Here is a 72,089-nt window from a genome sequence, read left to right as displayed (position 1 = left end):
ATTGATGGATTTTTTATGTATACAAGAGTAAATTGAAACAATATAATTACAACTAGAATAATCAATAAGTAAACAATGGTACATACATTGCACAGACTAAAAAGTTTTAATGAATGGGAAAATTATTACTATATAACCATAATGTAAAAAGTACAGTTTAAAACTATATACTGTTGGGAGTTCCCATCATGGCTCAGCAGAAAAGAATCTGACTAGCATCCATGAGGATGTAGGTTCAATCCCTGTCCTCGCTCACTGGGTTAAGGGTCCAGCGTTGCTTTGAGTTGTGGTGTAGGTCATGGAGGTGGCTTGGATCTGGCATTGCTATGACTGTGGTGTAAGCTGGAAGCTATAGTTCTGATTCCACCCCTGGCCTGGGAACCTCCATATGCCATGGGCGCAGCCCTAAAAAGACCAAAAAAAATTTTTTTAAATCCTATATACTATTGGATAATTGTGTAGGAAATCTATTGATAGAAAACTCTCAGAAATTCACCACCATAATTTTACTTTAGGGGACCAAATTATCATTATTTTTTCTTGTTTGTATTTTTAAATTTCAATGACATTAGTATATTTTGAATTAAAAACATTATTTTAGACTATGTACACCTGCCTCTAACCATTAAAACTTCTGAGCATTATGATGGTGAAGATGTTTTGTTGCATTAAGATATTTAATAGTGTTATCAGGCGTTCCCATAGTGGCACAGTGGCTAACGAATCCAACTAGGAACCATGAGGTTGAGGGTTCGATCCCTGGCCTTGCTCAGCGGGCTGAGGATCCGGTGTTGCTGTGAGCTGTGGTGTGGGTCGCAGACGTGGCTCGGATCCCGCGTTGCTATGGCTGTGGTTTAGGCCAGTGGCTACAGCTCCGATTCGACCCCTAGCCTGGGAACCTCCATATGCTGCAGGAGTGGCCCTTGAAAAGGCAAAAAAAAAGACAAAAAAAATTTAATAGTATTATCAAATAAGAACAGTGAATTTTCATGGCAACTTTTAAAAATTGAAGTATAGTTGATTTACAATATTAGTTTCAGGTGTGCAATATAATGATTCAATATTTAATAGAATACACTCCAATTAAAGTTATTATAAAGTCTTGCTGTATTCCTTGTGCTATACACTCTATCCTTGCAGCTTATTTTATACACGGTTGTTTCTATCTCTTAGTTTTCTATCCCCGTCTTACCCCTCCCCTCTTCTCTCTCCCCACTGGCAATCACTAGTTTGTTCTCTATATCTGTGAATCTGTCTCTGCTTTGTTATACTCAATCATTTTATTTTTTAGATTCCATGTATAAGGGATAACATGCAGTACTGGTGTTTCTGTGACTGACCTGTTCCACTTAGCATAATACCCTTCAGGTCCATCCATTGTATTGCAAATGGAAAGATTTTCTTCTTTTTTATGACTGAGTGGTATTCCATTGCATGTATGAATGTATATGTTATACATACCACATCTTCTTCATCCATTCATCTTTGATGGACACTTAGATAGCTTCCATATCTTGGCTCTTTTAAATTATACTGCTATGAACATTGAGGTGCATGTCTCTTTTCCTATTAGTGTTTTTGTTTTCTTTGAATGTATACCTAAGAGTAGAACTGCTGGATCATAGAGTTTCTAATTTTAGTTTTCTGAGGAACATCTATACTGTTTCCCACAATGACTCCACCAATTTACATTCTCACCAACAGTGAACAAGGGTTCCATTTTTTTTTTCTTAAGGGCCGCACCCTCAGCCTATGTAGATTCCCAGGGCTAGGGGTCTAATTGGAGCTACAGCTGCCAGCCTACACCACAGCCACAGCAACGTGGAATCAGAGCTGTGTCTGCAACTGACACCACAGCTGATGGCAACGCTGGATCCCTAACCCACTGAGCAAGGCCAGGGATCAAACCCACAACCTCATGGTTCCTAGTCGGATTCATTTCCAATGCACCAAAATGGGAACTCCAAGGGTTCCCTTTATTTCTACATCCTTGCCAACGTTTATTATTTGTCTTCTTTTTAATGACAGCCATTCTGACAGGTGTGAGGTGATAGCTTATTGTGATTTTTGACTTGGAGTTCTCTAATTAGTGATGTTGAGCATCTTTTATGTTCCTGATGGCCATCTCCATGCCTTCTTTGGAAAAATGTCTATTCAGGTCCTCTGTTCTTTTTTTAAGGGGTTGTTTTTTTGATAATGAGTTGTATGAACTATTTACATTTTTTGAATATTACCCCTTATCAGTGGTTGACAATTTCTTCTCCCATTTGCTAAGTTCTTTTTGTTTTTGTGCAAATGTTTTTAAAGTCTAATTAGCTCCCATTTTATTTATTTTTATTTTATTTTATTTTTTTTTATTTTCCCACTGTACAGCAAGGGGGTCAGGTTATCCTTACATGTATACATTACAATTACATTTTTCCCCCACCCTTTCTTCTGTTGCAACATGAGTATCTAGACAAAGTTCTCAATGCTATTCAGCAGGATCTCCTTGTAAATCTATTCTAAGTTGGGTCTGATAAGCCCAAGCTCCAGATCCCTCCCACTCCCTCCCCCTCCCATCAGGCAGCCACAAGTCTCTTCTCCAAGTCCATGGTTTTCTTTTCTGAGGAGATGTTCATTTGTGCTGGATATTAGATTCCAGTTATAAGTGATATCATATGGTATTTGTCTTTGTCTTTCTGGCTCATTTCATTCAGTATGAGAGTCTCTAGCTCCATCCATGTTGCTGCAAATGGCATTATGTCATTCTTTTTTATGGCTGAGTAGTATTCCATTGTGTATATAGACCACATCTTCCGAATCCAATCATCTGTGGATGGACATTTGGGTTGTTTCCATGTCCTGGCTATTGTGAATAGGGCTGCAACGAACATGCGGGTGCACGTGTCTCTTTTAAGTCGAGTTTTGTCCGGATAGATGCCCAAGAGTGGGATTGCGGGGTCATATGGAAGTTCTATGTATAGATTTCTAAGGTATCGCCAAACTGTTCTCCATAGTGGCTGTACCAGTTTACATTCCCACCAACAGTGCAGGAGGGTTCCCTTTTCTCCACAGCCCCTCCAGCACTTGTTATTTGTGGATTTATGAATGATGGCCATTCTGACTGGTGTGAGGTGATATCTCATGGTAGTTTTGATTTGCATTTCTCTTACAACCAGCGATGTTGAGCATTTTTTCATGTGTTTGTTGGCCATCTGTATATCTTCTTTGGAGAAATGTCTATTCAGGTCTTTTGCCCATTTTTCCATTGATTGATTGGTTTTTTTGCTGTTGGGTTGTATAAGTTGTTTATATATTCTAGAGATTAAGCCCTTGTCAGTTGCATCATTTGAAACTGTTTTCTCCCATTCTGTAAGTTGTCTTTTTGTTTTCTTTTGGGTTTCCTTTGCTGTGCAAAAGCTTTTCAGTTTGATGAGGTCCCACGGGTTTATTTTTGCTCTCATTTCTATTGCTTTGGGAGACTGACCTGAGAAAATATTCATGATGTTGATGTCAGAGAGTGTTTTGCCTATGTTTTCTTCTAGGAGTTTGATGGTGTCCTGTCGTATATTTAAGTCTTTCAGCCATTTGGAGTTTATTTTTGTGCATGGTGTGAGGGTGTGTTCTCGTTTCATTGCTTTGCATGCAGCTGTCCAGGTTTCCCAGCAATACTTGCTGAATAGAGTTTCTTTTTCCCATGTTATGTTCTTGCCTCCCTTGTCAAAGATTAATTGACCATAGGTGTCAGGGTTTATTTCCGGATTCTCTATTCTGTTCCATTGGTCTCTCTATTTGTTTTGATACCAGTACCACACTGTTTTGATGACTGTGGCTTTGTAGTATTTTTTGAAGTCTGGGAGAGTTATGCCTCCTGCTTGGTTTTTGTTTCTCAGGATTGCTTTGGCTATTCTGGGTCTTTTGTGGTTCCATATAAATGTTTGGATTGTTTGTTCTAGTTCTGTGAAAAATGTCATGGGTAATTTGATAGGAATTGCATTGAATCTGTAGATTGCTTTGGGTAGTATGGCCATTTTTACAATATTGATTTTTCCAATCCAGGAACATGGAATATCTTTCCAGTTCTTTACATCTTCTTTGATTTCTTTGATTAAAGTTTTATAGTTCTCGGCATATAGGTCCTTTACCTCCTTGGTCAGGTGTATTCCGAGGTATTTGATTTTGTGAGGTGCAATTTTGAAAGGTATCATGTTTTTGTATTCCTTTTCTAATATTTCATTGCTGGTATACAGAAATGCAACTGACTTCTGAATGTTCATCTTCTATCCTGCTACTTTGCTGAATTTATGAATCAGTTCAAGGAGTTTTGGGGTTGAGTCCTTAGGGTTTTCTATGTATAGTATCATGTCATCTGCATACAGTGACAGTTTGATCTCTTCGCTTCCTATATGGATGCCTTTTATTTCTTTTGGTTGTCTAATTGCTATGGCTAGGACTTCCAAAACTATGTTGAAGAGCAGTGGTGAGAGTGGGCATCCCTGTCTTGTTCCAGATTGGAGTGAGAAGGCTTTCAGTTTTTCCCCATTGAGGATTATATTTGCTGTGGGTTTATCATAAATGGCTTTGATTCTATTCAGGAATGTTCCCTCTGTACCCACTTTGGCGAGGGTCTTGATCATGAATGGATGTTGGACTTTGTCAAATGCTTTTTCTGCATCTATTGAGATGATCATATGATTTTTGACTTTTTTTTGTTAATTTGGTGTATGATGCTGATTGATTTGCGTATGTTGAACCATCCTTGTGAACCTGGGATGAACCCAACCTGGTCATGGTGTATAATTTTTTTGGTATGTTGTTGGATTCGGTTGGCTAAGATTTTGTTGAGAATTTTTGCATCTATATTCATCAATGATGTTGGGCGATAGTTTTCTTTTTTGGTGGCATCTCTGTCTGGTTTTGGAATGAGGGTGATGGTGGCATCATAGAATGTCTTTGGGAGTATTCCTTCTTCTTCAACCTTTTGAAAGAGTTTAAGGAGGATGGGCACCAATTCCTCTTTATATGTTTGATAAAATTCACCTGTGAAGCCATCTGGTCCTGGACTTTTATTTGTAGGGAGTGATTTTATGACCTCTTCAATTTCATTTCTAGTGATCGGTCTGTTCAGTTGGTCTGTTTCTACTTGATTCAGTTTTGGCAGGCTGTAAGATTCTAGAAAATTGTCCATTTCTTCCAGATTGTCAAACTTGTTGCCGTAGAGTTGTTCATAGTATTCTTATGGTTTTTTGTATTTCTGCTGTATCCGTTGTGAGTTCTCCTTTTTCATTTATAATTTTGGTTATTTGGGTTCTTTCTCTCCTCTTTTTAGTGAGTCTGGCCAGGGGTTTGTCCATTTTGTTCACCTTTTCAAAGAACCAGCTCTTGGTTTTATTAATTTTCTCTATTGTTTTTTGAGTCTCTATTTTATTGATTTCTTCTTTGGTCTTTATAATTTCCTTCCTTCTGCTGACTTGAGGACTTTTTTGTTCTTCTTTTTCTAATTCATTTAGGTGGAGGGTTAAGTTGTCCATTTGGGATCTTTCTTCTGTTTTGAGAAAGGCCTGTATTGCTATACATTTCCCTCTGAGCACTGCTTTCGCAGCATCCCATAGATTTTGAGCGGTTGTGTCTTCATTATCATTTGTTTCAAGGTAGTTTTTAATTTCCTTCTTGATTTCCTCATTGACCCATTGGTTTTTGAGTAGCATGTTGTTTAGTCTCCATGGAGTAGGTTTTTTCTCTTTCCTTTTCCCATGGTTGGTTTCTAATTTCATGGCATTGTGGTCAGAGAAGATCCTTGAGATAATGTCTATGCTCCTAAATTTATTGAGATTCGCTTTGTGTCCCAATATGTGGTTGATTCTTGAGAATGTTCCATGAGCATTTGAGAAGAATGTGTATTCTGCTTTTTTTGGATGTAGTGTCCTGAAGATATCAATGAAGTCTAACTTTTCTCTTGTTTCCTTTAGGATCTCTGTTGCTTTATTGGTTTTCTGTCTAGAGGATCTGTCCATTGATGTGAGGGGGGTATTAAGGTCTCCTACTATGATTGTATTCTCATCAATATCTCCCTTTATGTCTGTTAATATTTGTTGTATGTATCTGGGTGCTCCTGTATTTGGGGCATATATATTGACAATAGTAACATCCTCTCCTTGGATGGATCCCTTAATCATTAAGTAGTGTCCTTCTTTGTCTTTCTTTACGTCTTTTGTTTTAAAGTCTATTTTGTCTGATATGAGCGTTGCGACGCCTGCTTTTCTGTCATGTCTATTGGCGTGAAATATTTTTCCCCACCCTTTCACTTTCAATCTATATGTATCTTTTGTCCTAAGGTGAGTTTCTTGTAGGCAGCATATTGAAGCTTTTTGCCTTTTTATCCCCTCAGCCAGTCTGTGTCTTTTGATTGGGGCATTCAGTCCATTGACCTTTAAGGTGATAATTGATAGATGATTATTTATTGCCATTTGAACCTCGGGTTCCAGTTGATTCTATGGTTCTCCATTCTTTCTTTCTTTTTTTTTTTTTTTTTTTGGTTGGATGGTCTCTTGTTATTATCTGCTTGAGTGTATTTTTTTTTCATTTTTTGCAAATGCAATATTTGGTTTTGGCTTGTGGTTGCCCTGTTTTTTAAGTATGCTAACCCCTTCCCATAATTGTGTGTTTTAGCCTGATGGTCCTGTAAGTTCAAACACTTCATTACTATATTAAAATTAAGAAGAGAAACATACAAACAAACAAACCAAAAGGGTTATTTACTTCCTAACATCCCTTGCCCACATGTTATGGTTTTGATGACTCTTTTTTATTTTTTTCTTTTTAATTTTATTTTGTTTGAAGCATGTTCGTGATTAAATCGTTATGCTGGCTTATTTGAGTGACTGCTCTCTGATTGCGGTTTCCTCGGTCCTAGTTCTTCCTCTTCTTCTTTTTTTCCTTTTTTTCCTTTTCTTTTTTCTTCCCTTTCCTTCCTTTCTTTTTGGTTTAGCGAAGCCCTTTCAATATTTCCTTTAACCTGGGTTTTGTGTTGCTGTATTCTTTAAGTTTTTGTTTGTTGGAAAAAAATTTTATTTCCCCTTCTATTTTAAATGATATTCTTGCTGGATAGAGTATTCTAGGTTGCATATTTTTTCCTTTGAGCACTTTAAATATCTCTTGCCATTCCCTCCTGGCCTGTAGTGTTTCTGTAGAGAAATCAGCTGATATTCTTATGGGGGTTCCCTTGTAGGTAACATTCTGTTTTTCTCTTGCTGCCTTTAGGATCCTCTCTTTATCACTAACTTTTGCCATTTTTATTATGATGTGTCTTGCTGTGGGTCTATTTGGGTTCAGTTTGTTTGGGGCCCTCTGTGCTTCTTGTATCTTGAGCTCGGTATCCTTTAGATTTGGGAAGTTTCCAGCGATAATTTCTTCAAATATATTTTCCATCCCCTTATCTGTTTCTACTCCTTCTGGAATTCCTATTATGCATAGATTGGCCCACTTTATGAGTGGCCCATAGGTCTCTCATATTGCTTTCCAGTTTTTTGATTTGGTTTTCTGTCTGTTGACCGGATTGAGTGATTTCCATTATTCTATCTTCCATATCACTGATTCGTTCTTCTGCATTATTCATTCTGGTTTTTACTGCCCTTAGTTCCGTTTGCATCTCTGCAAATGAATGTTGCAGTTTTTCTTGGCTCCTCCTTATATTTTCTAGTTCCTTTCTGAGGGTATCTGCATTACTGTTCATATCTTCTCTTAATTCCTTCAGTATTTTCACTATTTCTCTTTTGAACTCCAGGTCTGTCAGACTGCCGAGATCTGTTTCATTGTTGACTGTTTTAGGTGAGTTCTCCTGTTGGTTTGACTGGGGGTGGTTTCTCAGCTTCTTCATCTTGCTTGTTGTTTTCTTTCTCCTGAGGGAGTTGTACTCTCCGTGATCGGGCAGTGTTTGCCTTGTCACTGCCATGGAATACTTCCTGAGGGCTGGCGTTGTTGGTCAGTCTTTTTTGAGGCAGTGTGGCTTTTCTGGAGTGTTGATGGGGCTAACAGTGTTTCTTTGAAGCAAAGGAGGGCTTCCTGAGGGCAGACAGGACTGGGAGGTCCACACCACGATGGTAGCAGATTTCACTTGGTCATGCAGGGCTTGCTCTGGTGTTTTTAGGCTGTGGGGTTCTTGCAGGGGGTTGGCGGTGTTGGGCAGCTGTTCCTCAGGAGTGCAGCACCCCCGGGAGGCTGGAGCAGCTATCTGGGTCACTGAGAACCTAAGAGGCTCTTCCCTAGGGCGGCCCAACTCAGAAGGACGGCCTGCGAATGTAGGCGGATCTTTTCACAGTCTGGCCAAGCTTGTTGCAGCTTTTCTGGGCTGCAGGGGGTCCTCCAGGGGGCTGGTGGTGCTGAGCAGCTATTCCGTGGGAGTGGGGCACCCCCTGGGGGCTTAGGCGGGTAGCAGGGCTGTTGGAAACCCAAGAGGCTCCTCCCCAGGGCAGCCTGACTCAGAAAAACCGTCGGAGAGTTAGGCAGATCTATTCACGGCCTGGCTAGGCTTGTTCTAGCTTTTCTGGGCTGCAGGCCTTTTCTCGGGGGCTGGTGGTGTTTGGTGCTGCTCTGCGGAAGTGTAGCCCCTCCAAAGGGCAAGCAGGCCTGTGCAGGGACAGCCCCTGTGGTGGTAAGCTTCAGGCAATTGTTGAGGCCAGCCCTCCTGGATGGCAGGCAGCCCCAGGTTTGGCGAGAGCGTAGGGGGTGGTGGGGGTGGGGGGAGGGGATGCACTGGGAAGCACAGCTTTCAGCTAGCTAGCGGGCCTGTAAGCTTGCTGTGGCGTGGGGGGTATTCTATGGGGACCCACCTCTTCTTCTCTCCCCTCCCCAGCACGGGCGCAGACCAGGCTCTTCTCCCAGGTTCCCTCTGATGCGGCTTTCCACTTCCCCGCCCCTAGAGTATTGCTCCCTTCCTCTGCGACAGCTTTGTTTTCTAGTCTCCCAGGCAGTCTCTGCCCCATCAAATGGTTTCTAGACCTCCCAAGCAGTTTCTGCTCCGCCCCGCCCCCCCCAGCCCATTCTCAAGGACTAACCTCTGGAGCCAAGATCTCGGTGCCCAGCCCCCATCCAGGCATCCCCCGTCCCTTTCCCGGGGGCTAACCTCTGGAGCCGAGGATTCGGTGCCTAGCCCCCACCCAGGCATCTCAATTTTTGGTGACTGTGCCCGTAGTTCAGATGGTCCCTTCGGTTTTTGATCAGCTTTTCCGTACTCCAACTTACTGCTACACTCTTCTCTGCATCTGGAGATTCCTCCGGTTCCTTTGATCTTTCCCCCGTGTAGGTGACTTTCCAGGGTGCGGGATCCCTTTCTCCTCAGTTCCCTTTCCGGAGCGCCCGTCCCGCTCGGATTCACCTTCTCTCACTCTCCTCTTTTCTCCCGTTCTGCCCAGTAATGTCATGAACTTCTTGCTGTTATTGGAGTTTAGGTTCCTCTGCCAGCGATTGGTTGCTGTTCTGTGCGAGTCATTTATTCTGTAGATGTGCTTTTTTTGTTGTGTTTGTGGGAGAGGGCGAGCGTGTCCCCCTACTCCTCCGCCATCTTGTCCTCTCTCCCTATTTTTATTTTATTTTATTTTGTGGTGAAGGAAAGTGCATCATTTATTGCAGGACGCCAAGTAAGGAGTCCAGGGCAGCTAGTGCTTAAAAGACCTGCACTCCCCAAAAGCTTTCAGGGAAAGGTTTTTGAAGACAGAGGGAGGGGATTATGGGGTATGTGATCAGCTTTTGGATCTTATTCTGATTGGTTGGTGATGAGGTAATCAGGTGTCAACATCATCAACCTTTTGGTTCAACTTGTCTGAGATCTATGTGCTTGTGGGCAGCATACAGTTAACTTCTTCCGTCTGGTGGGGGTTTCAGTATCCTTCTAAGCATATCTAGGTTCTGTGCTTGCCCCAGAGTGAAAGCTAGATTTTCTTGTTGGCCCATTTCTCCAACAGCAAAGATGAAGTTCAGAGAAGCCCTTCCATGAGGGCTTGGTTGAGGACCACTTCTGGAGGCCATGTTTCAGCACACAGGTTGGAGTCAGACATATGAGTTCAGGTTTAGCTCCTGATTTGCTGAGTGAGCTTGGGCAGGCCTTCTTCCCCTCATTTTCTTTAACCTTATGATGGGGACAGAAAGCAGAATTACATGTTCCCAAGACAGAGTGCTCAGCTGAGGGCTTGCCACAACTGGCCACTGTGCCGAGAGCTTGGCCTGCCTGCCCACAAGCACCCCCATTTGTTTATTTTTGCTTTGTTTCCTTTGGCTTAGGAGACCCCAGAAAGTATTGCTAATTTAGGTCAAAGAGTGTTCTGTCCATGTTGTCTTCTAAGAGTTTTACGGTTTCTGGTTTTACAGTGGTCCTTGATCCATTTTGAGTTTATTTTGTATATGTAATGAGAAATGTTCTAATTTTATTGTTACATGTAGATGTTTAAGGCAACTTCTTTTCAAAAGTCGATGATAAATTTCAAATTCCACTTAAATGTTTTAATGAAACAAGTAAGATTGGACATCATTCTCCTCCACAAAGTTTCATTTCATTTGAATTTTTTAACCCTATTTATCCTATGGGATTATGGAATTTTAAATATAAGCAAACTTATAAGTCATTTCTTTTTCTATAAGTATTTAGATGCCTAATATTAAATACATATTTTCTCTATCATTTCCTTGAAGGAAGAGTTAACCTCAACAAAAACTGTGTAGAGATGTATAAAACAACATTAAGACTGTAAGCATTCTTAAATAGGCTTAAGATTTTTGAGGTTTTGACACTTTATGCCAATATCATATAACTATCATGTTCTAGTATTCCTTTATCTAGAAAATAATTCATTTTAACTTTTATTCATTTAAAAAATTTTTTCTATATAGTTATAGTTGATGTACAATGTTCTGTCAATTTCTGCTGTACAGCAAAGTGACCCAGTTATATATATGCATTCTTTATTCACATTATCCTCCATCATGTTCCATCACAAGTGATTAGATATTGTTCCCTGTGCTATACAGCAGGATCTTGCTTATCCACTCCAAATGCAATAGTTTGCATCTACTAACCCCAAACTCCCATTCCATCCCACTCCCTTGTGTTCCCCCTTGGCAACCACTAGTCTGTTCTCCATGTGCATGTGCTTTTTTCTTTTCTATAGATAGGTTCATTCATGCTGTATATTAGATTCCAAATGTAAGTGATATCATATGGTATTTGTCTTTCTCTTTCTGACTTCACTTAGTATAGGAGTCTCTAGTCCCATACGTGTTGCTGCAAATGACATTATTTTGTTCTTTTTATGGCTGAGTAGTTTTCCATTGTGTATATATATACTGCATCTTCTTAAAACTTTCATCTGTCGTTGGGCATGTAGGTTGTTTTCATGTCTTGGCTATTATAAATAGTGCTGCTATGAACAAAGGGGTGCATGTAATTTTTCAATGGAAGTTTTGTCTAGATCCATGAGCAAGAGTGGGATTGCTAGATTATATGATAGTTCTATATTTAGTTTCCTGAGGTACCTCCATACTATTCTCCATAGTGGTTGTACCAGTTTAAATTCCCAAATAACAAACCCTTTCTCCACACCCTCTCTAGCATTTTGTTATTTGTTGACTTACTAATGATTGGCATTCTGAATGATGTGAGGTGGTCCCTCGTTGTTTTGATTTGTATTTCTCTTATGATTAGTGATATTGAGCATCTTTTCATGTGCCTGTTGGCCATCTGCATGTCTTCTTTGGAGAAATGTCTATTCAAGTCCTTCAGCACATTTTTCAGTTGAGTTGTTTGTGGGGTTTTTTTTGCTGTTGAGTTGTATAAGTTGTTTGTATATTTTGGAGATTAAGCCCTTGGTTGCATTGTTTGAAACTATTTCCACCCATTTTGTAGGTTGTCTTTTGGGTTTGTTTTTTTAATGGTTTCCTTCTCTGTGCAAAATCTTGTGAGTTTGATTAGGTCTCATTGGTTTATTTTTGTTTTTATTTCTATTGTTTTAGGAGACTGACCTAAGAAAACATTTGTAAGGCTGATGTCAGAGAATATTTTGCCTGTGTTCTCTTCTAGGAGTTTTATGGTGTCTTACATTTAAGTCTTTAAGCCATTTTGAGTCTTGTTTTTGTTTTTGCTTCCTAGGGATACACTGGTGGCATATGGAGGTTCCCAGGCTAGGGGTCCAATCAGAGCTATAGCTGTGGCCTATGCCACAGTCACTGCAATACCAGATCCAAGCCTACCACAGCTCACAGCAATGCTGGATCCTTAACCCACTGAGCAAGGCCAGCGATCAAACCTAAAACCTCATGGTTCCTAGTTGGATTCATTTCCACTACACCACAAAGGGAACTCATTTTGAGTTTATTTTTGTTTGTGGTGTGAGGATATGTTCTAGTTTCATTGCTTTACATGCAGCTGTCCAGTTTTCCCAACACTACTTGTTGAAGGTACTGTCTTTTTTTCCCATTTTATATTCTTGCCTCCTTTGTCAAAGATTAATGACCATAGGTGTCTGGTTTATTCTGTTCCATTGGTCCGTATGTCTGTTTTTGTACCAGTATCACACTGTGTTGATTACTGTAGCTTTGTAGTATTGTCTGAAGTCTGGGAGAATTATGCCTCTTGCTTGTCCCCCCCCACCACCACCCCCACAGGATTGCTTTGGAATTCTGGGTCTTTTGTGGATTGTTTGTTCTAGTTCTATGGAAAGTGACATGGGTAATTTGATAAGGATCACATTAAATCTTAGATTTTTGTGGGTACTATGGCCATTTTAACAATATTAATTCTTCCAATCCTTTAATCACCTTTAATTTTGTTGATGTTTTATAGTTCTTAGAATATAAGTCTTTCACCTCCTTGATCAGGTTTATTCTTAGGTATTTGATTTGGGGGGGTGTGATTTTAAAAGGTATTTTTTTATATTCCTTTTTTAATATTTCACTGTTAGTATACAGAAGTGCAACCAATTTCTGAATGTTAATCTTATATCCTACTACTTTGCTGAATTCATTGATCAGTTTGAGTAGTTTTTGTATGGAGTCCTAGGGTTTTCTATAGATAGTATCATGTCATCTCCAGGGAGTGACAGTTTTACCTCTTCTCTTCCAATGTGGATTCTTTTTATTTCTTTTGTTTGACTGATTGCTGTGGCTAAGATTTCCAATATTATGTTGAATAAAAGTAGTGAAAGTGGGCATCCTTGTCTTGTTCCAGATTTGAGTGGGAAGGCTTTCAGCTTTTCTCCATTGAGTATTATATTGGCTGTGGGTTTGTCATAAACAGCTTTTATTATGTTAAGATATGTTCCCACTACACCAACTTTGGTAAAAGTTTTTATCATGAACAGATGTTGGATTTTGTCAAATGCTCTTTCTGCATCTATAGAGATGATCACGTGGGTTTTTTTACTTTTTTAATGTGGTGTATGACATTGATTGATTTGCATATGTTGAACCATCCTTGTGAACTTGGGATGAATCCCACTTGGTCATGGTATATGATCTTTTTTATGTGTTGGATTTGGTTGGCTAAAATTTTGTTGAGAATTTTTGCATTGATATTCATCAAAAATACTGGCCTGTAATTTTCTTTTTCAGTAGTATCGTTGATTTTGGTATTAGGATGATGGTGGATTCATAGAATGTCTTTGGGAGTGTTCATTCTTTAATATATTGGAAAAATTTAAGAAGGATGAGTATAAGTTCTTGGCTTGTTTGGAAGAATTCACCTGTGAGGCCATCTGGTACTAGACTTTTGTTCATAGGGAGAGTTTTTTTTTTTTAATTACATATTCAATTTCATTTCTAGTAATGGGTCTGTTTAAATTAGCTTTATTCAGTTTTGGTGGGCTGTATGTCTCTAGAAAGCTATTTCTTCTAGATTGTCAAATTTGTTGACATTTAATCGTTCATAGAATTCTTTTATGGTTTTTTGTATTTCTGCAGTATCCCTTGAGATTTCTCCTTTTTCATTTTTTATTTTGTTTATTTGGGTTCTCTCTCTCTTGGTGAATCTGGCCAGAGGTTCGTCAATTTTGTTTTCCCTTTCAAAGAACTAGCTTTTGGTTTTATTGATTTTTTTTTTCTATTGTTCTATGAATTTCTATTTTATTGAGTTCCTCCCTGATCTTTATGATTTCCATCCTTCTGCTGACTTTAGGTTTTATTTGTTCTTTTTCTAATTCTTTCAGGTGGTAGGTAAAGTTGTTGATTTTGAGAAAGATACTTCTATGGCATTCTGCCCCTTCTCCTCTCACCCTGTGTGACATTATAGCCTTGATTCTGCTATGCTCCCTTGGCTGTGGAGTTCTGCTCCCTTGGCTGTGGATTTCCACTCCCTAGCCTGTGGCTCACTGCTCCCTAGCCCCACAGGTTGTCTCCATACACCCAATCCTATTTCTTCCCTGGAACTTACCCTGGAGCCTGAGTCTCAGTACCCAGTCCCTGCCTTTGTGTCTCAGGCTGTGGTGTCTGAGGGCAGTTGTACCAATGGTCTGCACAGCTCTCTGCTTTGCCCTTCTCAGTCCAGCTGCTGCACTTTTCTCTGAGGCTTTGAGGTTCCCCTTCCATTCAAAATGATGGTTAGGTGGCTTCCCAGGGTGCAGATTCCTTTCCTCTTTCACATCTGTGTCTCAGAAGTGCTGGTCCTGTCCTAATTCCTTTCTCTCTCTCTCTCTCTCTCTCTCTCTGTCTCTCTCTCTCTGTCTCTCTCTCTCTGTCTCTCTCTCTCTGTCTCTCTCTCTCTGTCTCTCTCTCTCTGTCTCTGTCTCTCTGTCTCTCTGTCTCTCTGTCTCTCTCTGTCTCTCTCTCTCTCTGCCTTTTGTTCTACCTAGTTATGTGGAGAGTTTCTTCCCCTTTTTGGAGGTTTAAAGTCTCCTGCTAGCATTCAGTAGATGTTCTGTGCCAATCATTCCACATGTAGATTTTTTTTTTTTAATTGTGTTTGTGGGGAAAATTTAAGTGCAACATCTTACTCTTCCACCATCTTCCAGGCAGGTTTTTTTGTTTGTTTGGTTTTGGGTTTTTTTGTTTGTTTGTTTGTTTGTTTGTTTGTTTGTTTGCATTTTAGGGCCACACCCAGAGTATATGGAGGTTCCCAGGCTAGGGGTCTAATTGGAGCTGTACCTGCTGGCCTATGCCAAAGCCACAGCAACACAGGATCCAAACTGTATCTGCAACCTATACCACTGCTCATGGCAATGCCAGAACCTTAACCCACTGAGCAGGGCTAGGGATTGAACCTGCATCCTCATGGATGCTAGTCAGATTTGTTAACTGCTGAGCCACGTAGGAACTCCCAGGCAGCAGTTTTTAAAGTAGGCAAATAAACATAGTCCTTGGGACCACAAATGGTCACAAGAACAGGCAATCTGGAGGTGTCCTCTGGGCTGCAGTGGCATAAATTAGGGCCCCAGATGGGTATATAAGCTTCTTTCTGGGAGATACTGGCAAGCCATACCAAGGCAGAGGGAAAGTACGAAGATGGCATCCCTTGCCCTAGGTTCCCTGAGAGCATCCTCTGTAGGCCTCTAGGTATGTGTAAACCTGAATCCTGTCCCTCAGGCCACAACTCCAGGACAAGCAGATAGGCCTCTTTCACAGGGAGATTGAGAACGTGTTTCATTCTGCCATCTGTGCAGTGCTGTGGGGGTGGCAGCCTGCCAAGCACTCTCTCACTGATTATACAGTCCCATGAGATTCAGGAATATGAGCCTCTTTGTCTACCAGATCCAGGTGTTCAGTGGGTTTTCTCTGGGTAGCAGCCGCAAAAACCAGACTCCTGCCATAAAAACCAGAGCATCAGATACGCGGAAGAGCTCTCGTCTAAGAGATAACTTATTCTTTGGCAGAGGGAGAGGACAAAGCTAGCACTCAGCTTCCAGGGTCTCAGGAAAGGTTTATAGTCAGGCCTTTGATGTGTTTCAGTAGAAGCCTGCCCCTCAGGCCACGGTCATGATGATGAGCTTACAGGCCTCCTTCACACTGAGCTCCTGAGTCCTTGCCCCTTTCTGAGCCATAAGGATGGTGGCTGTTGAAGAACTCTATCTCTGGGACCTATGAGTGTAAGTCCTGCTGGCCATCATAGCCAGGTGTCCCCTGGCAGCAGCTGCAAAAAATGAGGGCACCAGACAAGGGCCTGAGCTGCTTTCTGGGAGCTAAGGCAAGGCCAAGGGAGAGCACAGATATTGAGTCTACCAGCCTCTGTTCCCTGAGAGCACCTTCTTGGCCTCTAGAAGTGTCAGCCCTCCCCTTCAGGCCTCTTTCTCAAAAGACAGAGTGCTTTTCAGCCTGTTGGGTGCCCTGGGGGTGGGTGACTGCTAAGAACTGTCTCTCTGCTTGTCATAGTCCTATGGGACACAGGAATGCAGGCTCCTCTGGCCTCCAGAGCCAGGAGATCAAGGGGCATCCTCTAGGCTCCAGCCATGAAAAATGGGGCCCCAGACACATGTAAAGTTTCCTCTCAGGGAGATACTGGCACTGTGTGGTGGGCCAGAGGGAGAGGGCAAGGATGGCATTGAGGGGAAAAAAGAAAAAAAAAAGAAAAAAAAAAAAAGCAAATGGCACCTGCCAAGGCCCTTACCTCTCTGTTGGTTGCTTTAAGATAATGATCACTAGGTCTGGGCACTTTTGAATACTTGCCTTTTCACTGGGCCCTGGAGAGAGTGATTCTGTGCACCAGCCCTTTAAGAGGTGCCTCTCTGTTCACCACAGCCCTTTGGGTCTTATAAAGCATCACTGGTTTTCAAACCCAGATGTTTTGGCAGCTTGTATCAGGTGCAGGTCTTAAACACTGGGGAGCCTAAGGAAGGAGCTCTGGGTTTGTGATTTCCCTCCCCACTGAAGATTGCCATGCCAGGAAGGGGGTTGATGGCAAGACTATGTCTCTGCCTCTCCTACCCACCTCACTGAGGCCCTTCTCTTTGCTGTGTGCAAAGCTGCTCTGCTAGTGTTCAGATTTTTTTTTTCTTTCTTTAATGAATTTTATCAGAATACAGTTGATTTACAAAGTTGTATTATTTTCAGGTGTACCACATATACATATATCCATTTTTCAGATTCTTTTCTCATATAGGCTATTACACAGTATTGACTAAAATTCCCTGTGCTATACAGTAGGTCTTTGTTACCTATTTTATAGATAGTAGTGTGTATATGTCAGTCCCAACCCCTAATTTATCCCTCCCCTGCTATGTTTCCCTTTTGGTAACCATAGGTTGGGTTCAGAATATTTGAGTCTATTTCTCTTCTGTAAGTTCTTTTGTATAATATTTATTAGATTCCTTGTATTAGTGATCACCTAGATATTTGTCTTTCTCTGTATGACTTCTTCACTTAGTGTGATAATTTCTAGGTCCATCCATGTTGCTGCAAATGGTATTATTTCATACTTTTTATGGCTGAGTAATATTCCATTGCATATATGTACCACATCTTTAGCCTATGCCACAGCCACAGCAACATGGGATCTGAGCTGGGTCTGCAACCTACACTGCAGCTCACGGCAACATCAGATCCTTAACCTGCTGAGCAAGGCCAGGGATCAAACCTGCATCCTCGTAGATGCTAGTCAGATTTGTTTCCTCTGAGCCACAGTGCAAACTCCTGTACCACATCTTCTTTATCCATTCCTCCATTGATGGACATTTAGGTTGCATTCATGTCTTGGCTATTGTAAACAGTGCTGTGGTGAACATTGGGGTGTATGTATCTTTTTGAATTATGGTTTTCTCCAGATATATATCTAGAAGTAGGACTACTGAATCATATGATAGTGCTATATTTAGTCCTTTATGGAACATCCATACTGTTCTCCATGGTGGGTACACCAGCTTACATTCCCACCAAAATTGTAGGAGGGTTCCCTTTTCTGTACACCCTCTCTGGCAATTATTGTCTGTAGACTTTTAGATGATGGTTATTCTGAAGGCATGAGGTGATACCTCATTGTAGTTTTAATTTTCATTCCTCTGATTATTAGTTTTATTGAGCATCTTTTCATGTGTTTTTTGGCCATCTGTCTGTCTTTGGAGAAATGTCTGTTTAGATCTTCTGACCATTTTTAATTGAGTTGTTTGTTTTTGCATGAGCTATTTGTATATTTTGGAGATTAATCCCTTGTTGGTCATTTCATTTGCGAAGATTTTCTCCCACCTGAAAGTTTTGTCTTTTCATTTTGTTTCCTTTGCTGTGCAAAAGCTTTTAAGTTTAATTAGGTCCTATTTGTTTACTTTTGTTTTTATTTTCATTACTCTAGCAGGTAGGTCAAAAAAGATATTGCTGTGATGTATGTCAAAGTGTGTTCTGCCTATGTTTTCTTCTAAGTGTTTTATAGTATCTTGTCTTATGTTTAGGTCTTTAATCCATTTTATTTTTATGTATGGTATTAGAGAGTGTTCTCATTTCATTCCTTTGCATGTAGCTGTCCAGTTTTCTCAGCACCACTGATTGAAGAGGCTGTCTTTTCTCCATTATGTATTCTTGCCTCCTTTGTCATGGATTAATTGACCATAGGTGCATGGGTTTATTTCTGGGCTTTCTATGCTGTCCCATTGACCCGTACCTCTGTTTTTGTGCCTGTACCATGCTGTTTTGATGAATATATCTTTGTGGTATAGTCATGGAGCCTGATTCCTCTAGCTCCATTTTTCTTTCTCAGGATTGCTTTTGCTATTCAGGGTCTTTGGTGTTTCCATGCAAAATTTTTAATTTTATGTTCTAGTTCTGTGAAAAATGACATTGGTAATTTGAAATGCATTGCATTGAATCTGTAGATTGCCTTGGGTAGTATAGTCATATTGACAATGTTAATTCTTCTGATCAAAGAGCATGGTATATATTTATATCTGTTTGTGTCATCTTTTCCTTCATCAGTATAGTTTTCAGAGTACAGGTCTTTTGCCTCTTGATGTAAATTTATTCCTAGTTATTCTCTTTGATATGATGGTAAATAAGATTTTTCTTTAATTTCTTTTTCTGATCTTTCATTGTTAGTATATAGCAATGCATTTGATTTCTATGTGTTAATTTTGTGTTCTGTAAATTTACCAAATTCTTTTACAATTTGGATTCCTTTTATTTATTTTTCTTCTCTGATTGTGTGGCTACAACTTCCAAAACTATGTTTCATAAAAGTGGTGAGAGTGGACATCCTTGTCTTGTTCCTGATCTTAGTGGGAAAGCTTTCAGCTTTTCACCATTGATGTCAGCTCACCATGATGTTAGCTGTGGATTTGTCACAGATGGTCTTTATTGTGTTGAGGTAGATTCCCTCTATGCCCACTTTCTGGAGAGTTTTTATCAGAAATGGTTGTTGAATTTTGTCAAGAGCTTTTTCTGCATCTGTTGAAATGATCACATGGTATTTATTCTTGGTTGTTAATGTAGTATATTACATTGATTGATTGGCATATATATCTCTTTCATCCTTGGGATAAATCCCACTTGGTCATGGTGTGTGATCCTTTTAATGTATCGTTAGATTCAGTTTGCTAATATTTTGAGTATTTTTGTGTCTATATTCATCAATGATATTGGTCTGTCATTTTCTTTTTTATGGTGTCTTTGTCTGGTTTTGTCATCAAGGTGATGGTGGCCTCATAGAATGAGCTTGAGAATGTTTCTTTCTCTATGTTCAGGTCTTTTTCAGGGGAAATTCTTCCATATACAGCTATAAATTGGGCATATTGGTAGGAGCTGAGTGCAGAATTTTCCTATGTTACCATTTGGACTGTCCACTCTTCTATTCATATCATTTATTATCCTTTCTTTGTTTCATTTTTGAAAACCTGCAAAACCTGCTTTATTTTTTTTTTCATTATAGCTGGTTTACAGAGTTCTGTCAATTTTCTACTGTACAGTATAGTGACCCAGTTACACATACAATTACACAATCTTTTTTTTTCACATTATCATTCTCCATCATAGGTGACTAGACATAGTTCCCAGTGCTATACAGCAAGATCTCATTGCCTATCCATTCCAAAACCTGCTTTACAATAAAGCTGGTAGTTTAGCATCTGACTTTAAATCAAACTGCTTTAATGTTTTGCCATTTAGGATACCATTTGTTAGTGGTTTCTGATAACTTGTCTTTGTAATTTTACTCTTTTAGTTTACTAATATAGTAGTTTATGCTGATAGTTTTCTAATACTGAGTCATCCTAACATTCTCAAAATTTAGAGTAAAAATTTCCTCTTAATGTAAATTTCATTACATCCCTCTCTTCCACTTTGGAAAAAGCACAATTATTGAGAGTAAATAAGAAAAATCTATGAGAGGACTATTAAGCTCCTATGATCATTCAAGAACAAATATATTTGAGTGCTTACTATGTACCATCCTCTTTATTGTGTGTGTGTCTTAACAATTCTTTGAGGCTGATACATAAAACTTCATCGTACTGATGAGGAAACAGACCTAAAGACATGAACGATTTGCCCAAAAGTCCCACAACTAAGGAGTGGTAGAATCAGCTTTGAACCCAGATTGAGAGCCTGAACTCTTAACAACTGTATTATAATGTTTCTCAGTAAAGCTTTAGAGAAGATCAAAAAATAACAGAAGCTCCAAGATGGCTAACAAATCTCAGGTCCTATTTATTCAGGCTCAAAATTCTACTGAAGTGACAGTAAACATTTGTGAACCGGAATAAATCCAGAATAATATATAGAGCAGAAGGGAAGGCCCATGTAGTTCAAAAATCCCTACAAACTTCTAGAAGGTGAGAAGCAGGGGCCTTAAAGAAGTCACAAAGCAGAAAAGTAGGGATCCTTTTAGTCTAGCCAAGCTGCAGAAAGGACTCCAGCATGTAAGATGTTAGAACAGAGAAGGACAGGGTTGCTGGAGGTATTCGGTTTGACCTAAAGGGCCGTCTGTGAACAGCAACTTTGGATGATGGTGTGGGGAATAGTGGTATCTGCACAGTGTTAACAGATGTTTTTTTAAAGAGGGGGTTCCCATCGTGGCACAGCGGAAATGAATCTGACTAGTATTTATGAGGATGCAGGTTCAATCCCTGGCCTCGCTCAGTGAGCTGGGGATCCAGCATTGCCATGAGCTGTGGTGTAGGTCGTGGCCTTGGCTTGGACGCATTGCTGTGGCTGTGGCATAGGCTGGCAGCTGCAGCTCTGATTCGACCCCTAGCCTGGGAACTTCATATGCTGCAGGTACAGCCCTAAAGACAAAAAAAAAGAGAGAGAGAAAGAAAAATTCTACATGACTCAGGATTGAGTCAAATACCAAGAGCTTGACAGAAATTGTCTGGATGAAGGGCTCTCTACATGAAGGACTCTCTACACTGGACCCCGGTCCTGATGTGCAGCGGTTAAGGATCCAGTGTTGCCATGATAAGCTGTGGTGAATGTTGCAGATGAGGCTCAGATCCCGTGTTGCTGTGGCTGTGAAATAGGTCCAATTCAACCCTTATCCTGGGAACTCCCATATGCCATGGATACAGCCATTAAAAAAAGCAAAAGAAATAAAAATAAATTGGCTGTATAACAGGCATGAGAAGGCAGGATAGGTTTAAAGATGTGAGTTGGCCCCTAGATTGTGTCCTTTTTCCAACTGGCATCATGGAAGACTTTTGGAGTCCTTGACTCAGCCTGCGAAGTAGCAGGCAGCCACATGAGGGAAAGAAAAAGAAAGATATTTTAAGCAAAAGGTATATCTTTAACTTGAACAAAGGTATTAAGGTTAGGAGCAGCCAATAGCTGAGGGGAATATTTTATTCTTGCCTGAGGATAAAGGTCAGTCCTAGGTGTGACAGTTGCTGAGGCTAGAGGCGCAGAGAGTGGCCAGATCTGGAGCTTGTACTTACCGTATAGGAAAAAAAAAAAAAAAAAAAAAAAAAAGGAGCCATTGAAGGATGTAAGGCAAGAATATGAAATGGTCAGGACCATTGTTTTGGCAGTTGAGAGGTCTTGGGAATGAATGCAGTCTGGTCTAAGGCAGTGGGTCCCAAAGTGTGGCCGGGGAAGGCATCTGGCCTGGGAATGGAAAAAAAGTGCAAATCAGGCCCCACTCTAACCTACTGAAGCAGCCTCTAGAGGGAGGGCCCAGCAATTCTATTTTAACAAGCCCACTGGGTGGTTGTGATGTGTACTCATCTAAGAACCACTCTTTCTAAAAAATGCCTCTTATCTCAAGACATTTCATCTCTTCCAAGAACCTTTCCTGCCCCATTGATATATAATGATCTATACCCTCTCTTGTCACCCATTCTGTCCCCTGAATGTACTTGTCATACAGTAGAATTTTAGGGTGCCTCGTTATGCCAGTTTTCTCCTGGTAACTAGTATGCTTCTTTATGCCACATATGGTCTCTCAACCTGCCTTTGTGGGCCTGGCAGGATCTAGCAAAGTGCTTAATACTTTAGCTTTTGCTGAATGAACCTAAAAACCATTTAGGAGGCATTTGCAGTATTCTAATCAATAGATGAGGAAATGAGGTCCTGAAGCAAGAGTATGGGGGGTGGACCTGAGAAATACCTAGAAAAGTAAAATGGCAGAATGTTAAGAAGGCTGTATAATTATTAGCTCTTAATTACACACTAAGCGATTTTAAATGCTTTGCAAATATTCCTATTTAGTCCTCACAATAACCCTATGAGGTAGCTACTGTTTTTGTCCCTGTGGTTTAGATGAAGAAACTGAGGCTAAGTAATTGAACCAAGGCTAACAGCTAATATTGAGCTGAGATTCAAACCCAGGCTATGTCTGGCAGCAGACATCTGTTAGGCTGTTTTGCCTCCAAACTTTTGTTACATTTTCCAGCTTGAGTGGTCAGGTAACTGGGGTGCCATCCGTGAAGTCATAAAGACAGGGAAAAACCAGGGTAAGATGCTGAGTTCAGCTTTTTTAGCTATGCTGTGTTTTGAGGCACCTTTAGGGGGTGTCCAGCAAGTGGCTTGATAGTCTGAATACAGGACTGGGCCAGGTATGCAGATTTAGACATGGACATGTGAACCATAAGAAATGGATGAATGATCCAGGAAGGATTATATACAATGAAACGACATGTGAATTGAAGGCCCTAGTGAACAATATTTAAGGGACACTAAGATGCAGTGGCCTAACAGGTATAAGGAACCCCCCAGAAGACGGTATCATTCTAGAAGTCAAGGTAGTGTCATGGAGGGACTGATCAACCGTATCAGTTGCAATGAGTTCAAGAAAAAGACTGAAGGCCATTTTGGCATCTAAAGACGTCACTGCAATTGGTTTGCTGTGATCACTGATAGAGGGGTGAACACCAGATTTGAATGGATTGAAAGTGACAAGAAGGCAAGAAATTCAGAAAGCACACCTAAGTGTACAGAGCGATGGCATTTTGTAGAAGATGCAATTTTAAAAATTACGCCTTTTTAGATGAGACTTCAGTGTCCTTTTCAGAGTCCAGCTCATGGAACCAGTGGATGTGGTATTGAGGATAAAGGGAAGAGATGGAAGAACAACTAAGCCAAAACCTGGGAGAGGCTGGGCTCTGGGAGAAAGGTTGGACTTGAGCAGAGGACAACCAACTCAACTTCTAAGACAAGGACATGAGGACAGGAATGGTTATGATATTCTTAGGAAGCACAGGAAATAATGGCCTTAATTTTATTGATAAAATGGTATCCATTGGTTATGGAGGCAAGGTTAAGTGAAACACTTAAAGATTTAGGGAATGGGAGAGGGAGCAGCCCTAGCAACAATGAAAGGACAAGTAATTTTATTAATAAGCCATTTATAAAAACCAGGATATCCAGTTTAGGTAGACAGAAGGCTAGGCAAAACTGAGAGAAAATGATAGGACATACAGATTATAGGACTCTGTGAGGTCAAAAATCATTTTGGAGCAAGTGAAGATAGAACTTGATGGATGGGAGGTTGTAGTTAGAGAAGATTACTATAGAGTTTTAAGTTCAAATAGCTCTAGATGAAAATATCTAAGCTGTAGCCTTGAGAGTTTTTTGAAATAGGAGAGATGAAGGTTGATAAAAGCACGGAATTACAGAGTTGGACTACTGAAGGATAGCAACTTAAGTACATTTCAGAAAATTATCAACATTGCTGGTACTTTTCGGAGACTGTTTTTGTTTGGGAAAATATACACTTGAAATATGGGGTTAAAAAAAAACAAAAACCTTGAGGTAGATGACCCATTTCCCATGGCCCTGGGTGCCATAGCTTAAAAAGCTGGTAACAAAATTTGACTGTTACTCTGGAAGGTGTGTGGATGGTTGCAGAGGATAGGAAAGAAAGGAGAGAGGAGCCAGACACTGAGCGGAGGAAATGAGTTCCCACTGTGGATCAGTGGATTAAGGACCTGGCCTTGCCATGGCTGTGGTGTAGGCCTTCTGGCCTCTGCTGCAGCTCCAATTTGACCCCCAGCCCAGGAACTTCCACATGCTGCAAGGGTGCCATAAAAAGAAAAAAAAAAAAAAAAAAGCTTAGGAGAAACTCAGTGGCAGGGTGGTTGTGAAGAACTCGTAAGAATAGTAGGAATGGCTGATTTTGAGCAGTGTGCATTGGTGTGCAATGCGACATAACTCTTCCTGCCCACCCTGCCTTTGTCAAAAGGATCTCAACTCAACTTGACTTTACTATTCTCACCAATACCCTGTGCACTGAGTTTTCAGCTGTTAGGTACAACTTCTTGCCCATCAAAATGTAATCAGCAGTGGTGTCCTTCTCAGGGGAGAGCACTATGAAACAGATGGGACTTGCTACTCACTTTCCCTCTGCCACAACTAACCACATTCCCAGTGGCAGCACAGTTTTCCAGGGTCCCAGTGAGGTGGGAAGCAGACTACCATGCTAATCCACAAAAGATAGGAGAATGTGTTCTAAATCACAGATCTGCAGGACTTGTCTGTATTGCAGCATAATGTAATTGTACCCAATCAATTGTCCTGTTAATTTTACCTCAAACACCCCAACTCCCCCCCCATCTACACTTATTCAGCATATTCCCTCTCATCTCTATACCCCATAAATGTTCTAACTCATAAACAAATGTCTTACATTACTTTCTTCTACACTCAAAACTGTAGCTAATTACAAATCAGATCAGGTGACTGACTTTTAAGTCTTTCTAGGCTTGCCTTCATCTCTGAAATTAAATCCAGAATGTCTACAAGGCCATCTGTAATTCACCCTTTTAGCCTCTTACCGTTCTCCCTCATGTTCCAAACTTCAACCATACTCTGCTTCGGAATACACTGTGACCTCTCCTGTCTATGCTTCTGCTAATTCTGTTCCCACTGCATGGAGTACATGGTTTCCTTGGCTTACATTGTCCTGATCCCCAGACCACGAGCCTCTGTGCCACAAATCATACAGAGCCCATACAGTATTCCTCTATGAAAACACTATTTAATAGAAATTATGTTTTCCCCAACGGTACTGTCCCCACTATCAAGCACATAGCACTAAAGAGTGGAGGTGCCCAGGGGAAGGAGGGGAAAAGGGTAATTAGCTTTGCCTTTGATCCATTTACAAGAATGGAGGTGTGGTTAATAAATTTTACATAGATCTTAACATGCAGAGCGCTGTGAGCAGAGGCTATAGCAGTACAGATCAGCAGTGGGGGCTCTCATCTGCACACACACACGGTCATCTGGTAACACTTGGACTGTACTTTTACAGGGCAATTGATGCTGAAAAAAATTTCTAAATCATTTAAGTGTAGATTTTAAAGACTTATGAATGATTTTCAAGGTTCCCAAACTCAAGACTTAATAAAACTGCTGACCAATCAGCCTCATTAATACTTCAAAAAACATCATGTAAAAGGAAAATAACTTTTATTTGTTTACACCATTTCTGCTAAGTGGGATTGAAATGGTTCAAAAGCTTGAAAGACAACTCAGTCGTTTTGTTTCAAAGAACAGGCAATTTATGATGGTTTTTCTGTCACTTGCTACCACCATCAGTCTTTAAAATCTCATGTGTGGCTATCAAGATTCATAAGAGATTTTATTTTCTCCAGACATCAACTAATCCTAGAAAAATAGCAAAAATCTGCTAGAGTCAGTTTTTTAATAGTTACATTAAGTTCAAATATATATATATATATATGTATATATATATATAAATTACACACACACACACAAATCACTGTTTGGCATGTCTTTAAATATTACAGCTAAATAGGAAATTACCTGCACTGGGAAACAAGTTTTTAGTTCCAGAAATAAATTAATGAAGAAACTGTTCTCTTCAAGAGTGTAAATGAATAATCTTGAAAATCTACTTACGTAAGATGTTCCAGCTACTTTTTTATATAGTACATCAATTGCAAAGCACTCACACTGGCTCATATTCCCCTGTATATAAGCCCCTTCTATACATCTATATATTTTAAGAATGAGAAAGTATTTTATAGCCAAAAAAACAGTATGTTAAAGGGTTTAATAAAGACCATCCATTTAAATCAGAGGAGGTAGTATACAGAGTAGAAACCTATTTTCCATAAATCATGATAGTTCTAATTAATTGGTGGGACAAAGTAAGTTCTAATTAATTGGTGGGACAAAGTAAGTTGGTAAGCAGCAGTATTTTTAAGTTAGGAAGATGAAGAACTGACACTTAAGAATGTCTGAAAACTTCTACATGTATAGAATCTCAGTTGGTTATAGCTGCTAACAAGAAACAAAAATCTCTCTAAAATAGTGATTCTCAACTGGGACAACTTTGCACTCTCCCTCTCGACCCCTATTCTACTGGGGACATTTGGCAATATCTGGAGACAGTTCTGGTTGTCACAACTGGGGGTGGTACATCTGGTATTTTAAGTGGGAAGAGGCCAGGGATGCTACAATGTACAAGGCAGCCCCCCATGACACGGAATTTTTTCAGTCCAAAATGTCAGTGTCATAAGTGAGAAATCCTGATCTAAACAGAACATGTTTTTCTACCAAAGTCTGCTAAATTCTGGAGGAAAGCATGAGCTCTATTTCTAGAATAAGAAACTAGTAGGAGTTTATTTCCAGACCTTTTAGGAAAGCCTAATCTCATTCATGGATGGTAATGATTCCAAGCAAAGTACACATCTGGTGTCTTTAAAAAAATCCTACATTAGGATTAGAGTAAGCTACCAGAACACACATTTAGCTGCCCTTACCTAAGTAAGCAGTTGGGTTTACATTAAAAGTGAAATGTCTATGAAACAAGTCAAACAGCTTTTCAAAGTAATTAGGATTATTACAGGCTATTAAATCATGAAGTTACCATGGTATACATTAACCAGTTCTGAAATACAATTCTTCAGATTCGTCTTGAGAGAACATTCTAGAATAAAATCCATGTGCATCAACCATTAGTTACTGATAGTAGCTAAATACACTAATTCCAATATATCCTAATATAGAATTTCAGTTCAGATAGCTTTTTCTCATCTAAGATGTAAGTGAAGCAATTCAACTGCCAAAACAATCACGGGATAATCATTTAAGATCAGAATTAAAAGTACAAAGAAGTCAGGGTATTAAGACTTCCTCTACTAAAAATCATCCAGAGACATTAACAACTTATTGTACTGTAAAGGGGAAATATGTAATTTCATTGTGCAAGTTTCTTAAGAAAATGGCCTTATCTGGTGAGCTTTTGGCAGCCTGCCACCAAATAAGTCCAATGAGTTCTGGTTTGTAGCCAAAGGCTTTTTTTGTTTTTTTTTTAAACTTAACTGGAAAAGTGAGTTAAAACCAGACTATCCTTTTCCCAAACTGTAAAATGAACTAACTGTTGCTGTTACTGTCTGTTTTCCATTCCACAGAGGGTCAAATAAAATTTCAAAAACAGACATGAATCTGGGATGGCAGTGGTTTGAAAATTAGGATTTGGTGTAAGATAGAGCTAGAATCCAAATTTACTTGATCAAAATTTTAAGCTTTAATAACAAAATATTATCTAGAAACTGGCAGTTATGGGCCCAGCACACTTCCACTGTGCCATTCTGCTCTTAAAAGATTGGCAGTTACTTTTAACTGAAATTTTTGATAAAATTTGGGCAGAAAAATGTTAATTCAACTTTTTAAAAATTGTGAAGTATTAGTATATACTCTATCATGTGGCTAAACTCGCCTTACAAGGCTTATTAACCAGTTAATTGAATTTTTTGATGACTGAGGATTTTGTATATTTCATTATTTTGAATTTTAATCATGCCTACATAATCATATTCATATATCTGAAACTGAGCTAGATGTAACGATATCAGAACATCACTTAAATCTGGTTAAATTAGATATACCCCTCTGTTATTTCTTTCTTATGCAACAAAAGTGTAAAAAAAATGATTTGGTTACCTATGGATACATAAAAATTATGTAAACATTCAAACATCTGTTGAAGTCACCATACTCCAACCTTTTAAGAATTCTAATTCCGAGTGGTTAAGCAGCTTTACATGTCATTAATGAACACATGACCACTATTTTAAAAATTATTCACTGCTACTTACTCTATAAATGTTTGGGTCAGACCTTGCCATACAAAATTTCCTTTCTGCCTTAGTTTCATAAAATAATGTAACCTCAAAACACAATCCCATACTGAGCTTTCTTTAAAAAGAAATCAAGTAGATCTGAACAATTTAAATGTCCTCAAGAAAATTAGCAAACAGCTGTTCTCTTACTATTAAAGATCTCCTGAGGGACTACCACATATGCAGAATTGCTAAGCAGAACTTCCTAATGTTTAAAAAGACCGGAAAGCAGTATGAGTGGCAGATTATGACTTAACCCCAAACTTGCAACTTCCATTCCAATGGCAGGACATCACCACTAGAAAGTATGAAATTAACCAGTATGACTCAGCATATAAAATCTGAGTTTTCTTTTACTAATTTTATAATATATGTGAATATATACATATAATATATATGTATATTATATATATATAAACAAACCATTATCTACTACTAGAAAGGAGCAGAATCTATTTCTTTTGTTAAAAGATAGTTTCAGCTATATTAGAAAAACTAGCCATTTTGCAAGACTCAAAAAAAAAAAAAAAAAACCTATAAGCTTTTCAGAAGTTAAAAGATGAAAGAGAAATCCACTACATAAAAAGTGTTTGGATTTAACTTTAGACAATTAACTAAGACATTCACATTCACACAACATATAGCATGTCAGTCTCCTATTTGGTCCTAGAGCCTGCAGTATTGTAATTTATTGTGAAACCATGTAACCAAATACTTAAATATCCACAACATCTATACCACGGTAATGCATAGTACATTATATACTAACATCTCAAAATAAATTTCTACTACAGTTTTATGCAAATTATGATATAAGATTATCACCTGCCACATTTTGAAATGGCACCAACATCATGTAATGTTCCATGTCAATGTACTAGTCAAAAGCCCTACTGGTAATGATGCCTTATGCATTATCATCTGAATATCTGAAGTCAAGCTGTTAATCTAATAACCACAGTATGCTATCAATTAAAATCACTGCATATTTGAATGTTAAAGCAGGCAATACAGCAGGAAAAATGTTTCTAATTCACAGTTTCAAAAATAAAGGGTACAGTTTTCAAATATCTGAATGCTTAAAATCGGTCAATTTAACAACTGCCTCCTTCAATACATGTAAACTATGTTTGCACAGCATTAGGAGATGTCTTTTATTTCAGAAGTTAGTTCTTACTGTTACAGGAGCACCACAAATTTGAAGGAAGAGGCTACAGTGTGAAATGAGCTCACTGATGGATATGTTAAATAAAAATTTAACTATAATATAAGGTACTGCAAAGCTTTGTTCCCCCCAGCACAGACCCCTTAACAGGAAAAAGTAGTCAACGCTTACCAAATACAATATGTAAATTAACTCTACAAGAAAGACTGGAAAATCTAACTCAACTAAACGAAAATATTATTAGCTAATAAAATCTGATAGCTTCAGAATTTTCCTTAAAATAAAATTCAAAGGCATACACAGTTATTTGAATCCCTCAATGAGGAATGTAGGGATCCAAAGGAAATGAAAGAAAGATCTGGCTTTAAGAATTTCTAAATGGAAACACACACACACAAATGGGTAACTGAGAAAAACTGAGTACTTAAATATTCGATTTTTAAATGTATAAGAAAATTTATAATAGAAAAAGTGGCAAATTGTTATTGTGACTTGATTTGCTGAAAACATCTGCAAATTCACACTGGCATTAAGAAAACCAAAGTTTCAAAAATTTACTCCTTTCTCTCTCTCCAGATATGTGTTTTCTGTGCAAAAATAAATATCTGAAAATTGCACTAATACAATAATACTTATTTTAACTTTTGTATTATGAATAATCTGCACATGCTGCTTTACAGACAATACGTATTTGTAAACTTGCTCATGCAAAATTAGTGTGCGCAACAGGGATATTGTTAATCCCCATACCTAAAAAAATGATACCTTATTCTCTCTTTTAAACTGCCAAACCCTCTGAAAAGTAATCTTACACAGCTATTCTTGTCTGCCAGCTAAAAAATCAGTTTATGCTGCTGAAACAAAAAAGTTATACAGGAAAAAGAAACATGGTTTTTGTCTTGCAGAATTTTTGATTTTTACATAAGAGAAAATTTATAAAAGAAAGAAATTCATGGTCACAAAATTTTAACATTTTAATCCTAAACATTACAGGGTAAAATAGATACTGGACTCTATTTCCATATTCCATAAATCCTAACTTTTGATTTCCATTTTAAATGTTGCCCTAACCACTAAAACATTAGTGGTTTTACAACTTCTGGATTATGGAAATACACATTTCTGAAATAAATGCTACAAAAACAATGGAAAAAAGCCAAACTGTCTCCATGAAGGAAAAAAGTGGAATATTTTGAAGCTTTTAGACATTTCTCGTTCCATGTCTTATGATTAACCTGTCAATTCAGTGCATCTTATGGTCAATGTAATGGTCCCCATGTTGAACAAACATCTAACTAGTGTCCATTGATTCCAAGTTAGTGGATGATGAATCTTTTTGGATACTTTCAAAGATGGCTGCCAGCTCAGGGTTAGAACTGATCTGTGACTGGAATTCACTCATCAGTGGACTCTTCTCTGCTTCTGGAATGGTTAGCAGTGCTGCTACTGCTCTCATGGCAGATCGCTTTAGTTCGTCTTGCTTTTCAAACTCCTGCTTTACTGAGTTTGCTTTTACCTGTAACAATGAGTAGATTTATATTACATGCTATAAAAGATAGCTCTTATAAAAACAAAATTTGAGCACACAGAAGTAAAACAAAGCTACTCTTTCAAAGATCCAAAAGGCACATTATTCCTCAAGTATAGTTGTTTTTAAACTTCTTTTTTGGCAGTTAACTGTGTCCTTTTAAGGCAATATTTTATACAAGGCCCATTACAAAAACCAAGAAAAAAAGAGTGGGATCTGCATAGCAAGTTCTACTTTGTCCTCCACTAAGAAAACTACTCTAGCCACTTTGTCTACTATTCTTCAAACATATCATGTACACACATCTCTATGCCTTAATTCATATATATTATTTTCATATGAAAGTCTTGTTTCACTTTCTGAACCTAAAAATAATTGACTTTTAAAAGTTCATTTTAAATGTCATCATGTGCATGTAACCTTCCATGCCTGATCCACTCCTCCACCAGAATTAAAACATTTTCTCTTTTGTGGTCCTATCACAATTCAACCCATTATCAATACTTAAAAATATGTGTCTTATTGCTAAACAAAAACTTTTAAGCATAGTACTTAACAGGGCTAAGCTTTCTTAAACATGTACATTCAATAGGTTAACTTTTGAGACCAACTGCTATATAGGGTGCTAGCATAGTTAGATTTGGAAATCCACAGAACAAAACCAACTAGGGACCCTGAACACACAAAGTCTGGCCTAAGTAGATGTCTATCAATGACATCAGTATGATCAATGTTACCTTAGTTGTACATGTGGCACGCAATGGCTCAACAAGTCGGTCCAACCTCTGCAGTACTGCACTTGGACAAAGGGTAGAGAGTCTCACCAACATTAAAAATGTTAGCATCTATTAGGAATATAAAAAATTAGATTTTGCATTATTTTCTAAAGACAAATTCCATATTCTCTGGAAAAGCATTTTTTGTTTTATGGCAGTGCCTATGACACAGGGAAATTCCCGGACCAGGGATGGAACCTGTGCCACAGCAGTGACAATTCCACCCTTAACCACTAGGCCACCAGGGAACTCCAAAGCTTTTTTTTTTTTTTAATGATAGCTAATGCATTTCAAGATTTACTGAACTTTATTTCTTCTGAGTCAAATAACACTGATTTTTTTGCTTTAGTTAATTTAATAGAAGTATATATAGTTGACAATGTTGTGTTAATTTCTGCTGTACAGCAAAGTGACTGAGTTACACGTACAATAGTTTGCATCTGCTAACCCAAAATTCCCATTCCACCCCTTCCCCCACCTCTGCCTTGGTAACAAGTCTCTTCTCTGTAAGTCTGTTTTTGTTTCGTAGATATGTTGATTTGTGTTTATTTTAGATTCCACGTAAAATGATAGCCTATGGTATGGTAACCTCTAGTTCCATCTACATTGCTGAAATGTCATTATTTCAATTCTTTTTTTTGTGGCTGAGTAATGTTCCATTGTGTGTGTGTGTGTATAACACACATCTTTATCCATTCATCTGTTAATGAACATTTGGGGTGTTTCCATGTCTTCATTATCATGAACAGTGCTGCCATGAACATTGGGGGCGGAGCATGTATCTTTCTGAATTTTATAGTTTTATCTGGATATATGCCCAGGAATGGGATAGCTGGATCATAAGGCAACACCATTTTTAGCTTTTTCATACTGTTTTCCATAGTAGCTACATCAACCTACATTCCTAACAACAATGTAGGAGGGATCCCTCTGGCAAAACTATTAAAAGCAAAATAACTAGCATGTACCATAAAGTTTCATGCAATGTAATGTGCCATTTGGAATTACACAGAACTGTCTCAAGTCTTATCTAAGGAATTTCAGCTATAAGCACTGAGTTACCTTATCTACCATGTGATCCTAGAGTACAGAACTAGAAAAGCGGTTCTTAATCTACAGCTGGGGAGCTTTAGAAATACACCTATTCCTCAGCCCTGTTTCCAATGATTTCTACCTCATTCATTGGGATAGTCAGTATTTTTTAAAACGCTCATGTGCACCAGATGGGAAAACACTGAATAACAGTTTAACTGGAAGAATAGCTTTATAAGAAACTTCTAGTATAAGATTTTCCTGAAAAATCCCCAAAAGCCTGGTTATTCAGATTAATCCATATAACGTCCAATAACCCACAGTCTTTTCTCATGGATCCTTTCATTTCTATAATTTGTGGTCTTATTATTTCTTTCAGGGTTCTTTTCATGGAATTCTGGGGAGGGTCAGGTTATTCCATACTACATGATAGAAACGTGACAGTTTGCGTTCTAAACAGTATGGCTGAATTACTGATCAACTACTATTTTTGCCCTGCTTGATCAAAGGCCCTGAGTAGAAGCAAAAGATTTTTCAATTTATAGTTCACACTGTAAATGGACAGAAGCAAACAGGAAAACAAAAAGCAGTTTTTATGAGCAAAGTTCATGCTTGAAACCTAAAAAAGCAGTATAATTTCCCTATTGTTGCTTCTACAGATTGCTCTGTACATTAGATGTTATCCTTTAACAAAATCTGATATTGACATCCTCCTTTGATATTGATGTCCTCCTCCAATGAAAAGGTTTCTTGGGCGTTCCCATCATGGTGTAGTGGAAGTGAATCTGACTAGCATCCGTGAGGTTGCAGGTTCGATCTCTGGTCGTGCTCAGTGAGTTAAGGATCCGGCGTTGCTGTGACCTGTGGTGCAGGCCGCACACGTGGCTCGGATCTGGAGTGGCTGTGGCTCTTGCATAGGCCAGCAGCTTTAGCTATGACTGGACCCCTAGCCTGGGAACCTCCATATGCCACAGGTGTGGCCCTAAAAAGAAACAAAAAAAAGGAAAAGGTCTCTGGCTTTTTCCCATGTCAGCTGATGTTATATTGTATTGCTGTTAGTTTTGCGTACTGGAGTTTAATAACACACTAAAATCATGACAAGCAAACCAACCCTTCCCAGTAACAAGAGTAAATAACAAGGGTGAAAGTCACTACTGCAAAGTCTTCTAAAACATTCTATAAACAGGCACAAACATCTTACCTTAATATCATAGTGGTCCTTCAAACCATCTTCAACATGATTTAGAAATTCAAAGATATCAAGTCTATCCAAACAACTGTCTAGAAGGGTGTACATACACTCAAATGCTGCCTTTCTAATATCCAGGCCGTCATCAACTGTATGCTTAAATGGACCCATCTCTACCTGTTGAAGTAAAAAAGAATGTGTAGATATACTTGAAAATGAAACAGGAGTTTAGGTAAACAGTGTCATCTGAGTAACTTACCTCTCTTATAAGCTCCTTTCTAACTTTTGTTTCATTATAAAGATGTGGAAGAACAGTATCTAGAAGATCTCTTATTAACGATGGCTTATTATGTGCTGCTGAGTTGAATGTGACCAAGGCTACTCTTCTTACATTCAAATCTGGGTCTTCCAACGTCTTTAGGAAATCACCTGAAAAATTCAAGGATCAAACAACATCGTTATGGTAAGCTTAAAATAAAATACACATTATTTTTTTCTAAATTGACAGTTTATTATTGTTGGTATTATTTCATTTCTTTACTGTGGGTCACAGAACATGATGAAATACTAAGTAAACTATATAATTTCTTTTGGCAACAGCTAAACTATCACATCTGAGTCTGAGTGGATTTAACTGATGAACATATTCTCATGCAGAAGGAAAAGAGTGAAAACCCCAAAAGCTCCCAATTACGTTTATAGATAACCGATTAAAAGGCGGGTAGCAAAGAGAAGTGATAGAGCCAGCAACCTACAAGAACCAGTAACTTGAATGATTCTCCTTAGAGCTCAAAATTATTAGTACTGGCACTAAAATAAAATAAAATAAAATAAAAACCAACAAAAGTGGAATCTGAAAACCTGAGTTCAAAAGATACACCCTGCTTCACCTGTCATCTGTATATGACTCCTGGCAAGTTACAGACAAGAGCCTCAGTTTCCCAGTTTATAAAATAAGAACCTCTTAGAGCCCAAAGCAGAATAAAGAGCATGTAAATTACTGAACAATGTCTGGTACACATGCGATAGTCACATGGAGCTGTTCTTCGTAATATAATCTCAGTGCTACCATAGGCAATCTTTTAGAATACACAGGGGGAAAAAAGTGCCAGAAGAACAGAATGTACCACAATGGCAACTGAAGAAATGGGAGGGAAGAAAATATTTCAGACACCACAGGTGGTAAAGTCAAGGTTGACCACCTAGAAAAGTTCTGACTACAAAAAGTTTAAGAGATAAGCTCGGGTTTAAAAAGAATTTAAATACACTAGACTAAACCTCCTCACCTCTTTATTTAAATATACTATAATTACTTAGAATAATTACTATAATGATTAATTAGAATAAAGTATACATCTGCTTTCAGTAAAGCACCTAATGTATTGTTATTATTAAGACAAATGTTGACATCAGTGGTGCCCAACAACTTGGTCTATGAACTTCAATTTTTAAAAAGCTTCCTAGGTGGTTCATACAGTCACAAGTATTCTAGATCCCAATTCAACCAGAATGATTTGATGGAATGGCATAACTACCCTAACAATGCTCACTGGTTGACTGTTACCAAGCTAGAAAGATGTCTCTAAAGAGCTGGACACAGGTCTCTTCCTTTGTCCCATCTTGTACAATGCCAAAAGTGTGAATAAATATAACCAAGCAAAAATACGGAAGGAGAACAAAGGTAAAGAATCTTTTGATAGACTTTCTCTAACTTATTTCTAGGTCCCAGCAGTGGCACCCATTTATTCCTGTTCCCCCTCCTCCCCTTAGTCTGAGCTGGTAATCCATTTCTGCATTTTTTATTTATTTACTTATTGTCTTTTTAGTACTTCACCCAGGGCATACTGAATGTTCCCAGGCTATGGGTCAGATCGGAGCTGTAGCCCCTGGCTATGCCACAGCTACAGCCATGCCAGATCTTTTAACTCACTGAGGCTAGGGATCGAACCCGTATCCTTATGAATACTAGTCGAGTTCGTTTCCTCTGAGCCACAACGGCAAGTCCTTGTAGGTTTTGGCCCACTGCAGAATGGGGTGAAACTGCAAAGCTTCTTTGCCAAATCTCTCTATCCTCTCTGCTGGTATCACCATTACTCTGTCTTCAAGAAAACATCAGAGAATTTAGCTACTAAAAGCTCTAGTAAAATTGATGAAAACAATGCAGGAATGCAGGGAAGTTATAAAATCATAAAATCATGAAAAACAATGCTAAACACTAATTCTTTTCTTCACAGAAAGACAGCCCTTGTCTTTCCTAAGTATCTTCTCTTAGTTTGGGTAGAGCTAAGTACCAGAAGAAGTATCTTTTTTTATTCTTAAATTTCTATCTTAAACATAAAAGCCTCTCCACAGATCCCCTTGGGAGCTGTAAGGATACAAGTAATAACAGAAAATTGTGGCCTTCACAGCTCAGATGAGATACATTCACAACTGGGAATTTCAGATTGGTGAGAGAGATCATATATATCTTTTTCCCTTTATCTATTAGTTTATTGTAGGTCATCCTCAAAATATGATTATCAAATGTGTGGTTGACTTTAAAGGCATCCTAGCATAGTTACTTATTTCAGCTATGTGCAAAATTAAGTAGTTAATTCAAGTATGTTCATCTTCATTTCTACTTACCTATGCAGTTCTTTAATAGTGGATCAATAGGTTGTGGATGATCAGAAATAGTAAACTTCACAGCTGTAACCACTGAGCTTCGGGCATATGATGAGCCTAGTTGAAAAAGCAGCTTTCAGTCTGCTGGTATTCAATAAGTCAACTAAAATCCATGGACATCTTTATCATTTTCAAATCACGTCAAATAACACCAATGCCTTTTAATTCCTTAAAATTCTTTGGTCAAGGGGAGTTATTTCTTACTGCTCTCAGGATACTAATGGAGCAGAGTTTACTCATCTTATGAAACATAACCCCATTAGATTTCAAAAGGTACAATTTCCTCTGGGAAGGAGGCAGCCTGGGAAACCAGTATTGAAGCATCTATCCCTTACAAAGAAACTAGGTGACCGTCAAGTTTAATTAAAAATGAAAGCAATTTCTAAAAATGAATAGCCATTATTACTTTCTCCTTGGTCAGCTGACACTGATAAATTCTAGAAGTTTTCAGATCTTTTCATTTGAACTAAGTTCACCAATTTTAGTACTGTAATTAATACTAGCAAGCTTCTCTGGCTATATTAATTCAGAGACACCAGTCTTCCACATTTTAAGACAAGATTATTAAAGCTGTTGTAGTTTCTGACGTTTAATATATTTATTGTATCTAACTACATACACACTTTATCCTTTTAAATAACAAAATGTCATTTGAATATGGTTCCACATCATAACAAATACAAATAAATAACATTTTAAAATAAGAAAATCTAGGTACCCACCTGATATTAAGTACCCCTTTAGCCTTGGAAGGAGGGTTTCTGGATCAATTAGAGTGAGTTTGCCTAGACATTCAGCAACAACATTTCTGGTTCCTTCTTCTGCACACTCACAGTGCTTTAGCAATAAGGCCCAAATGTTTTCAACATAGGGTTTTAGGCCCACCACTGATGCAGAGCTAATAATTTCCTTCAAGGAATGAAGCAGAAGATACTGCCTTTTGGGTTGACTGGTTATTTCTTGTAAGACAAATGGTAGATATTCAGGAAGGTTGCCCACACTAATGCTGCCTAATGCATAGGATGCAGCTGATTTGACTTCTTCACTAGGAGATGAGAAGGCTTCTAATATCACCGATTTTAGTTCAAGCTGCCCACTTAAGTCAATATGATGCCCAACTTCTCCAAGAGAAAGCAGAGCTAAGAGGCGAATAGAATCTGTAGACCTTGAGTTCTTGACATCTTGAATAAACTGACCTACTACAGCTGGTCCTTCTTTAGGGCATGCTCGAGTAAGAGCAGCTACACATTTGGCAATGGAATAATAAGACTGCTTATGAGTAAGAGCTGTGCTCTGAGAGTAAACTGGACCGGTCAGCATACGCAACAAATCCATGTATCCTAGATTATTTGTTCCAGTGACAACCAGAGCTTGGAAAAAGTCTAGCATGGCACTAAGAGCTCCCCCCTGCAATAAAGGTGACCTAACAAGTCCAATGAGTTCATTGAGAATGGATCCACTTATCTTTGAAAGGGAGGAAGGATACACTTTTGCCAGTGTGGTAAGAAAACTGATAGCCATCTGTGAAACATGCATATCACTTTCACTGATAAGAGGAGGGAGCTCATCTAGAACTGCATCAATCATGGCAGCTGTCAAGCTGTCACTATAGTTTTTAATTAGAATATCTAGAGCAGAAAGGGTACCCAGTTTCAAAGCTCTCTGGTTTTTCCTGAGAAACGAAGCAAGGATAGGAACCCCTTCTCCCAGGACAGGCCGCAAATCTATCTTCAAAGGCGACCCAGCTATCAGCGTCAAGGCCTTCACTGTAGTTAACCGAGTAATCTCATTCTTTAGTCTCTCCAAGAAAATCTGAAGTGTATTAGGCAAGTCAGAACCCAAGTTGTCTCCAAGGTTGCAAATAATTTGTCCCATACAGGAAATAGCCCTTTCCTTGACTTCCTGATCAATGTCGGCTGCTTTTAACCTCTTAATGGTACAGGTAAATAGATCTTTGATGTAAGGAGTTGCATCAAATGAGGAAGGCTGATCTAAAGGACGAATTACTTTGACAAGCTGTTGAGTAACAAGAAGTGCTTCAGATGTTATCTTGTAAAATGGATCTCCAACACAAGCCACCACTGGAGGGACCAAAGCTTGAACATGAGGATGGAAGACTTGAGGAGAGTGGTTACAGAGGATTACATATAGACAGGACAAAGCATCAATCTTCAAATTTGATGAGCTTGATTTATCATTCAGTGAGAAAATGATTCCTAAAACCCAACCAAAGGGGAGAAAAAAAACAGTAATTTTTATGCAAGAAAAAATTTAAAGCTAATCCCTAAAAGACCGCTAAAGTTTCCACCTCATATTAACTCTAAAGCAGTAAGAAATTCCACAATCTATGATTTAAAAAAAAAAAGAAAGAAAAAAAAACCCCAGTAACTTTTAGGTATTCAAGATGGTTCTATAAAAAAGTTTCATGTGCAAATTAAGTTGTCACAAATTATCCACTTTAAGGAAACAACTATGTAAGCTTATCTAAGTCTTAATAAAAGTCTCTAAGTCCCAAAAGTGATTTACTGTTTCTTTCATACCTGGTACCAGTACAGGAATGTGTTGTGTTAGGGCCCCAGGTAATACATTTACCAGTTCAGTTAACATGTTAAAACAACACTGTCGGGTCTTCACACTTTTTTCTTTCATCTGTTTGTGCAGAGCTTTAACAATGTTGGGAACCTGTAATTATTAAGCGCTCATTAGCTGGTTCGGCTATTTGTACTTTCTCAGTACACTTAACACAAATTACAGGGATAAGGAGAAATGGAAGATGCTTTTTTTTTTGGTCAAATTCTAAATTCAGCTAACTGCTAATAAGATTGTTCAACACAAACTTTGCCGCATCTACTATTTATGTTCTCTTGTAACTATATTTGCTTAATAGTAATAATGACAGCTTTTCTGTTTTCGTATCTTTTTAAAGCAACAAAATATCTTCCTTGATTAATTTTAATTTTGAAATGCACAAGACTAAACAAATCTAAACAGTTTTCGAACAAAATTTTGGGAGTATAATTTATAGTCTTGAATGGAATTGGCAGATATAGGCAAATTAAAGGAAAAAGACAAATTATGGAAAAGAAACCATTAAAGAGGTCCTTGTTTTTCCTTTTTGTTTCCTGTCACAGTGAAATCATCCTCACTTCAAATGTAGTTACAAGCAGCAGAATATGATTCAAAAACATCTGTTTCTAAACTTTCTAATATTTTGTTAAGTCAATAAAACCTAAATAAGGTATTCATTAATGAATTTTATGTGTGCCGGGATACAGACATACCATAACAAACAATGAAATGAGAACTAGAGGCAAAAGAAAACACCTATCTAATTAATTCATCAGAGCATCATTAAAATTTCCCTTTTAATGAATTTTTCCCTTCTCTATAGAAAGGTAGAAATCACAGGATTTCTTCCAATTGCTCATGTCCTCTATACATTTCAATTTCTTTCAATTGTTAATGTCCTCTATACATTTTATCTTTACAATTAATATTCACATAAATTTTAAAATTTAAGTTCACCACAAACTTTAAAATTTTTACTACTTGGAATAAGATAAATATAGCAGTACATCCCCTTACTGCTGTTTAGCTGTTTAGTCCCTCTCAAGATCTGTTTTGTACTCTATAAAAATGGACAAATATACACCCCATTGGACTTCTGTAGAGCTTACATATAAGATAGGAAAAGGCCTAGCATGTGCTAAATATTGGAGGGCAAAAAGCCCTACTGTTTAGGATTTTAGAAAAGATGTCCTAAAGTTAAAAAAAAAAATTATTAATAATGAGAAGGGGCATACACAAATATTATGTAGCAGGCACTTCACTGTATGTTTATATAACCCTTATTACAAATGAGAAAAGTGAGGCTTAAAAGAATGTCTAAATAACTTGTTCAAGATCACATAGCTAAATTAGGAGGGAAGGGAAGCTAAGAACACAAGTAGGCTGATTCCACAGCCCTAAGACTTTTCCATTAATGTATCAAAGATAAAGGTTACTTTACTAAACCTTAAAGCTAATATTGTTTAGCCAGGAAAATAAAGGAACTTTGATCCAAACAAATTATTTACAAGTAATGTAACATGAACACCCACATACTACTATACAAACATATCCCAGAATTGTTTCTCTACAGCTATTTTGGAATTCCTATGTCCATTAAAAAACACCATTTTTTCCAAAATGATCACATTTACCAGCATGACTTTCAAAACCACACTTTTAAACTGACCTGACTCTGAAGCATTGTTAAAGGTGTTTCTCCCTGTTCCATTGCATCAGGGTCACACAGCCAACTTTGCACAGGACGAGTTTGCTTCAAAAGAGAAAGGTATGCATGAAAAACATCTGCCTTTACATTCTCTTCACGCTCTTTAAATCTGGATATCAATGCAGGAGAGACGGTCTTGTAGAATTCTGGAAGCATTTCATGCCTTGTGCTAACTACAGCATCCAAGCACTTAGCAGCTGCACGTCTCACTTTCCAACTCATGTCATCATCGTCACTGTATTCATCATCACTCCCTAGAGAGAAGTTTTGATGTTAACAGGCTATTAATCATAAGAAAAGTTTATTGCTTAATAAAGTGAATTGAAACTCATAACTAAGTTTCCTAACTTGTCACTAAGACATACAGCAATAGGTAAGTTTAAAAAAGAACTATATGCAAACCAGAGGCAGAGTTTACTCACATAAATTTACACATAAATAAACCTCTAAAGAAAAATGACCATGATTATATTTTTAATTCGTTAAACATTTTCTCATTTATGGATGAGCTGCTTATTAACTCTTTAAAATCATTAATACACTAGAGTTCTTTATAATATATTCATAAAATCATAAATATCCCAGTCTTTTTAAATGATAAGTTCAATTCAAAAGACTTAACAGTATAGGAAAATCAAACAACTACTGAGTTTATAAGCTAAACCATAAAATAGATTTGCGGTACAGATGATGTGAGAAAAAGATGAATCCCAAGTCATGCTGTGAAACTAATTTTTCAGGGGAGAAAAAGAATCCTGTATCAGCTCTGTGACTACAAGGCTTTCCATTAAATTTACTGATAGGCTATTAGGAACTAATATGCATATTCTCAACCTTTCAGCTTATTATTAGCTCAATATAATTTAAAGAAACTATACTTTCTCAATTGCAACATAATTCTGCCCACATAACAGAGCACCAGCTTCTCCAACACCTGCTAAACATTAGGACAATATTCTAAGCATAAGGATTAACAATTCCATCTCACTTAGGTATACTTGCTAACTTTCATGTGTGTGAACTCTCTGAAAATTATTTCCTTCTAACACTACCAGGCTGAATCATGAATCAGGAGAATGACCTGTAGCAGTTCTCACAACAATCTAAAATTACTAACAATTTTGTTATTCTTAGATATAAGACTGTAGCCCTGAAGTGATTCCTCAGTGGGAGGGGAAAAAAAAAAATGTCACCTCTTCATTGGCTTATATTCCAATTAGCTTAGACTTAAATATAGCCAACCATGCCTTGGAAAATCAAGGACATATAATATGATTTTCTAGTTTCCAAAAGGTTTAATTTCATCTTAGCACTTTATAGGAAAACCCAACCAAATACTGCTAAGCCCAAGACATTTGTTTTATTCATCAATACCTATTTGAAGAAAAATTACAGGGTACTATCAAAACAGACTATTTAAAAGCAAATAAATACAGAGATCCCCAGTGGCCTAGCAGGCTGGGTATCCAGCATTGTTGCTGCTGTGGTGGGGGTTGTTATTGTGGTGCAGGTCCAGTCCCTGGCCTAAGAACTTCTGCATGCCACAGGCCAAAATGATGATGATGATGATGATAACAGCAAATAAATAAATGAAAAATTTCCAATGGCAACCCAACTATGGGAATTACTTTACAGAAATATACTTTAGGAGTTCCCGCCATGGCGCAGTGGTTCACGAATCCGACTAGGAACCATGAGGTTGTGGGTTCGGTCCCTGCCCTTGCTCAGTGGGTTAACGATCCAGCATTGCCGTGAGCTGTGGTGTAGGTTGCAGATGCGGCTCGGATCCTGCATTGCTGTAGCTCTGGTATAGGCCAGTGGCTACAGCTCCGATTCGACCCCTAGCCTGGGAACCTCCATATGCTGCGGGAGTGGCCCAAAGAAATAGCAAAAAGGCAAAAAAAAAAAAAAAAGAAATATACTTTAGTGGCAAAAGTTACAAAAAATTATATAGCCTAGTCACTGAAATTATGTTGGCTTTATAAGTTGGCTTTTATACAATAACACTATGATAAAAAGATACTAGGTATAATACACATAACTGATAAAGCAGCTGAAGGACTTGGTGTGTTATTCAATGTCAGTACTTAGCACACTAAAAACCAACAATCGAAAAATTGGAAACTTAAAATGCCACTGCTTTTTTAAAAGGACATTCCTATTATAAGCTGAAGTTGCCCTTCATTAATATAACACATTTACCAAGTATCTAATATGTGCCAAGCACTGTCATAGGCAATGAGATAAAGCAATTAATAAAGACGACTAAAATTAAAACCTCTGTCCTCATGAAGCTTACATCTGGTAAGTAGAAAATATAATGTATCAGAAAATAATTAGATGTAATGAAGAAAATATAAATGCTGCAAAGGAAGATATGAGTGTGAAGTAAGGGGAAAGCCCTGAGATGGGAGACTGGATAAAAGGGATGTGTAAAAGAAAGTGCTTAGGTATAACCCCCAAGTTTTTGGCCCAAGAAACTAAAAAGAATGGAGGTGCCATTCTGAAATGGAAACGTCTAAAGAAGAAACAGGTTAGACAGGCAATGGGGGAAGGGTAGGAGAAGATATTTTAAACATCTAAGCAGTATATCAATTAAGCAGTTGCATGTATGAATCTGGAATTCACATCAAAGATCTGGGGTAAAGATAAAATTTGAGTTTTCAGCATATTGATATATAAAGCCAAGAGACTAGATGAGGATCAACAAGATTTTAAGAGTATATGGAAGTCCAATGACTGAGCCCAGAAATACCCAAAAGTTTAGTGGTCAAGGTGATGAAGAGGAACCAGCACAGAGACTGCGAAGGAATAATCACAACAACAAAACTAAACCAGGAGGATGTGGTATCCTGGATGTTTAAAAAATGCTGCTAGTCTTAGTAACAGGCAGAGTCAAACATTTGAGGTCACTGGCAATCTTGTCCATCACTGGAAGACTGGATTCAAGAGCAAAGGGGAAAAGGAGTTGGAGAGCATTCATTCTTTTGAGGAGTTCTACTGCAGTGGAGAGAAATTGGGCAGTATTTGCTAGAGTCTAACAGGGGACGATTATCAGAAGTTTTTTGTACTATTTTTTTTTTCAAAGATTGATGAAATTACAGATTTTAGAGGAAAGTCATTACATAAATCCATTCAAAGAATCAAACTAAAATGTCTAAGAAAATTAAGAGGAAATCTACCAGCTCATATACCTAATAACTTACCCATTTAAACATTTCAATTATGATTCTTTCAATACTAGCAAAAAAACTAAACATGAGCAACCTTGTGTACTTGAAGTGCTACTCCTTCCAGAGTAAATAGGACAAATCACAGGATAATGACACATCAATCTTGGCAGCCTCAGAAATGTTATATTACTCATGAAAGCTAAATGGAGCCTCCGACATTATTTAGGATTTTTCATTAAAGTAACTATGTATAAAAGTCAACCAAACTGCTATGAATGTTACCTACAGGTACAATTTTTAAAATAACATTCACCTCCCTCCTTACAAAAAACTTTGTAAGAAAAAAAAACTTTGTAGAAAATTTAAAGAATAAAGAACAAAAGTCACTTATAATTGCTAAAACAAAAGAAAAACGCTAGTAACATTTTTCAGCATATTAAAAAAAAGTGGGACAGTAATTTTTGTTACCTACTTTTCATTCAACTTATTAACCGCTTTAACAAGTATTTTTCTAGAACATGATTGTGAAAATGCTACATAGTTCAATACATGGATGCCTATAATTTATTTACTTGATTTGCTACGTCTGAATGTTGTGGTTATTTTTATTTTCACTATTATAAACAAACGTACAATCTGAGGTAAGAATCATCTCCATCTGTAACACTAGGTCTTTCACAAAAATTGAACAAATTCCTTCTACTTAATTTGAAATACCTTGGTCATCATCATCACCGCCATCCGCATCCATGGCGTTTTCATCTTCATCTTCATCATCGTAATTATAATTTGGGTCATAGGTAAGATATTTAAGACATATATTTATAATGGTAGAAACATGAGGATATACTTCCTTAGGACATCTGAAGAAAAAAAAACAAAAGCTGCTTTGAATAACTACTTTTCTCCTTGACTATCTGCCACATTTTGCTTTATTACCAGATTTCTTCCTTCCCTTGAACACAACATAGGAAAATGGTTTCAGCCTTTTCAGCACCAAGAACGCCTTCATCTTTCCCTCCCTCTCTTCATATTTTAAATATTTACTTTTCAAATTACTTTATCAATTTTAAGACAAACCCCTCCCATTTTAACATCTCTGAAGTCAGGATGATTTATACAATAAATGGTATGTCATGGTTAGAGTGGGTCATACAGAGAGAAATCTGAATGTGCTCTATCTTTGCTACATACAACCAGAAGACCAAGTCCAGATCAATGTTTACTTCCATAACCAGGGTTATTTGTGAAAATGCCAGTGCACATTCATGTAGACTTATCTTCTAACTTTATGCTGAGAAGACAAAATATATAATAAATGCCTAATAATAAGGAACTAACTTGTATTTCTCAATTAAAAAATAGAAATGAATCCAACAATTTGCTTTTAACAATTTGACATAACTATAAAGCTACTTATCAAAAACCATGAGTGGAAAGTAACTATTTACCATTACTGCAAGCAACAACAGTGAAGTCTTAAGACACTGTGCTATTACAACCCTATCAATTCTAGCCAAAAGCAAAAAAAAAAAAAAAAAATCCTGCCACTTAGCCAGTATGGCCTAAAAAAGTTTTTATTAGAACCAAGGTTTCCAAATTGAACATCACTGCCCTAGCAAAATGGATGTAATGATTCTCAAAAACTCTGAAGAGACATGAAATTCACAAATGTGTATTTCTGACCAAATAATTTATCCTAGCACTCTCTCAGGATAGAGGCTATATGATTAAATTAAACTGAAAGACAATTATAAAAACCTTTCCCAACTTTTTTAAGCAAGATCCTAACAATGAGGAAACATTTCAAAATAAATATACGGACTATATTTTAAAATAAGGATGATATTCACTTCAAATACTGTGTTGGTTATCGGTTATTATTTAATACATGCTTAATTAGAACACATATGAAATCCAAAACTCAATTCCAGCTGTCAGTAAAATAACCCATCTTCCCTCGCCCATCTAATCTAGATCTTAATCATTATTCTCTTAAGGAAATTTTTATTTGAAAAAGAGATCTTAAAAACTTGCCTTCTCACAAATGATTCAAAGGCTTGAATGCAGTACTCTCTTAATTCATCGTCATCTACATTACAAAATTTTACCACCAAAGGAATTATCTTCTCAAGGTATTCACCTAAGAAAAGCATATTAGTTCTTAAAAATATTCATTAATTTTTTTTAATTAAAGAAAATTTTAAGATATTTAAACATTTCTTACCTATTCTATGACCAGCTTGCCTACTAATAGCAGCAATACACTGTATGTAGGTTCTTGTTGTTGACATGGAATCATTTTTGGACAACTCTGACAACAGATGTTCGATAAGATCTACAAAAACTATATTTCCACAGCTCATAACCAAATGGCCAAGAGCAATAATGGTCCTTTTCCTCACTGCAAGTCTAGGGCTGGTCAACTGGGGGAGCAGACAGGTCAGAATTGAAGGATGGAAATTAACAAGAAGTCCTCCTTGCCTTAAAACAAAAAGAAAAAAAATACATTGAAGATGTCCAAGGACTACTGAAATCCCTGGCCTCTTGACTCCTGCTTCTCCCTATTGTCTTTCTTCTACAAATCTAGACACTAAGTTTCAATGATCTTCTTGGTCCAACCCTCTATTCCAAATCATTTGACATGTGTAGTTCAATGACTCAATAGCAGTCAAACTCCTGTGTCCTGTGCCAGGACCTTACTAGTGATCAAGTCACACGTAGGACAAATGGCCTAACTGAATTTCCACTACTTACAAAAATTAAATATAAATTCCTCACCCTCCTAAGATCCCATCTGAACTTTTCATTCTATATTCTTGAAAACTGAATACAGTATTTCTAATTCTAAGACTACTTATATATTCTGATATACTCTGTGGGCTGTGCCCTTCGCACTTTTCAAAACTAAATTCAAATGCCACTCTTTTCATAACAAACTTTCTTGGATCTTTTCATTTTAAACTCCAAAATACACTGTACAGAATATTTAGTCCAACTCTGCCTTATACTAACAGTGTCATTTGTGTTCTTATCTTCTTATAGCGAAGAATAAGCTCTGTGTGTGCCTGGATGATCTCTTTGCTTTTACTATAAATTAGTACCACATGAAGGCACCTGATTATTTTCAGACTCAAGTGAATTAGCCACAAATAACAGACAAATAACGATGACATATAATGATTATTAGAATAGAAGACAAACTGAAACTGATAGGTCTTTTAAGGTTATTACCCCCTGGGAGTTGCTTAAATCTTTCCATCTTCCCAATTTTGACTTGCAAAGGAAAACAGTAAAGCAACAAGTTTAAATAAAGCCAAGCTCCTTCCTCCCTGCAACACACGCTTTAAAAACATGGTTGCTGAAGTATACCAGCATCATTTTAACTGGAAAACTTGTTACTCCTATTGGATCATCTCCTTACTCAAGTAGATCATTGTATTCAAGAATATCAAAGAGTAGAACAATATAAAAACTTTGCTGAGGAGTTCTCCTTGTGGCTCAGGGGGTTACAAACCCGACTAGAATCCATGAAGATGCGGGTCTGATCCCTGACCTCACTCAATGGGTTAAGGATCTGACGTTGCTGGGGCGTAGGCCAGCAGCTGTAGCTCCGATTTGACCTCTGGCTTGGGAACTTTCCATATGCTATGGGTGCGGCCCTAAAAAGCAAAAAAAAAAAAATAATAATAATAAAAGAATAAAAGCTGCACTGAAATATTTCAGTCACAAATTTTATTATTTTTCAAAACTACAAAAAATATGGTGCTATGCAATATTACATGATAAATTTGCTTCTGTCCTCACTCCTAACCACACATTTATAAACCAGACAAAATTCAAACATAAATAATTTTAGACCAAGTTTACTATATTTATCAGGAAGGGTTTTTAATAAATGCACAAATACTTATATTACAAGTAATAGAAAACAATAATCATGATTACCTGCTCAGCATATCAGCCATAATATCCAAGGCTTCTAGCTGAACAGAGACATCTTCCTGCTTTGCTATTGCACTGGTAAGACGCCCAGTAATTTTTTTACATACATTAGCAGCTAACGCAGAGCCTGCATGAATAAAACACCAATAATGATTTAAAGGCAAGTATGTTTAATTCCAGCTTATATTCATGCTAGTTACCAAATATTCAGTCTTGATTCCGAGACTGACTCAGACCCAGGTCACAAAAATGCGTGTTTTTAAAACAGGTTATTTTTCAATAAAATAATTTTTTAGAAATAACTTGGAGTTTCCATTGTGACTCAGCTGTTTACAAGCCCAACTAGTATCAATGAGGCCTCGCTGAGTGGGTTAAGGATCCAACACGAGCTGTGGTGTAGGTCGCAGACGCAGCTCAGATCTGGTGTTGCTGTGGCTGTGGTGGAGGCCAGTTGCTACAGTGCCCGAATCAACCCCTAGCATGGGAACTTCCATATGTCACAGGTGCAACCCTAAAAAGCAAAAACAAAACCAAAAAACTTTAAAAAAAAAGAAAGAAAGAAAGAAAACATATTTAGAAATAACTCTAAAAGGAATACGTGGGAAATATGGGAGAAATATTGATTTAATAAACACTACCTGACAACCATGCCTATTAACTGGCACAAATGCCAGCTATGGAGCTGATATGATAGCAGCTGTACCCTCACATCTCTGGTTTGGAAAGCAGCAATGCGATTTTTCTCTGAGTCCCCCTTACTAGTAACCTAACTGGATCCTTTTCAATCCAAATAAAGTAGAAATGCTGTTCCAGGGGACTCATAAGTCAGAGTTATTACTATTTTAAAGTAGATTCATGTTGTTACTAACAAGCAAGAGAAAAAAAAGGAACAAGAAACTGTGAACATAAAAATCTTCATGGTTAATAGACTTGTTAGAACCAGAAATCAGCTTAAAAACATGTTTCAATGAGGGAAAAAAATGAGGAAAATGTCAAAACTGTTAAATCAACAATTAATTAGTAAGGGTTTATTATTTTGATGACACTGGCATGATGTAGAGGAAAAAAACTATCAGTTTTGAATTAAAAAATAATGGATTATGAATCTTCACTCAATCAGGTAATCAAAACTTTGGGTGAGTTAACCTAATCTCTCTGAATTTCAGTTCCCTTATCAACAGTCTACATTAAGACCTCCCATATGGCTCATGTTTAGACAAAGTGAAATAATAACACACATCTCACATAGCATGAAAGCTAGCATAGTGAGAATAATAAATATTAAGCAAATGAGTGAAAACTACATATTAAGATGACATTATTACCAAACTACATCTTTCCATGAAATAGGGAGATAGTTATTTCACCCCATTTGCTGATGAGACAGTAACTTTTAGCCAACAGCTTAGTAGTCAAGACCAATTCTAAAAATGCATTACATAAACACTTCTGTTAGAGGTTGAAAGCTAATTACTTGACAAATTCATTAATTGTAGTTTTAAACTTTTTAATTACAAGTAGCTACAAAAGGCTCAGCCTTAAAGATACTAAGTAAACTGAACTATTTCACAGCTGCCTTAAAGTTTTACATTATAAATTCTAATGCAAAGCAAAATTAATACTGAAAATAGAAAACTAATCAGAAAAAACTCATGACTCTGGTTATCTTTTTTCCTCACTGCACAGGTTGACTTTATTCTACCAGTCATGGTACATACAACAATGTAAAACCTTGCTCCAACATAAAAGTCCTTTAGAACTATATTTCTAAGAGCTGCTTAAATTCAATCAAAGTAGGAGTCATTTAAAACTAAAGAATGAATTTATGTTTAAGTTAAATTAAGACTTTGCACTTTTTTTCCTTCACTGTTCAAAGGGACGCTTACAAAGACATTTTAGGGATAGATACTTCTCTCCCTCCCTAGCTAGGAGGAAAGAAAAGAGAAAAGTGTAAGAGAACTACTTCCATTTGTAAAAGGGGGGGGGAAAAAAAAGGCTCTTGCTTACCACTGGAAGCTGGAGGAAGTTCTCCAATTACTGTTTTAAGGCCAATACTTGAAATATCTCGAAGTTGTTCTTTATCAGAAAGCATGTTAGTGCAGAGGGTATCTACAATTGTCTCTACTTGGTATTCTTTCACTTTACTCACTAAAGGGCCAAGACTGCAACATAAAGAAGAAAAAATTTTTTAATCTAAATAAACACAAAAACAAAAAATTAGACAAGTAGAAACATTAACTTTTCTGCCTAGTAACTGTCAGCACAAACGCTATGCCTGTATCATAGTATATGAATAAGAGTATTTTAAAATTTCTTGATTAATAAGCTCTTGGCAGTTTCCATTTGTTTCTCACTTATTTCCATCCAAGTATCATGAAACTCAAGTCGCTTTCAGCCCTCCTCCCCTTTGTAAACACTTCAAATACCCACATCTTATATTAATAAAAAGGCTAACTAGGAGTCTGTTTATATCAAGGATCCTATGATTTACTTGCAATAGAAATTCTATCCAATATATCACATTTTGCCAAATGTGACCCTTCCTTCCTACCATCTATCACCAACTCCAACTCAAGAAAGAATCTATATTCCTTTTATTTTCTTGTTTAAATTTTAAAAGTGTCAAGTAACTGGTTGCAAAAAGCAAGTAAGTTAGAACTATTCTGTGCTTCCAAAGCACCTTATACATTTCTTTCATTACTGCAGGACTGCATATAGGTACACTAGTTGAGGACAGAGAAAAGCCCTGCCTTTGTGTCCTTCTCACAGCATTTAGCACACAGTAGATGTCTGATGCATGAGCATTAAGGAGCCACTGTATTCAAGACATTACTGAATAACAAGTGTGGTCCCTATCTTCAAAAATTTACTATCTGGTTAGTGAGCTAAGGAATTCACGTAACTACCCGTGGTAGCTCAGTGGTTAATGAACCTGACTAGTATACATGAGGACGCAGGTTCGATACATGGCCTTGCTCAGTGGGTTAGGGATCCCACACTGCTGTGAGCTCTGACGTAGGTCACAGACGTGGCTCGGATCCTGCGTTGCTGGCTTGTGGTATAGGCTGGCAGTGACAGCTCCAATCTGACCCCTAGCCTGGGAACCTCCATATGGGAACCTCCACATGCCACAGGTGTGGCCCTCAAAAGACCAAAAATAAATTAAATGAAGGCATTCACTACTTTGCACAATTAAAAAAAAAAAAAACACCTCTAAATTCAATTTTTTTACAGACAGGTATTTACAGACAGGAGACTACACCTCAGAGACAGATTTTTTTTTAAGTATTGGGCTTTGATGGGATATAATTAGAGTATTTCAAACAGAAAGATCAGAGTCCAGAATGAGTGCAATAGATACTGAAAGAAATGAGAAGTCAAAAGAACTGCCTGACACAATAGGAAAGGCAGGTGTCTGGCATATTATGGAGAATATTTAAAGTTAGGCCAAGGAATTTAACTGTGATATGGTAAATTGGGAGCCAATGCATTTTCTCAAGCATAAGTGACATGATGAAAATAATTAAATTTGTTAAATGTTTAGATCAATTAGGGAAAAAAAAGAAAATCACTAGATTCTCATATCTGCTTTTGTATTTAATCTATTTTGATATCATATGTCATGTGGTCTGTGGAAAATTATACCATACACTTAGAAGAAAATGAGCATCAAAAGGGAAATAACACCTAGTATTATTCATACGATAGTTTGGAACTTCCAGAATCACAGATGTTCCAGAGACCCCCAAATCAAACTTCGAGAACTAATGCTATAAAATATCTGATTAACCCAAAAGGAAGCATGAAAAAACCAAAATACATACCAAACACACACACAAAGAAACAAATGGAAAAAATTAAGCCAAATGGCACTCCTACATCTAACTACATCAATATTTACAATAAACAATGATCTAAAAAAATTTCTACAAAGAGAAGAAATTATGAAGCTCAAAAGAAGAAAATAAACTTCAGAATCAACTTGTATAGCTTGTGGAAAAAAGCACTGATTTTTAGAATTAAGTTAGCATTAAATTAACCAGAATTGACAACCTTGAGTTATCCTGTCTGAGGATACAGAACTATCTTTCCATTTGTTCCAAGTACATCTTGGTTATTGGTCAAGAGGGTTTTTTTTTTAAGTTTCTCTTTAAATTTTTTAAAAAGATTAAAACCATACAATATGGTTTAACTTTGACTTAAACCATAAAATATCCTCACCCAAGGTCACCATTGTAACATTACTTACTACATTTATTCCTAGACATTTTGTATTTCTGCTGTTGTAATAAGTGGACATTTGCTTCCATCTCTTCTAACTGGTTGTTATTTGATTATATGAAAGCTACATTAATTTTACATCCTATTCCTTCACTGAATTGTTACTGCTTCAATTTTTTTTTCTTGAATGACTTGGTTTTTCCCAGGTACCTTTTAAAATTCCTGTGTCTAATTTCCTCACCTTGTCTTATAGCAGAGCTAATAATATCTTCAAAAAGAAATGTAATGAGAATAGAGACATATCCTTGTTCCTGACATTAGTTGAAGGTTATCTGGTTACTGGCATTAGAGCTGAGGTATGAATGTGTGTCTGCGTACTTTTAAAAAAAGTCCTATTGATTCCTTGTTATTAAATGTTTTACTTGAAGCAGGTGATAAATTCACTTTATAGTGAGATAAAGCATCCCTGACCTGTTCTTCACCCTAATGACACATTAAGTATAATGCCAGTTTCTGGAAGGTGTTTCACTCCTCTAATTATACTAAGTAGCCTAAGTGTTGGATTTTTTTTTTTAAATCAAGAATCGAAATTGATCTCATTAGTGCCTTGACAACCAGATAGCCTTTGATCTATTAACATGATAAAATAAAGTATTAATAAAGCACTTAATATTAAACTGCTCTTATATTCTTGGGATGAACCTCACTTGTTAAGGTATGCTACACAATATATTGTTGGATTTTATTTTGAACATTTAATGAAACTTGTCTGTAGGTTTTCTTTATTTTATAATAAGAGTTATCCTTAGGATTTGTCATCAATATTTTTGTTTGTTTGTTTTTAAAGTCTTTTTTTTTTTTTGTCTTTTTGCCATTTCTTGGGCCGCTCCCGCAGCATATGGGATGTTCCCAGGCTAGGGGTCCAATCGGAGCTGTAGCCCCGGCCTACGCCAGAGCCACAGCAACGTGGGATCCGAGCCGCGTCTGCGACCTACACCACAGTGGCTCACGGCAACGCCGGATCGTTAACCCACTGAGCAAGGGCAGGGATTGAACCCGCAACCTCATGGTTCCTAGTTGGATTCGTTAACCACTGCGCCACAACGGGAACTCCCGTCATCAATATTTAATTTAAACAAAAGACTGGAAGGTTTTCATACTTTATGTTCTGAGAAAGTACTAGAACTATCTGTACTGCAATTATGTGTTCTTCAAGGTTTTAAAGACTGTGAGAAAGACTTCTGGGCTTGAGCTTCTTTTGGGTGATGAATTCTTTGATAGATCTTCCAATTTCTTGATAAGGCTACTAAGTAAGTAATTTATCCATCAGGATTTTCCTTCCTCCAAGAATCAGTTCCTGAATTTTATCTCCTAATACTACTTTTGTTTAAATCTTAATTCCTTTCTTATTGTCCTGAATCTCCGCCCTCCCCAATCCATTACATTTTAAGTATAAAAGACCAGTGAGTAGTTTCCTTGTGATGCAGGGGATTAAGGATCTGGCACTGTCACTGCAGTGGCTCAGCTCACTGCTGCAGCATGCGTTCAATACTTGGCCTGGGTACTTCCACATGGCATGAGCAAAAAAAAAAGATCATCAAAAGATGAAAAGCTTAGGTTTTGAATAAGTAAAGATTCAGGCTCAAGTGAATAAAGACCTGTGTACCTCTCACCTTTCAATGAGGGAGAGCCTACTTCTTATCATTATTTTTTAATGGCCATACCCACAGCATAAAGAAGTTCCGGGGCCAGGGACTGAATCAGAACCACAACTGGGACCTACACTGCCCTGCAGCAACAATGGATCCTTTAGCCCACCACACCAGGCCAGGGATCTAACCCATGCTTTCGTAGTGACACAAACTGCTGCAGTTGGATTCTTAACCCACTGCACTACAGCAGAAACTTCTATTAACATTATTAAAGGCTGGTAATTGATCAGCAAATATTCTGAACAAAACAATTCTGTCCGTAAAAAGTGCATGGCAAAACAGAATTAAAAGGTGAAAAATAATGATTTAAGTAAAACTAGATTCATTTGCATTATTCTGCAACTGATTTTTTGAAGGCCCATTTTATTTTAAACTTGGAAACGTCCAATGTTAGAGCTGCACTGCATGTCTAGAAATTCTATGCTGACCAATGATTTCTCACTTTTGCCTGTTTTTATACAGCAGGTACGTAAAACTTTGACCTAAAATAAATTTAAAACTTTTATAATGAAGTCCAACAAAGGTAATAATGAGACAATGCTTTATTTAAATTGATACCAAATATTATATGCCATTTAAAATGACACAAAATTCCCTAATTTATATGTAAAATCAAAGATTATACTTACTAATAACTTACCAAGAACTCAAATTCTATACCCTATTACTAAGAAAAGAAGTCCACCTATCAATATTATACCTAATATGATGCTCTCAAAGCCCTGTACACACAAAGGTTAACTGGAATTCTCAATTTTTAGGAAGATTATTTTAACTATTATATCATCAGTTGGTGATTGAACTATGGAGTTACCTGCTGTTATTTTTACTAGGTCTTTATTATTTTTATTCCCTTCATTGGTTCTTAAAATCTGCCCCCCCGCCCCCGGCTGGAATATAGAGATGAATAGCAAGCAAGCAGGCCCTTCCACCCAGCCAAAAAACCTAGCCAAACAAGTAAGAGAACTACTCTTTTTGAGGTTTCCTATATGTATTTATTAAGAATTAAAATAACAGGAAAGACCCTGTCTAGCCAATACGGAAACAATGTATAAGGAAATGTCTCATGTACCAACTACAAACACTAAATAACCATCAGTCACTTACAAATTCTAAAGGAAAACTCAAGAAAGACATAACACAAGACTAAGACAATTTACCATTTATTACACTGAGTTTTTGAATGGAAGTGTAGACGCAAAGCAAGAAAAAGCACCTTACCATTTGACGGCTAAATTCTGTACCTCTCCATTTTTATCTTCCAGTAACTTCAAAATCATTTTCACAACTTTCCTTTCACTGTCATCATCCAACTTGATGGAATCCTTCTGCAGTTCTGTCATCAAGTCATTTGTAGCCATAAACCTATCAAAAAAATTAAAATATGTTGGTAATTCAAATTTTAAAATAATAACAAAAAGATAACAGCTTTCACATCCAATGCTATCATTCATATCTATATAAGTCCTACCCGACTCTTCTAAATAAGGTAACATTGGCCAAAATTATTTTCCCCAGGTTAGTCTTGATTTCAGATTTACAGACAGCACCTTCAGTGAATGCTCTTTCATTCTAATACCGCTGACACTTGAACAACATGGGGGTTTAGAGGGTATCAACTTCCAACTCACCAAAAATCTGCGTATAATTTTACAGTCACCATCCTCATCCACAGATTTAACCAACAGCATATTGTGTACTACATGTGGCATGTGTTTATTGAAAAAAATTTCCCACATAAGTGGACTCATGTGGTTCAAGCAGACCCCACTGTTCAGGGGTCAACAGTAATTGTATCAGTGCTTTTAGGGAAAAAAAGCTCCTCTTTACCTTTTCATTGCATGTGATCTGAGTTTTATGTAAGAAACCTTTAAGTAACATTAAGGATACCTTCCTGTGTAGTATTATATGTTGGATTGGGGGGGGGGTCACATGTTACAAATTATTGGGATATTACCAAAAGGCAAATTCTCACCTCCACCTTAACTCCCACCACCAGGTATCAGGTGTATTTTCAAAACAATGAAGAGGTGATTCCAGAAGGTTGTTGCACCTAATATTTAGCCCCCTTTCCTTAAGAACCACTGCCAAAGGAAGGTCAGATACAAACTTCAGAGGAATCAACCATCTAATCTCAGCTTTAAATAAAAAGGTTGGACAGAAGATGAAAACAGTTTTTTTTCTCATATGTCTCATCAGAAATTTCATTGTTTTAAAAGCAACTTCTCAGAATACTAGATAATCACATTGAAATAAAGCCCCCAAACCTGTTTATAATGACTGAATGAATTCTCCCCATAATTCTTGGCTCCCTTCAGGCTACTGAAATAACCTAACTGAAATAACAACTACTTAATGCCTTTTCTATTATTTGAACCAGATCCCGTTAGAGTAAAAATTTAACATTTTTATGTTAAATATAGGAATGTCAAAATTCATGTTTAAATCAATTTTTAAAAAACCACACAACTATTGGAGCTGAAATGATAAACAGCTGATCAATCTGGCAATGTAGGCAATAAACTATGTAGTAAAAAATGGCAGAACTTATTAATTTAGCAATTCACTACTTGTAATTTTAAGGATAATTCCAGTAACGAGTATGTTCATTTAATACTGATTTGAAAAGTTTTAAACTACACACAAGTACAATTCTTACCAAGTTTCATTAAACTGCTTATAAAGAAAAGCATACAGTATAGCTATAAACCCATTCTAAAAGAAATACTGAAAGGGTATCTCTAAATAAAAAAGAATTAAGAAGAAATAGGATGGAGGAAATCACAATTGGAAAGTAAATTAAGTATACAGCACTAAAAGAAAAAAAAAAACCCATTGTAAAAGTGATGATAAACACAAGGAACAGCAAAAGGATAAACATGGAGGTGTTAAAAAAGGGTATCAAAATCATAAAATGTGGGGAAGAAAAGTAAGAAAATCTAGACTCTTTTTTTCTAGAATGTGTTTGAGCCTAGAGAACTATCAGGCTAAAGCAGGCAGATATAGGAAGGGGTTAATATAATACAACAGGCCAACCACAAATCAAAACAAACAATACATTCACAAAAACTACAAAGAGGACACAAGCATAAAAAAGAAAAGCATACATTCAAACTGGGGTAATATAAGGTAAATTAAGCATGTGCTTCTTATTCTATTTTAATGATTTTTATTTTGTCCATCATGGCTAGTTTACAATGCTCTGTCAATTTTCTACTGTACAACAAGGTGACCCATCAATCTCTGGCCTGGGAACTTCTGTATGTCTTGGCCAAAAAAATTTTTTAAACATAGAGAGGAGTTCCCATTGTGGCACAGCAGAAAACGTATCTGACTAGCATCCATGAGGACGCTGGTTCAATCCCTGGCCTCCTTCTGGGTTAGGGATCCAAAGTTGCCGGGAACGGTGGAGTAGGTCACAGATGTGGCTGGGATCCTGCACTGCTGTGGCTGTGGTGTAGGCCAGTGGCTACAGTTCCGATTCCACCCCAGCCTGGGAATTTATATATGCCGTAGGTGAGGCCCTAAAAAGACAAAGAAAAAAAAAAAAAAAGAATCCCTGAAATATTAATCATCCAGTTGAACAAAAAAAAAATAGCGATCATCAATTTTTTTGTTATTGGTCACACCCAAGGCACATGGAAGTTCCCTGGCCAAGGATTAAATACAAGACGCAGCTGAGGCACCACCAGGTACTTTATACCCCACTGTGCTGGGCTGCCCATGTCTCTACAGCTGGATTTCTGACCCACTGTGCCACAGCAGCAACTCTGTGATCATCAACTTAAGTAAAAAAGCATATAATCCCAGTATAAAAAGTTACGTTTCTGCTATAAACAGGTGGTAAATATTGTGTTCCTTTAACAAAAAGAGATAATGAACACAAATATGTTAAATGATGAGCAAATTTATGCAACTAAATGGCTAAAGAAAGACACAATAGCATGAGATATTAGGAGCTTAGGCCTTGAGATGAAACACCCAGTATTTGAACTCTAACTCTGAAATGAACTGTAAGATAATGAGCAAGTCACCTCAACTTAAGGCCCAGAATTCTCATATATGAGTGTATATGCTTAAGTATGTATATAGGCATTGAATAAAATCAAAGTTTAATTCAACCACCCTCAGGATTTATTTTGTCAATTATTTTGCAGAAGTGCTAAATATATTTATTTTTACTTTCGCAGATATTTTAAATTTTCTATAATGAGAAAGCTTTATTTTTGTAAATAAAAACAGGAAACAATCTAAATTTGTATTTGTATAAAGCTTGTTTTACCTAAATTCACCCATGCACTCTAATTTTAGTCAATAGAGATTATGATCACCACAGTTCCTACTCTTTAAATTAATACACAGAAGATGAAACATGTTTTAATACTAAAAGTAATATAACTGACAATCAAGAAACTTTTGGTTTTGTTTGCTTGTTTCTTTTTCTTTTTTTTTTTCCCTATGACATCATAGCATAGGATTTAGGAGTATAGGGTATAGAGCCAGATTTATCGAATTTGTGAACAAGTTTTATCATTTCCTAGGGACATGCAACAGGAATTATTTCCATGCTTGTATGACCTCATAATGTTGCTTTAAGCATAGGTGGGTTAGATATAAAGCAGGTAAAGCCAGACTGATTGAATAAAATTTTTGTACAGGCCTGAATAGGTCTAAATCTCAAAAAAAAAAAAAAAAAAAAAGAAGTTATGTTTCTGAAGAAATTCTATTGCTACACAGATTCCTTCTTTTATTTACCATTTATTTATTCACTTCCTATTATGCTACAAAGGCTGGACTATGAGCAAAGGACAGATAAAAGGTAAATAGAAGCCTTGGCTCCTAACCTCAGAGAGCTTAAATTCTAATAAAGAAGTCCACTGATTTCCAAAAATCTATGATTAATGGTTAAATATTTTTTAAAAACTAAAATGAGCACCAGAAAAATTAGCAAACATTTTTTAAAGGTCAGAAAAACTGGATTGAGTATAAGGTTATAAAGAGTTACTTTTTAATGTGATGCTGAAACCACAATGTTCTGAGAATCTCTTCCTTCTGTTAACATGTTAAAAAGTCTGCACTATAAACATAACTTCAACTGTACTCCAATAAAATGTATTTTTAAAAAGCCTGCACTATAAATCTTAAAAGCAAGTTGTTTGACCAGTTTGAAAGCTGCCATGGCAGATTTAAAAGCCTATTTGTAAAACCTCTCTTAAGCATTTACTGTTTCAGATATGGGGTAAGAGCTGAAATGACAAATTTAGACTCAGTCCCTTCCTCTTTAACTTTTTCATCTAAACATGGCAGACATATGTAAATGGACAAATCACAAACAAATTTTTTTAAAACAAAACTCAAGGGTGTTCAACAACAATCATACCAAAGAACTGATGGTTAGTTTGGATCTCAAAAGATTAACATGGGTTTGCATGGGGAAGTTGGTTTGAGATTTTAAATTTATTCGTCTATATGGTGGTGGTGATGGTTGGTGGGTGAGGGGCATAATACCCCAGTATGAAGGACTAAGGAGCAGTTCAGTGTGTCTGAGGCACAGGGAAATAGAGGCCTAACAGGAAGATGGAAATGTAGGTTAAGGTGAAGAAGGGAAAGGTTGAATACACTCATTCACTATGTAGTGCACTCATTCACTATCAGGTACTGTGCTAAGTGCTTACAAGGGCTGGCAAAAGCAAACACAATTGGTTCCTGCAATCTTGGAGCTTACATAACAGTCAAATAGAGGCAAACTGATTTTTAAAAACTACACACATATAAGTACTTACATAGGTAATTGTGAACTGAGATAAATGCCATAAAGGAAGGGAACATGGCACAAAGAAAAGACAATGGGATTGTCAGAGTTTGGGATGGAAATGCTATAAAATTTGATGGTGATGATTGCTGTACAACTACAAATGTAATAAAATTCATTGAGTAATTTTAAAAAAAGAAAGAAAAGACAATGGGATAACAAAGTAACCTGACCTAGACTGGAATGAAAGTTGTGTTTCAGACAAGACTGAGATCTTAAGTATGAACAGGAATGGAGGGGGAGGAGAGAAAGGGGTGGGTCGAAAGACTAAAGAGATTTGAAGATCCTAACAAAATTTTAGTCTAGATTCTAAAAGTGAAAGGAAGCTAGCGAAAGGCATGTGGGTAGAGATGGGAGTAAATGCAATGAACAGATTTATATTTCAGATGTATCACTCTAGGTACACTCTGGAAAACAATTTGGAGAGAATCAAACTTCATTTAGAAGACTGAATGGAGAACAGTTTGAGCGCTTTGCAGCAGTCTGAGAAATGATGGTAGCTAGAACTGGGTTACGGTTTGAAAAATGGATATATAATCAATTCTCATTATTAGCAGAGTAAAAATTTTTGTAACCACATTTGTGCTCCAGGGCTTTCATGTCACTTGCAGACATGTCAAGAACCAGGAAACATTTGAATCACCCGGTGCACAACTTCTGCACACACTCCCAGCGGATGCTGCACAAGGTGACACGCTGCCTTGTTTCAGTTCTCACACTGTAAGCAAGCATCCTTTTCTCAGTCTATCTGGTGCCACGTTTTTTGCATGTTTGTGCTTTTGGGTGGCAACTGTGCTATTTAAAATGACCCCCAAAAGTGGTGTTCCTAACTAAATACGTGAAGGCTGTGATGTGCCTTCCAAAAAAATACATGTTAGATAAGCTTCACGCAGGCATGAGTTATAGTGCTATTGGCTAAAAGGTCAATGCTAATGAACTAGCAACATATATTAAGTTGGTGTCTTTAAACAGAAACACACATAAAGCAAGGTTATGAACTGATCAATACACGAAAATGCTGTGATTACAGACTCAGGGAACCTAACCCTGTATTTCTCTAACAAACAATGGTTCAGTTTCACTAATCCAATCTTCCCGGCAACTTTACTGAAACTAACAACTGCGAATAATGAGAACCAACCTTATTTGAAATTTGCAAAGTTAAAATTAACAGGTCTTTGAAATCAATTAGATACACGATGGTAAGGAGAGTTAGGAAACGGATAAAGAAGTTGGAGGGAAACCACAGGCCTTGAGTGTTACTGTGGGGTATGAATCCTATCAGTTATATCCTTATTGAACCACCATTGTCATACATCAGTTGGTTCAACCACTCATCTTGCAATAGAGGGAGAAAGGATTAACAACCCTGGTGCAACTACAGACTATATACACAGAATGGCTACTCCTATGAACCTAATTAACAAAATCCCAGCAAAAGTGAAGATTTAGCATCATGAATTAGTGCCCTGCTGCCCAACTCTGCCTGCTCTTGGCCACAAGTGAGGACTTGGGGGGTGGGAAGGGAAAGCAGCCCCAGAATTCCTAGAACTCATCTGAGGCTCACACCTAAACCTCAATAACACCCAAATGAATAACCTAAACCCGATGCTTACATGGAAAGGATATTGTTTTCCTGGACATAAACACACATAACATCCATTTCAGACAAGTTCACTTAGCAATATAAAATACTAAACATCCTCCTGAGTGACCACTGCTTCTTTACCAATTACAGCTTTTCCTCTTCTTTAGTATGCCCTCCCGATAACATTTATTAAGATGTCAAATGATAGAATTGCCATTTTCTGACAACATCCAATCTAAAGCAAACCTCTGCTTCCTTAGACCCTTCCCCAAATTACTCAATAGATGCTAATACCCTCTTACTAAGACATTCCATAGTACATGTTCGCCCTCCTGTAATGTTAATAAACCCAACCTGTGCGAGGGACACCTATATGTACAAGAGAATTCCAAGGAAAAAATGGTAAACGGTGCTTACATTACATATCAAAAAAATGAGCAAAGAAAATACCCACTAAGTTAGTTACTTGGAGATTGTTAGGGTTTTGAAGGAGAGCAATTTTAGTGAATTTAAGTGGGCAGCTTCTAAGAAGTTAGAGTTTATCTCATAGTCAATGGAAATTAGTGTGGAGGGCAATGATCAGCTGTGATATTTAGGAAGAAAAAACTTTTTTTTTTCTTTTTTTAGGGCCGCACCTGCAGCATATGAACATTCTAGGGCCAGGGGTTGAATCAGAGTCGCGGCTGAGGCCTATGCCATAGGCAACGCAACACCAGATCTGAGAGGCATCTGTGACCTACGCTGCAGCTTTAGGCAATGCCAGATCCTTAACCAACTGAGCCAGGCCAGGGATCAAACCAGCATCCTCACAGAGACAACCATCGGGTCCTTAATCTGCTGAGCCATGACAGGAATTCCAGGAAGAAAATTTAATGGAAGAGTTTCCAGGAGATTGGACTAAAAACAGGCTGAGATAGGAACACTAATTTGAGAAACATTCATCAAGGAACTAAAGTGGAGAAGAGTGACATCAAGGTTTTCCAACCGGGACATTTGGTGGATGGCAATACGGTAAGACAAAATAAGAAAAATAAAAAGGTCTAAGGTGGAAGGGGGATGTTAAGATGTTAACTTTGAGACTTTTATGGGAGTCTCAGGTGGATTAACCTATGGGCAATGTCATCTCATTCATTTATTCAAGTATTTGGCAGTTACTCAGAAACTGTGCCAGGCTGTGCAAAAAGTTATGAGCAAGATAGTCGAGGACTGCAAATTACATACCTGGCTTAATCTACTGGAATGAAAGTTCCCTGAGGTGAGAACTTACTCACCTTCTCTGAAATAAATCCACTGCAGAGAAGCAGAAATAAAGGTAGAAACAGATAATTTAAATAGTACGTGTGGTTTTCACAACTTTTCCCCTAATATATACATATAGGTGTATATGTGTATACACACACACACACACACACAATTTTACCCTTGTTTCCAACCGAAAGCCACAAGAAATGGGACAACTGCATCCCCAGTGAACCAATTAATTATCTTTTAAAGATCTTGTATACACCCCATTGCTGTCTCGCTTTTTCTCATTTATTCTCTTGGAGTTATGAATCAATCTGGGACAGCCTTAATATTATTCACATAAGTAAAACTAACTTTTAGTCATCTTTCTTCTTCCCAGTTTCCTCAATGAAATCTCTGTCTCCTCTCTTTCAGTGATGAGCCCTAATCCCTGCTAATAGTAAGTGTTAGCAGAACTATACCTGTATCCCCTCCCCCTCAAAATCACATAAGTGAAACCGTGTAACTTACTGCCATCAAAGCACAAAGTACTTAAAAAGTGCTCAGAAACCACATTCTTAGTCTCTACAAATATATTTCTCCTGATAAAATCTATTTTCTTCAAGCACAAGCCATCCAGATATCTCAGTCTTTCCTGTTACATTACTGTAAATGTCCACAGAGCACTTTCAACTTTGTTATAGGATCTCTAATGTGCCTTCCAGGTCTGAAAGCCAGCGATTCTATAAAAGGCCTGAGATTTTTATTAGCATTTAAACAGTTTCCAAGAGCAAATGCCTTTCAATATCCAAAACATAAATAAATTTAGTGATAGAATCCATTATCAAGTTAGGAAACTTTACAATGCAGTGCATCATTTATGACTGTATCATATGGTATTTGAAAAATAGATTGGTATATTTCCCAATGGCTTCTAGAAGAAACTTCCCCAATCCTTACATGCTTTTTTTTCTTAACTTCGAAACTAAAATCCAATTCAACTAAAAGAAATACCTATTGAGAACCCACATAGCCAAGGCAGAGTGGAGAATTCAGTTCAGTAAGACAAGGTCCCTACCTGCTCCAAGATTATCTTCCCCAGTGGAGTTCTGTATAATGTGCTTTCACTCCTGTACTTATTTTCTCTACCTAGAACTTCAAGACCTAACTCAGATCACTCCTTGAACAAGAATCTCCTTGCCTTCATCTTCTCTGCCACTTATGCCTGAAAACTACATACGCCCTGGGTTATCTTTTTACAGATGTCTTACCCATTCAACAAGCATGAAAATAATACTGAAGGCAAGCACTTATCTTCAACTTTTTGTAGCCCCTCTCAGGGAATTACTTAAAGCGTCTTCTAACACAAAATACTCCACAATCCTAACTCAAAGGTAACTGAAATTTAAGATCTTACTCCCCTAGTCAAAGGCCTGGAGAAGCAGGATATGATAGTTAAAAGTTCATGCATGCTCTGGAAGTAACTGGAAATCCCTGATCAACTACTGTCTGACCTTGGGCAAGTAATTAGCATTGCCAGATCTTCCCTCAGTTTCCTCAGTTGAAACAGACTGCTAGCATCCACTTTATTAAAGCAGTAAGGATAAAGAGGGTCAAGTGCATAAAGTCCACAGTAAGCATTAATATTAACTATTATGTACAGAGATAAAAGAACCGTAAATTTTTCTTCAGCTCTTGATTCCCTGAAATACTTTTAATTCAACTGGTGGCAAAGCATATGAAAATAAAAGCTGAACCTCACTAGTGGCCTCAACCCACTGAATATTCAATATTAATATTTGTAAATGAAGCCTTTGCTTTGTTTACACACAGTAAAGTTTTCATTCTGTTTTAAAACAGAATCACCTACTTACTAGCAGTGAACCTGAATATTCCACCTTCAAAGACTACAGAATACAAAACATGAAAGAAGAAGGATACTTGGTTTTGGGTTTTCCCCCCAATAAACTGAACCTATAATTTAAGTCCTACAAAAAGATCCTTTTCAAAATGCTGACATTCCAAAATGTTGAAGCCTGCACACATTTATGTTCTTTAAATTAAAAACAAAAACAAACAAGAAACTATGGTAGCTATCCTGAGACCTGAAAATCTGAGCCCCTAAGGGACCTTCTGTAATCACCCATGGACAAGTCTCTCAAAATTGAAAATTTAATCCCAAAGTAAGCAGCCTGCCCAAGATCCTGCAGATAGTTCACAACAAAGAATCCTACATGTCTAGAACCTGAATCTTGCAACTAGCAGGTCATATTCTCTTTGGATTCCACCAAGAGGAAAATAGTTTTTTTCTTCCTTTTGGATGTTTTGGTTTCTTCCCCACTTAGCACAAGGTAGGGTCGTTTGCACATGTTTCGATTTTCTGTAATGATCTTGATCCTTCTAGAACTAGGTATTTTAAAACATGTAACTACAACTATGATAACTACACCAAAATAAACACGTAAGTAAATTTCTAACAAGAAATTATAAAGCATTTTAAGATAAAACACACATATTCAAGGAAGTACCTGTACTGAAAATACACAGAAAAATCTTCAAAATACTTGACTACATATGGTATTTTAATTAATCTTTTATATGTCAGTAATTTAATTTACATAGTACGTCATAGCCAAAGACTAGTCTATTAATTAAAAGGCTTCAGCATATTACAAGTCTTAAAAACATAGTTATTAAAAATATCTTGATGACAAATTATTGTAAGTCACTTACTGTTTCTATACATACCTTCTATAATATTTAACTACTAGAAATTTAGCAGTATCACATTTTTAAAAGACTTAAGTAATCCTCCAAGCAATGTTTTGATTTATTCAAGACTAAATTGATAATCCTCATCAAGTTCAACACTGAGTACACCTTAACATCAAAGCATTACTCTTCCAATTAATAAAAAAAACCCAAAACCCTGAATCATGTATTACCTTTCCTTTAAAAGAAATTTAAGGAAGTTTCAGCCAATAATCACACATGCAGTAGTATCACCACTTGATTTTTTTACTCTAAACATATTATCCATACACAATTCTGACTAATGGAACAAAACTGTACTACTCTAGGGAAAGTCCAATCTTTAGACTAAAATACAATCAGAATGAAATTCAGTACTTTTACAGAAAGAGCAAAACTGACACACCACACACTACAGTGCTTAAAGTTTCTTATCTAAGTTCTGTTCAAACGTTGCTTCAAATCTCAAAGGCCTGCACTGGGAGAAGGCAAAGCTTCAAAGGAAAGTAAACCTCATTTTCATCCTTTGAAAAACAGAAACTTTTGTTTCCCCCAATAATCTTGGTTTTGACCCTAGGACTCAAAAATCTAGAAATACTAAAATACCCAAATAAACATGTCTCTTCCAAAAAGTAATACTAAAATCTTTATTATTAGCAAACTAATTTTCAATTTCCATATGCAATACTGAAAAACTCCCTATGAAGAAAAACTTCATGAAAATTCTTTTTGGCTTTGCAGTCACAGAACCAAAACTATATTTCATTGGCCATTTTAATATGCCAGCATACCAACTTAATTAGGAACACGATATTTACATTTTTCATGATTCTCCTCTCAAATCAAAATTTTTTCCCCAATACATAAGATTTAAGATTTGGGTATGTTTTCAGGTGTTAAAGCATATTGCTCATACAAAAAAAAAAAAAGCCCTCCAGCCAAACTTTAAATTGAAGACTGTTCTTCCCTTTAAAATGCACACAAAATACAACCACTAGAGAACAAAACAAGTATAAAACATATAAAAAGCTTTTTTAGATCAGGAGCTAATTTATTTTGTGACGGGATAGGAGGCAAGAAGGGAGAATGTATCAATTACTGCAGTGCAAAAAAATAAAGAAACCAAGATAATCCTTGAAAATATAACAATTCTTCAATATGCATGTTACCAAGGTTTGGAACCAACTGCACAAGTCTCCTGGAACAGAACTTCCACAACAAAGCTTCATATTCACCATCCCCCTATTAGAAAATTCCTTCTTTTAATAAGATCCATCGCTCGGTGTACCTTTTTGTTTACGGTTCGGGAATTCACCTTTCTGGCAGTTAATTTTGGATATAAGGAAATGAGACTGAAACCCCGAGTTCCTGCTTGGGTTTTCACCTGACAAGGGAAAATGACAAGAGATGCTGGCGGGAAAACCCTAACGAGTCAAGTTTTCACCATCCTGGTTCCCCCTCCTCCTTCCCATCTTCACCAAAGGGATAATCCAAAGAAAAAGTTTATAATCCAATCCCCGAAGAGCTGGGAAAAAAGGAAATCGTTCAAGCTGAATGCACCAAGGCCCGCTCGTATCTGCGGGAAAGGAGATGGCAGATGGGTCCCCGAGTGGGCAGCAAGCAGCAGCTCGGGCCCTGCAAGCGGGGCGGCCTAGCGCCTCGGGCAGACCAGCGGGTAGGCCGGCTTCTGGGTCTCCAAGCCGAAAGCAACTCCTTTCCCCACAATAGTGCGTGATCTCGCCCCTTTCGCGCTACCTGGGACGCCAAAGGCACGTCCCGGGAGGGCAGGGCATGCAGTGGAGGCGTTGGGGGATGCAGAAGGGGCCTAGGACCCGAGGCGGGCAACGGCCTAAAGCAAAGAATGGGGGGAGGGGGGTGAGAAGGCGGGCGAGAAAAGGGGCCCGCCGGGATCGGGGAGCGGAGGGTGGGCTGGAGACCTCGGGAAAGCCGAGGAACCGGTTAAGGCCAAAGGGGTGGGGCAAGGCCTGTGTGAGGGCCAGGGCCGCGGATGGGGGACTCCGAGGTGGGCTGAGAGTCGGATTTCGGCCTCACCTGAAGTCCTTGTCGCTGGATGTCATTTTTTCCAGCAAATTGGAAATGTGGTACGAGGCGCTCGCCATGTTGACGGCCTCGATCCCGCCCGCTGGCGCTGCTGGTGCTCCTGCCCGCTGCCGCCGCTGGGGCTCCTCCTCTCGCTCGCGGCGGCTCCCGCTTCCAGGGTCGCAGCGCGACGCAGACGCTAACTAGGGAGGCGCCTCGACAGGCTGCCCCCTCCCCGACGAGGCGTGGGCCTGTCCCGGGGGAAGCAGAGGCTACCGGGCGGGCCTAACGACGGCGCTGCTCGCTGGAGAACGAGCTCATGGGCAGCGAGGAATACTGCAGGGCCGCTCCGGGGAGCCAGACACTTCCACTCGGGCCTGTCTCGCTCCCACTCCCTCCGCAGGGCAAGAGGCCAAAACCCGCCTCCTTCGCTCCGGGGGCGGGGGTAGTAGACGCGGGACGCTTACCCAGAGCTCAGGTCAGGGTTCACGGAGGACCCCCACGCACGCTGTGGAGACGCTAGGTAAAGAACAATTCTGTTGGCTGAGGCCTATGTCAGTCTTCGCGTGACCCACCTTCCAGGAGGCATGACAACGACCAAAAGAGGCTGTTATCGCGAGACTTGAAAGCGACGGTTAAGGAATGGGGGGGCGAGTGGGACAAGCATGCCTTCATCCAAAAATAACTTGATTTTTTTTTTCCTCTATGACAGTAAGAAAAATAGTTTACGATTTTTAAGGAGTATAAGGATCGGAGAAATGCTAATCAAGAGGTTAGCCTGAAAAGCAACAGAAGAATCATCAGAAGGAGCTTTCGTTCCAAATCGGACGCGTGGCCTACAGTGCCTTAACCAGGATGGTGTAATGTTGCCACGTGAAAACCACAAATCCCAGAATTCAGTCGGCATGGCACACTGGGTCAGGATGTGATTGGTTGAAAGAACTTGTAGCTTCCTTATTGGCTCCTGGTGGAGTAGGGAATCCTGGGATTTGTAGTCTAGTGAGGCGGCTGTGTTGGATAGAACCTTTGAAGCGCAGTGGAGTAGTTTTCTGCAGCAGATTCGGATTTTTTCTTACATCGGTGTTTGCTGTTCTGGGGTGTCTACTGAGCTAGGCTGCTGCGGTCTGGGCAGGCGCATTGCGGATGAGTGGATATTCTTGGCAGAGGCCTAGTAGCGATTTCTTAATACGAATTATTAAAAGTGATGGTAGCCTTATTCTCTTAAGACTGAGCTTTTGCTGGGCACTCCCAAAATGCGTTCTAGAGCCAGTCCCCTAAAGGAAAACGGAGCTTAGTACAGATGAACGGCCAACGACTGATGATTGTATTGGAGACTTATTCCTTTCATTTAGAATGGCTAAACTGTCACCCTCTGTATTGAGCAATTGTGGGATTGGTAATCCTACAGCTATTTTATTGTTCCCTAAAACATACACACACAGAAATCAGTGATGTATTTTAGGATGCCCTTTTGTTTTGTTTTGTTTTTTGTCTTTTTGCCATTTTCTTGGGTGGCTCCCGCAGCATAAGGAGGTTCCCAGGCTAGGGGTTGAATCGGAGCTGTAGCCGCTGGCCTACGCCAGAGCCACAGCAACGCTGGATCTGAGCCGCGTCTGCGACCTTCACCACAGGTCTCTGCAACGTCAGATCCTTAACCCACTGAGCAAGGCCGGGGATCGAACCCACAACCTCATGGTTCCTAGTCGGATTTGTTAACCACTGAGCCACCACAGGAACTCCAGGATGCACATTAACTCCTTTACTCGAGTTGGGATAACAGGACCTAAAAAAAAAAAGAGAGAGAGAGAGAGGCCAATTAAGAGAGGAGGAAAATTCAGTCTCAATCTGTTACTGCTCCTGTCAGGGGTGGGGGGGGGAGAGAGTAAGGGCGATTGAATAGCTCCTTTATTCCGAGTGCTAAATCCCAACGTTTCTCTACTATTCTTTCTTCTGTTTACCAAACCATTGTTTAGTGTCTTTGAAAAGGCAGGCACAGTTATAGGCAATAACAATTAAAATAGAGGAAACGTGATCTGACCTCGTAATTCATATTTAAATTTCCCATTACTCTTGTTTCCATGTATCCTTTTACTTTAATACTATTTTTCTCCCCAGTAGTGCCATATCTCTTCCCTCATTTTACCTAAGTCAGCTATAATTAGGTTCCATGAGTGAGTGCTTCAGCCACAAATGCTTCCTGCTCTAAAGAACCTTTTCACAATATTTAAACTATACACACAAACACCCACACCATGCACATCACACACGAACAAGCCCATCGTTTATCTTGTGTGAGTCCTAAGGCTTGGAAACTCAATGGTCTGGTAGTACCCTTTTTTTTTTAGCCAGAATCTAATCAGATACCAAGTCATGTTTTTCCTTTTATGTGTATAAATCCTTTCATTTATCAATTTGCAACTGAATTATATTTGTAGTTAGAGAGCTTAAATATAAATCCTGTTTATTGCCACTTATTAGCTGTCTCATGCAATTCATTTTAAGCTCTCTGAGTCTGTTTCTTCATGAGTAACATAATAATTTTCAGAGTATTTCCCCATAGGGCTGTTTTAAGAGTCAAAAGTGCTATTGTCTTCGTCTGCCAGAGTTACCATAACAAAAATCCATGGATTGGGTGGCTTAAGCAACAGAAATCTATTTTCTCACTGTTTTGGAGGCTGGAAGGTCCAAGGTCAATGTGGCAATAAGTTTGGTGTCTCCCGAGTCCTTGGCTTGCAGACAGCCCCCTTCTCACTGTGTCCTCACAGCCTTTTCTCTGTGTACTCACACCCATGGTATCTCTTTCTCCTCTTAAAAGGACACCAACCATAATGGATTAGGGTCCCACATTTTTTTTTGTTGCTGACCTTGCTTACAGCATGTGAAATTTCCTGGGTCAGGGATCCTGAGCCACAGCAGTAACCTGAGCTGCTGCAGTGACAACACTGGATCCTTAACCTGCTGTGCCACAAGGGAACTCCAAGGTCCCAACTTTTTAGCCTTAATTGTGTCCTCATTTAACCTAATTACCTCTTTAAATGCCCTGTCTTCTAATACTGTCATACTGGAGGTTAGGGCTTCAACATACGAATTTCGGAGGCATTCAATTCAGTCCATAACATATATCCCACATAAAGTGCTCAGCATATCACCTGGAGCGTAATGATAATATTTATAACTAATATATCTTGCAATTTAAAAAGGTTGAAAGCATCTAATAAAATTTAGCTATTATTACTACTATATTCTCTCAATCTTTTTTTTTTTTTGTCTTTTTAGGGCCACACCCGTGGCATATGGAGTTTTCCAGGCTAGCGATCAAATCAGAGCTGTAGCCGCTGGCCTACACCATGGCTCACAGCAATGCCAGATCCTTAACCCACTGAGCAACGCCAGGGATCAAACCTGCATCCTCATGGATGCTAGTCAGATTCATTTCCACTGAGCCACAAAGACAGGAACTCCTTTTTTTTTTTTTGCATTTTTTAAAGCTTTGTTGAAGTAGAGCTGATTTACAATGTTGTGATCATTTCTGCTGTACAACAAAGTGATTCAGTGATACATGTACACACATCCATTCTCTTTCAATTTCTCTTCCTATATAGATTATCACAGAATATTGGGTAGAGTTCCCAGTGCTATACAGCCTGTTCTCATTAGCCAGTCATTCCATATACCTCAGTGTGCATATGCCAATCCCAAACCCCCTTTCTATCCTCCCCACTTCCAAGGTGTCCCCTTTGGTAACCATAAGTTTGTTTTCAAAAGTCTGTGAGTATGTGTCTGCTCTGCAAATAAGTTCATTTGTATCCTTTTTTAAGGTTCCACATGTAAATGATATCATATGATGTTTGTTTTCACTGTCTAACTTCACTTAGTATGAGAATCTCTAGGTCCAACCATGTTGCTGCATATGGCATTATTTCATTTTTTTTTAGTTGAGTAATATTCCATTGTATTTATGTACCACATCTTCTTTATCTAGGGCATCAAAATTGCTTCCATGTCCTGGATATTGTAAATAGTGCTGCAGTGAACACTGGGGTGCATGTATCTGTTTGAATTATAGTTTTCTTTGGATAGATGCCCAGGAGTGGGATTGCTGGATCATATGGTAGTTCTATTTTTAGTCTTTTGAGGAAACTACTCTCTTCCACAGTGGTTTTACCAATTTACATTCTCACCAATATTGTAAGAGGGTTCCCTTTTCTCCACACCCACTCAATCATTTATAGTTTGTGTAGTTTTTTGGGGTTTTTTTTTTTTTTTTTGGTCTTCTAGGGCCTCACCCGCAGTATATGCAAGTTCCCAGGATAGGGGTTGAATCAGAGCTGTAGCTGCCAGCCTACACACCACAGCCACAGCAATGCAGGATCCCAGCCACATCTTCAAGGTGCACCACAGTTCATGGCAACACCGGATCCTTAACTCACTGATTGAGACCAGGGATTGAACCCTCATGCTCATGGATACTAGTTGGGTTCATTTACCACTGAGCCATGACAGGAACTCCAATAGTTTGTAGACTTTTTGATGTTGAAAGGT

General features: G+C 38.0%; 1 protein-coding gene across 1 annotated transcript; it reads right to left on the bottom strand.

Moving 5' to 3' along the window:
* Nucleotides 1–29,580: 29,580 nt before the first annotated feature.
* CAND1 (cullin associated and neddylation dissociated 1) lies at nt 29,581–68,031 on the bottom strand. Its single transcript, XM_047787149.1, has 15 exons — nt 67,560–68,031; nt 55,354–55,497; nt 50,207–50,361; nt 48,203–48,326; nt 46,482–46,738; nt 46,292–46,397; nt 44,972–45,117; nt 41,043–41,335; nt 39,346–39,487; nt 37,528–39,021; nt 36,767–36,862; nt 34,401–34,570; nt 34,154–34,318; nt 31,882–31,989; nt 29,581–31,132 (listed from the first exon to the last, which is right to left on the bottom strand). Exons 1-15 carry the CDS (start codon nt 67,625–67,627, stop codon nt 30,908–30,910), a joined length of 3,693 nt encoding a protein of 1,230 aa, XP_047643105.1. The 5' UTR covers nt 67,628–68,031; the 3' UTR covers nt 29,581–30,907.
* Nucleotides 68,032–72,089: the final 4,058 nt, after the last annotated feature.

This window comes from Phacochoerus africanus, chromosome 7 (genome assembly GCF_016906955.1).
Source record: "Phacochoerus africanus isolate WHEZ1 chromosome 7, ROS_Pafr_v1, whole genome shotgun sequence".
In the NCBI taxonomy this organism is placed as follows: Eukaryota; Metazoa; Chordata; class Mammalia; order Artiodactyla; family Suidae; genus Phacochoerus; species Phacochoerus africanus.
This window is presented reverse-complemented; position numbering and strand designations above follow the sequence as displayed.

Coding starts and splice junctions, on each gene's coding strand:
- CAND1 (XM_047787149.1), bottom strand. CDS start 67,627: ATGGCGAGCGCCTCGTACCACATTTCCAATTTGCTGGAAAAAATGACA. Junction 55,498..67,559: donor TCCAGCGACAAGGACTTCAG/GTGAGGCCGAAA, acceptor TTTTTTTGATAG/GTTTATGGCTACAAATGACT. Junction 36,863..37,527: donor AAAGGGGTACTTAATATCAG/GTGGGTACCTAG, acceptor TTTTTCAACTAG/GCTCATCATATGCCCGAAGC.